The 53,143-nt window shown below is 47.6% G+C and overlaps 1 protein-coding gene across 5 annotated transcripts; it reads left to right on the top strand.

Moving 5' to 3' along the window:
• Nucleotides 1-13,467: 13,467 nt before the first annotated feature.
• Nucleotides 13,468-45,723, top strand: CSNK1A1 (casein kinase 1 alpha 1). 5 transcript variants are annotated; one of them, XM_030957104.1, is made up of 11 exons: nt 13,468-13,971; nt 14,783-14,889; nt 25,257-25,383; nt 27,201-27,299; nt 29,673-29,756; nt 32,455-32,594; nt 35,675-35,753; nt 36,742-36,816; nt 38,143-38,249; nt 39,103-39,215; nt 44,208-45,723. In XM_030957104.1, the coding sequence occupies exons 1-11, from the start codon at nt 13,849-13,851 to the stop codon at nt 44,213-44,215; spliced, it is 1,062 nt and encodes a 353-aa protein (XP_030812964.1). In that variant the 5' UTR covers nt 13,468-13,848; the 3' UTR covers nt 44,216-45,723. The 5 variants fall into 5 exon arrangements, with proteins under 5 accessions (XP_030812964.1, XP_030812962.1, XP_030812966.1 ...); XM_030957102.1 differs by having other exon boundaries at nt 39,103-39,251; XM_030957106.1 differs by lacking the exon at nt 29,673-29,756.
• The last annotated feature ends 7,420 nt before the right edge of the window (nt 45,724-53,143 follow it).

Raw genomic sequence — 53,143 nt, 5'->3', positions numbered from 1 at the left:
CTCACACCACGGGTGTTCCCTCAGGCACATTTCCCATTCCAGTCTGCTTTTTCGGAGGCAGGATAGCCTGGCTCCAGCGAGTTCCTTGCAGGATGGGCTTGTCCTCCTTCCTGACAGCTCCTTCCCTCAGCACAAGCCGTTTCCTTCCTGCCCTGCTGCTGGCACCGCACACCTCCCGTGCAGCCCCGGGCTGGGGCTGCGGCTCCGCTGGCCTCACCTGGGCGGCTCAGGGAGCGCCGGGAGCGCTGTGACAGCGCTGTCACCGCTCCAGGGCTCCCCAGGAGGTGTGGCAGCGGGCTGGCTGCCCTGGCCCGGCTCTCCTTACACCAGGAAAACAAGCAGGCGCCGGCTGGTCGAGCACAAGTGTTTGTGTCCCAGGGTTGTGGGCAGGTGAAGCCAAGCTGAAGTGTCCCAGCAGGGTGGGCTGTCCCCTGGCACCCAGCAGGGTGGGCTCCCACGCTGCCAACACAAATCAAGCTGTGGCAGGGAGTGAGGTGTCCTGTGGGACCCTGCAGGGAGGCAGGACCGGCTTCTCCTGCAGCAGAGCCAGCTTTGTGCAGCCCCATTGCAAAACTGCTTCTCACAGAGCGGGGTGAGCCACCTCCACAGCATTGCCCAGCCCTCTCCAGACCCACTGCCACTGCAGGAGAGTATTGCCCAGCCCTCTCCAGACCCACTGCCACTGCAGGAGTGTGTGCCAGCCCTTCTCTGGCAGTATTTAAGGAGAAACCCAACCCCATGAGGCTGGTGGGACTCAATCCATGGGACACTCCTTGTGTGATGAGCACAGCCTCAGCAGGGGCTGGAGAAGCACCTGATGATGGTTCAGTGCTCTGGCTCCAAACAGGATGTGGTGAAAGCCTCGGGAAGAGGGAGCTGGATGTGAGGCAGGAATATCCAGGCAGAAGGCATCACTCACCTTGGAATGGGGTTATTTCCACCCTACATCTCACCCTGAACTTGCTGGCTTCTGCAAAGCCTTTTGCTGTTTTGCCTTTTCCCAGCTACTCCAAACTTTAACACTCAGGATATTGGGATGAAAGCTGAAGCCATCAGGGGGCTCTCTGGGAACGCTCCAGACAAGCTTGGAGTTAAACAGGGCTTGCTCAGAAAATAAACACAGCTTCCAGCCATGCAAAGCACCACAGCTCAGGCTCAGCCTAATAACAGCAGGTGGGGGGTTCCTCCCCCAGCAGCAGGTTTGTACAGGAAAGTTACATTTCCTCCATTTAATCTCTTCCATTCTTACTGTTCTTGGGATTTCTTTCCTGTCTAGAAAGGACCTGGTGACCACGGGATGGAAAGGAAAACACAGGGAGAAAAACAGCAGCTCAAGAATGTGCTCCCAGGTGCGTCCTAATCACAGAACTTCCTCCCACACAGGAGGCAGGGCTGGAAGTGGACTTTGCCTGCAGCCCCACTGTGTGTGCTGTGTGTGCTGTGCAGCTCCAGCCACTGGAAAGGAGGGAAAAGCCTGTGAAATTAAAGATTTTTATTCTGCTGAGCTTGCCACCAGCACGAGCAGCTCCTGAAAAACCACAGGGATGTCATTGCTTCTTCTTCCCTCCCCAGCTAATGTGCTTAGGAGGGAAGGAGGGCTGTGCCTGCCTGCTCTGGATAATCCCATCAGGTACTGCCAGGCAGGTGGAAATGGAGTCAGCTCCAGGGGTCTGCATGGAGCTGCAGGCTCCAGCCCGTGCCTGCACCACGAGGCAGAGCACAGCCTAAAAATAAGCAGATAGGATTTGATCTAGGCAGAATAAATGAAGAGTCAGCTCTTTATTTGCAAGAGGGTTATTTATGGGCCTTGCAGAGGTCTCCTTCATGGAGGAGGCTTCAGCCCCTCTTGGCCTCTCTGAGGCTACAGCATGGATCCTCCTGGATCCATGACTTTTGTGGTTGAAGCTTCACGTCCACCAGCCTCTGTGGTCCTTCCCTCTCCCCTCTGCTGCCCTGCCTTGCTTTCCTACACCAAAATCCCAATTTCTCTCCCAGGGCTGGTGGCTCTGGGCCTTTCACCCATTTGTCACAAGTCCCTCAGCCAGCTGAGCCCGAGGCTGGTGTGAGGGCACTGAGATATTCGTATTTCTGCCCTGTCAGAGACTCCTGCTCTCTCAGCATGGAGAACGCAGAGGTGTGCACAGTCTGTGGGGACCTGGGCTGGAATGCAGGCAGAGATGGAGGTGTCTGCAGCATCCTGCAGCTCTGGCAGGAGGGACAGATGTCCCCAGGCCAGTCCAGCCCCACACAGGGCCACCCACACCCTGGAGTGACAACGCTCCTTGCCCAAAGCATTCCCACAGGGCACCCCACCCTTCTGCCTGCAGCAAGGAGGTAACAAGACATGAGAAAAGTAAGAAGAGCTCAGAAAATTCTGGTGGTTTCTGCAGATTACTCATTTGCACTGATCCAATACTGATCTCCTCCCTGCCTGACTTCGTAGGATTTCTGCTCCAGCCACGTCATCACAACCACCCACCCATGGAGCTGGAACTCCACGTGAGCTCCTCCTCCTCCTCCCCCCTGTGGGCACCCCACACACCCGGGCACCCCGGGCACCCCCTGCCCACAGCCAGCCCTGGGTGCTGTTGCTCTCCTGAGCAAGGTGAGGCAGGGAGAAGCCAAGGGGCGGCACATCCCCCTGGGAGTCACCTTCTGCTTCGGGATCAGACACCTCTGGAGCCCCACCAGCTCCTCCAGGCAAATTCCTGCTTGTTCTGGAGTGGCAGCAGCAGCTGCTGCCTGCGCAGGAGGAGCTGCAGGAGCTGACTTCTCTTGCCTCAGGGAGAAGGGAGGGGTGCCAGGGAGGCGAGAGCCCCTTCAAGCTGCTGAGCCAGTCCCTGGGCAGCGTCCCCCTCCCTTTGCCCACTGGTGCACCCAGGAATGGCTGTGCTGTGACCGGGCTCGTGCCTCTGCCACAGGCAAGTGTACCAGGTGCCCCTTGAGAGAGCCACTGGGTGTTGTTTCACCACTGAGGGCACAAACCCAGCCCAGGGGGCTCAGCTGGGGCTCACAGCACCGTGAGGACACCGAAAGCAAAGGCCTGCCAGGTCACCAGCTCCAGGCTCTGCTGGGGAGGAGGGCAGGGCTGGGCAGCCCTGAGCTTTGTGCTACAGCCTGGAAAAGTTCACAACCAAGAGCTTTTTTGTGGGAGCAGCCTAATGCCTGGGTCCCCCTTCAGTTTGGGAGAAATGATCACCAGAGGCTTCAGAGAGCTGGGACTTGTGGTGCTGTGACAGTGGTCACAAGGGTTCTTGGGTGAAGGAAGAGACGAGAAGGTTAACTCCATTATCAGAAGGCTTGATTTATTATTTTATGATATATACATCTATTATAACTATACTAAAAAGAAAAAGAAAGGAAAGGTTTCTTCAGAAGCTAGCTACCTAACCTAAGAATAGAAAAGTAAAGAATGATAACAAAGCCACTCTCTCGGACTCTCTCCGAGAGACCTCAGTTCTGGATTGGCCACTAACTATAAACATCCAAGCTGGGCCAATCCAGACGGACCTGTTGTGTTCCACAGCAGCAGATAACCCATTGTTTACATTTGTTTCTGAGGCTACAGCTTCTCAGAAGGAAAAAATCCTAAAGAAGGATTTTAGTGAAAAGGATGTCTGCGACATGGTGCTGCCAGGTGCCAAGGCTGAGAAAACAGGGAGATGTGGCTGAACAAAGCCAGAAGGGATGACAAGTGGTGGAGGTGGAAGGGAAGCTCCAGAGGTCCCTGGAGCAGCAGCAGAGGGGCTGCAGGGCCAGCTCATGGTGCTGCCCACACGTCCTCCTCTCCCCACCACATCACATCACATCAGAGCAGGGAGGATGTTTTACAGGGGAGGAGTTTGTTGGGAAAAAACCCCAGCAGCTCATGCCATGGAATATAAAATGACAGCCAGGAATCCCAGTTGTGGTGGCACTGAGGCCTTCCAGCTCAGCCTGGGTGCCAGGTACAGCTCAGAATCCCCCATAGCTGTGGAGTTAGCCCAGCTCTGGCCGTGGGGAGCTTCCTGCCAAAGTGGCAGTGCCTGTCCAAGGTTACTCTGCCTGTCCACTGCTGCTGCTGAGAGCAGAGCTCCCCTGTGTGCCAGCAGCCATTGCATCACCTCCTCCCAGCAGCCACAGGGTGGCTGCAGTGTCAGAGGGACGTGTCCATTATTAATGAGTCTCCATTATTAATGAGATCCCAGCTCCTGCAGCCGCCCTGACTCACCAGCCCACGCCCCAGCTCCTCCCCAGGCCATGCTGGTGAGAGCACCAGCCCGGGCACCTCTGCCGGGCCTGGCTCCTGCTCTGGGCCAAGGGGGCTCAGGGACCATCCTGCAAGGATGGGGAAGGAAACCTGGGCTGTGAGATCTGGCCAGGCCTCCCAGCAGAGCCCTCAGGGGCAGGGGAGGGACAGAGGAAAAACCTGCAGGCAGAGCAGCTGTTACAGGCAGGAAAGGAAGGGCTGGAATAAAGGGTTTGTTTTCACAGCTTGGGGATGCTACCTGTGGGGAGCCATTGAGTGTGTCCACAAATTATCTGGAAAAGGGCAGGGCCAGCAAAGTGAGCGTGTTTGGCACCAGCACTGAGCTCTTTGGAGCTGCTGGTCCATGTCCCTGAGCAGGGGACAGCCAAGGGAACTCAGGAAAGGATGGAGAAAACACATAAAAGCCAGTCCTAGCACTGCCAGCCCAGTGATAGACTCTGAGTGGTGCATCTCTTCCCAGGAAGGGAATCTTGGGGGTCCTGCTAAATGATGCTTCCAAAACGCCTGGAGCAGAGAAAGCAGAAAATTGACTGTTGGAAATGAGCAGGGAAGAAGCAGAGGATGGGAAAGGCAGCTCTGGCACCGTGTGAGCTGGGGATGTGCCCACGCTGGGGATGCTGCCTGCAGCTCTCCTCGCCTCCTTGTCTCCAGAGGGGTGTGCAAGAGGCTCAGAGAAGGGAAGCAGGGATGCCCCAAGCTCTGCAGCAGCCTCTGCATGACGAATGGCTCCGTGGGCAGGAGAAGGGCTGTGATGCAGATCTGCCCTGCCTTGGGAGGCGTGTGAGGGCAGGGAGGGGGATTACTCACCAGCCCTGCCCCTGCAGGAGTACAGGCTGCAAACGAAACTACCTGCAGGGAAGTTTGGGATGAGGAAAAGGAAGTGGCTCTTGGTGCAATGTATAGTTAAACCATGGAGCTCCCCACCACAGGATGTGACAGATGCAAAGCATTTAAACAGGAACTGGATGAATTCATGGAAGAAAAATCCTTTGGGTTATTAAAGACAAAGAACCACCACCTCTTCCTTAAGGCTGGAGGTCTGGGGGGAGCTCAGGGGATGTTCCTGGGACAAGAAGACTGCAAACATCTGCTGTGGGCAACAGCCAGAGCCAGAGCATGGGTGAGCTGTCCCGTGGCTCTGACGTGCTGTCCTGAGATGGAAGCAGAGATCAGGAGCTGCCTGGGAACATGGCACACCACTTCCTCCCCCAGGGAATGCACCCCGAGGCTTGTCCATTCACCTTGTGTGAGCACTGAGCACTCCTTCCTTCCCTTCTGGACTGAGGCCTTTTTTGTCTCTCTGCAGAGGGCAGGCAAGTCCCACATGTCTGAATTTTCTTGAGAAGTTTCAAAGTGAAAAATCTCCTCAAGGGAAGGCAGGTGGGATTCCAGTCCCAGGAGCATGGCTCCACCAGTCCAGGGAACATGGGCTTGCTGTGGGGGGACACTGTTCAGTCACCACATATTCTGGGGACACAGGGCACTCTGTGTCCCTCTGGAGGCAGGGTCACAGACACCTTGGGACAGCACAGCGACTGCCTCACTCAGGATCCTGAGAGGTGATGAGTCCTGGGCCTGAGCCACACGAGATTTTGATCTGCTCCCCAGGTACTGGTGGGGGTTGGACTGGGCCAGCAGCACTGTAATGGGGGTGAGTGTCCTTGCTGGGTGACATTTCTGTGCCAGGCATCAGCCACCACCTCACAGACCCACAGGAGCTGCTCAGGAAGGAGTGTGGCTATGAGACTCAGTGACAAATAATTCTGTCTGTATTTCCAGCCAGTCTCAGAGCCAAGGAGAGCAGGCACAGGCAGTGACCAGCAGAGCTGTGCTCCCATCATGAAGCCACTCTGCAGCCAAATCTGGTCCCTCCAGCTCTGCAGCAGGGAGCAGTCCCTGCCAGGATGTGCTCCCCCTCAGCAGAGGATGATGCAGAGGGAGCCTGTGCCGTGTGTGCTGAGCTGCAGTCGGTGCAGAGCAGGAGGGAAGTTCATCCTTGGCCCCTGCTGCTCCCACCTTTGCATTTTGGGTGTTTGTGGAGCACCCTGCTCTTCAAGGCACCCAGCTGCTTCCCAGGGCTGTCCTCTTGAGCAGCAGGTCAGCCCACAGCTGCCTTGTGTCACAGCTGTCCCCACAGAGCCACCCAGCTCTGGGGCTGAAGCTGGATGTCCCCATCATGAGACCCCACAGAGCCACTCCTGGGGTGCCTAAATACAGGCTGGAGTGTCCAGCATGGGCAAGACTGCAAACCATGGCCCTGCTCCGTGCTGAGCTGCTGCTCATTAGTGCTGAAATTCGCTGAGGGCCCAGCAGTGAAGGAGCCCTTGACAGATCTCATTCCCAAGAGCATCCAGGCAGGACAGCCCATTCCCTCTTCATCGGCTCATTCTGCTCCCTGAAGGACCCACCTGTCCTGGCTGCTGCTCCAGGGGGTTTTGGGGCAGGGCCTTGTGCATCAAGGGGCTGATGGATCCATCAGTGACATTTCCAGTGCTGTGCTGACAATAACATGTGATGAGCCTTTCCCCTTATCTGGCACTTTCCACCCTGTGCTCTTCTCAAACGCAAATGAACCGGAGCTCGTGATGATCTTTGGAGGAGGGGAGAGAAAAAAAATCAGGCCTAATCAAACAGCATCTCTCAGCTCATTGTTGGGCTTTTTTTAATCTCAGCAAGCATCAGCTTTTGAATGACCTGAAAAGCTCACCCATTGAGTAGGGAAGATGTTCAGGCAGGAAGGAACTTGCTTTAAAAAAAAAGAGAAGGGACTGCAATGTCCTGACGGGGGAACTCAGCTTCAGCTCCTTCTCCATGTAATTTCTCCCCCAATGTGTAAAGAAATCCAAAGCACCCCAAGAAGAGGGTGATGGGGGCGCTGGGACAGAGTGTGCTCAGCTGGCTCCTGCCACTGGAGAGCAGCAATGTCCAGCAAGCACGGCCAGAGCCTGCATGGGACCAGCTCAAGCACTGCACCAGCTGCTTTTGCTCCTCTTATCCTCCCCAGCATCCTAAACCACAGCGCACGACATGTATAAAACCCATGTTCCCTAAAATGGTTCCAGAAATTGCACTTAGGAGGATGATTTACTCCCAGGTGTATCGGCTGTCATCCAGCAGCTGAATTATTTTGTGTAAGAGCAGACTCACCTCAGTGGTTTGAACCTGACTGATTTAAGCAGCCACAGAGGAAATGTGCCTTGGCTGCCAAGTACCAGAACTCCGCACACCAGCAGGGTAATTAATTCAAGAGCACCAGAGAAGCTGCTGCTGAAGACTTCTCCACAGCACTTGACATGCAGTGAATCAGCTGTGCTGCCATTTACATATTTTTGGGCCCATGACTCCTTCAGACTCTCTTTCCTCACCTCCCAGTGCATCCTCTCAAGCACTCAGAGCAATTTCAGCCCTGACATCACTGGAAAGTTTGGGCCTCAGCTCCACACACTCTGCAGAAAAGTCTTCCAGGGAACAAGTTCATTGGTGGAGCTTCAGCTGTGCATTAACAACATTCCTATGAATCATCCAAATTACTTGAAAATCCCCCTTTTCCTCCGGTGCTTAAAAAAAAAACAAACCAACAATCCTCTCTCCAAACAGCCAAGGATGTCTCAGGCTGCAGAATTCCCCTCTAACTTCTTACAGCTTGGAAGTGGCACTGTTGGCTCCTGGACACAAACACTGTGGGAACTCTGCACATCACTCCGGATGTGAGGAATCCCCCGAGACCACGTCGAGAGCCGAAACCCGTCAGGGGGCTCGGAGATCTTGGCATGATGCCCAGAACACTTGGTGGCTGGATTTCGATCCTGCAAATGAATTGCCAGTTTGGTATGAGGGCTAAAAGGTGTCACAAGTTTAAAGGGTGTTTTTATAAGGTGTACACAGGGTGAAAATATAAGTTTTAAAAATTTTTGTATAAAGGTAATGGGGACAAAATAGAAAAAACAAAGCGTGTCTCATCCTTCTTCCTTCTTCTTCTTGTTCTCCATCTTCTGCTGTGGTGTTGGCACTCAGAGATTAGTTTGGAGAAGGGGTGCACTGTCCAACATGGGTGATAAGTATTAGAAAGTAAAAGTAAATATGATATATGTAATTTGTGGTATAAGAGACGGAGCAGCCTTGGGGGCGGTGGGAGAGCATCGTGGCTGCCTTGCTGGTCAGACCTCTGTCTGCCAGGAAGAAAATTTTGTAGATAAGACTTAATAAACAACCTGAAGACCGAACAGCAAAGAGTCCAGTCTCATTCTTCAGAGCCTGGGGTCGCTCCCTGGACCACCCAACTCACCTCGGGGGCAGAGAACAAGCAGCCGACCCCGAGAAAACACCTTTAGTTCAACCCAAGCACTGCAAGAATGAGATTTGTGTCACTGTCCCTGCCTGCTCCAGGCTCTGTCCCAAAGCCACATCCCATCTCCAGGGCCTGCTGTGTCCTTTCCCTACTGAGCAAGGCACAATGGCTGCAGGTGCCGGGATCTGCCTGGAGACATGATGAGGTCAAGATAAAGGTTTGGCATTAGTGGGGGAGTCTTGTCCCAGCCTTGTCCCTGCTGTCCTCTCCTGCAGCAGTGCTGGCGATGAAATCCCATCATTTCATGGCTGCTCACATCCCTGCTGAGGCAAAAAGGCATCTCCTGTGCTGGCTGTAACTATACAGGGGCTGACAACTTTCTGAGGGTTGCATGCAAACACTTAAAGCAGGCACCCTTGCCAAAAATAATGGTGCCTCTTGCCTCGTGCCAGCACTGGCATTGAAGCTTTGCACTGAGATCCAGCCTGGCAAAGGCTGCCAGTGTCAGACTGTTCCGGAAAACGGAGTTATTTTCAACCTGGAGCAGCTCCCTGGGCTGGCTCCCCACAGCCCTGTGCCAGTGCAGGGGAGGCAGCCACAGGAGGGCAGGGACAAGTGGCTCTGGCAGGGGTGGCCAGCAGCACCCCTTTGGCATGGGTGGGTGTCAGGCAGGACACTGCCCGTGGAATGTGGAGGGACAGGATCCCTCCTGCCATGCTGCAATGTCCTGGGAAGCCCCACGTCACCCTGCTCTGCAAGAGCCACCTGAGGGACAGGAGGGTTTGGCAGCGTCACCTGTCCTTGGGCAGGAGGGTCCAAGGGGAGCTGCCTCACACAGGGGCCCAGGTGAGCCTGGTTTGGTTCCTGCTGGCACAAGCTGCTCCTCTCCAGCCACTTTCCCAAACACCATTAGCTCTGCTAAAAATAGCTGCATGGAGGATGAGCTGAGGGCAGCTCCAGGCTGGAGCCAGGGGCTCAGCAGGGAGGGCAGAGGCCCCTGTGTGGGGGACATGCTGCTGGTGTGAGGGGAGGGCAGATGCCAGAGCAAAGAGGGGGTCCCAGGCCAGGACCTGCTGGGACTGCACACCTGGGACCAGATCTGACTGACACACAGCCCTCAGTCGTGCCAGAAGCTCACGTGCTCCTCCTGGCAAAGAGCCAAGGGATTCTGAGGTGATTGGGGCAGCCCAGGACTCAGTGACACCCATTGATATCACTTGGCTTTTCCCCTGCCTGGGTTTTGCTCACTTACAGGGAAAATGAGGTAAAATTGTCTTGGGTTCTCCATCCCTCTGAGACAACAAAAACTTCAGAGAGCAGATCAGAGCTCGGGCTGAAGACGAGGGCTGCTCACACTGGAGGCTTGGTCACACAGCAGGACTTTTGGCCTGGCTTTTGGAAAGGGAAAGGAGAGGATTTATTCCTTTCACTCTCCCAAGTGATGCAGATACAAAAATGCTTTCATTGCCTCAGTGGCCCTGAAAGATATGAAAAATAATAGTAATGGGAATTCATGGATTCTTCTGCTCTTTCCTGGTGTCTGCAGAGCTCCTTTCCAGGCAGTGGGAGATGTTCCTTCACTTTTCCAGCTGACATCTCCTGCTGCTGTTCTGCCATGTCACTGCCAACCCTTGCAGTGACCATGGAGCTCCATCAGGGTCACCAGCCTGGCAGAATACTAACCCAGAGAAAGCACCAGGAGAAACCATTTGGAAAATTTTCTGTAGGTTTGGAGAGCTGAGCTGACCGTGGGGGCTCTGCTGACCTGGCAGAGCTGGGCAGTGAGAGGGTGAGTAGGAGGGAAAGAGGACGAAGAAGAGACACCACTCTGCGTACAAGCAGCAGTGAGACCTGAGGTCAGCTCAGCCTGAAACTCCCCTCCCAATTGACATTTTCAGTGCTATTTAATCGGAATTTTAAATCCAATCTCTGGACATGGAGATATCCCCTGGACAAGGAGCTGTCTCCTGGACAAGGAGCTGTCACAGGACACAGAGTTGTGCCCAGGACACAGAGCTGTCCCCTGGACAAGGAGCTATCACCAGGACACAGAGCTGTCCCCAGAGCTGTCCCCAGCAGGCAGGAGGTGGCAGCATTGCCCAGCCCAGCAGATCCTGCTCTCCTGCATACCCAGGCGCGGGGCTCTCTCCTGGCCCAGGAGCTCCAGACCTGTTTTTCCAGCTCCTCCAAGCATACGTGACTCAAGCCAAACGCCTCCCAGCTGCCCAGATCCCACTCAGAGCAGCCATTAAACACAACCCCGAAGGGCGACAGAGGCACATCAGCCCTGAGCTGTCTGCAAATCACAGGGGGCACCTGAGGACACGGGGCTCTGCTTTCAGGAATGGCTGAGATGTTCACAGATACCTCATTTGCCCTTGGCGCTCCAGCCCCCTGAAGGAGTGTGTGATGCATCCCAGAACCCCCACACGAGATCCACAATCCCTGTGAGTGACAAGAGTGTGGATATTCTTGCCTGCACAAATGCTCCCTGACAGAGCCGAGGTGGGAATGAGTTGGAGGCCAGCTCGTTCTCGGAGCATCGTTTTCCTTGTGGTGCATCTGGCTGATTTTGAGTCATTTGCATTTCAATTTTTTTTCATCAGAGATGCAGAGAGAGCTGTAGTAAAACCTTGGATTTAAGCTCCCTGAAACACAAGGGGAACTTGGAGATGATATTTGCCATGCAGGGCATTGCTGAGTGCCAATCCTCCCTCTCCAATCATCCCGGTCTCTCACTGTGGAGTCATCTGGAGCTCACTGAGTCCACCACAGGAAGAAACTCAGGAAAATCACAGATTTCCCTTCCTGCCTCACAGCCAGATGGACACAATCCAGGGCTCTTTTGCACTTGTGCAGGCAGAAAGTGTTTTTACCAAGCTAGAAAGCAACATGGTGAGTTCAAGAAGAGCTTCTTCCTCTGTGTGGATGCTGTTCTTTGAGAGAACTCCTCCACCTTCATGTCCTATTGACATGTCCTAACCCGGACCTCTCAATCTCACCTTTCTCCAAAACAGTCAGCTATTTAAAAAAGAAATCCATGCATAGACAGGTCTTAAAATCCATATTTTTATTATTTCCATGGTTTGGGTGCACCAGGCATGCTCGGAAGCAGTTTCTGCCTGCCTGCCTCCAAAGCAGACACCCTGAGTAGGTTTTCCTTCTACTTCCATGAGCTACATTACTGGATTAGCTTTCTCTCTCCTGCAGACTGAATCATTTCCCAAATGCAGCCCTGCACGGCAGAAGACGCCGCTGTGACAGGGAGTGACGATGAGTCACCAGGAATTCACAGTTTGGTGTTCCTGCAGAGGGAAAGCTCACAGAGAGACAGCGAGGGGGCAAGGCAGGAGATGTCACTTGTGACAGACAGCCAGGAACAGCCCCTGGAGCATGAGCTGCTGGGTCATGGTGACCCTGGCCAGCAGAGAGCCGGCTGTGGGAGCCGCGTGAAGGTGGAGACTGCAGGGACAGGGGATGTGTTTGTCACGGGTGGTTCTGCTGGTGGTGTCCTTGTCAGGGTGTCTCACCTGCAGTGATCACCCAGGAGCTGCACTGCTGGGCATGGCACAGGCCAGGGTGAGGGCTGAGGGGGAGGGAAGGGTGATGGAGCACCGTGTGAGGGGCTGAGGGGAGGGTGAGGAGCGGGGAAGGCTGAAGGAACACGGTGTGAGGGGCTGAGGGGAAGGTGAGGAGCAGGGAAGGGTGATAGAGCATGGTGTGAGGGGCTGTGAGGGAGTTATGGAGCAGGGAAGGGTGATGGAGCACGGTGTGAGGGGCTGTGAAGGAGTTATGGAGCAGGGAAGGGTGATGGAGCACGGTGTGAGGGGCTGTGAAGGAGTTATGGAGCAGGGAAGGGTGATGGAGCATGGTGTGAGGGGCTGTGAAGGAGTTATGGAGCAGGGAAGGGTGATGGAGCATGGTGTGAGGGGCTGTGAGGGAGTTATGGAGCAGGGAAGGGTGATGGAGCACGGTGTGAGGGGCTGTGAAGGAGTTATGGAGCAGGGAAGGGTGATGGAGCACGGTGTGAGGGGCTGTGAAGGAGTTATGGAGCAGGGAAGGGTGATGGAACACGGTGTGAGGGGCTGTGAGGGAGCTGTGGATCAGGGAAGGGTGAAGGAGCACAGTGTGTGTGCACAGGAACAGCTCAGTTCCAGGGTACCCCATGGATACTGGGAAAAGGAAGTTGTGGATTTCAGAGAATCACAGATTTGTCAGGGTTGGAAGGGTCTTCTGGAGCTGGTCCAGGAACAGGGGGCGTGGGGATGCCTTCAGGTGGGCTGGGGATGTCTCCAGAGCGAGAGGCCCTGGGCAGTTGTTCCAGGCCTTTTCCACAGTCATGGCGAGAATCTCAACATGCCAGGATGGTTGGGGTTCCAAAATATCTCCCAGATCACTGAGTCCCACCTGTGACCAATCCCCACCTTGTGACTCAGACCAAAGCACTGAGTACCCCTCCAGCCTTTCCTTAAACACCTGCACGGAACGAAGTTGTTGTGTATTTATTTATCCACGAACCAGCCTGTTATCATACACACAGGCTAGGGCCTGGCCTTTAAGAAGAGCCTGGCAACAGCACCATACGAGGGGTGGCATCTCAGTGCTGGCTGACCCTGACCCTATCCCTGTCGCGGAGCCCCGGTGCCTCAGGGGCTGTGTGGGACCGTGGAAATCCCAAAGAAACCCCCAGCCGCCCCCCGCCCGCTGCGGCGCCTGTCCCTTTAAGAGCGAGTGAGGGCACGTCCGCTTTCCCCGCCCTCTTCCGCCCGCACTGGCGGAGTGGCGCTGTACGCATGTGCGCAACCGCAGAGCACCCAATCACCGCCCCCTGCTGGAGGGCGGGGCGCAGAACGAGGGCGGTGATTGGCGCAGCGTCACGAGGGGGCGTGGCTATGGCGGCAGCGGCCCGCCCCGCTCCCAGCGCGCCCCGCGCGGTGAAGAAGCGGCGGCCGCGCGCCGGGGGCATTTTGTGTCGGCGGCGGCGGATCAGGCACAAGATGGCGGCGGCGGCCGAGTGAGCGGCCGGCGGCCGCCGCGACCCCGCGAGTCCCCCCCCTTTCCCCTCCCTGCTCTCACAAGCACCTCGGGGGCCGCTTCTCCTGTTTCTGGAGCGCGCCGAGAGCCGGGGAGCGGCGCAGAGCCGCGCAGGGGGGGGCGCCCGCCCGAGGGCCCCGGCTGGAGCTGAGCGCGGGGACCGTCCTTGGCTGCGCCGCTCTCCCCCCTCCAGCCCCTTTCCCCTCCTCGGGGGCGGCCGTAGAGCCCTCGTTGTCCCGCCGGGCCGGCCGGGAGGGCCCGAGAGCCGCCCCTCGCCATGGCGAGCAGCAGCGGCTCCAAGGCCGAGTTCATTGTCGGAGGCAAATACAAGCTGGTGCGGAAGATCGGGTCGGGCTCCTTCGGGGACATCTATTTGGCGATCAACATCACCAACGGGGAGGTAAGGGCCGCTCGCACTCCCCCATTCAGCTCCCCGGGGGGAGCCGGGCACCAGCCATCGCCGCTCCGAGCCCCACCTGGCCCCAGCGGTGCCCTCCGTGCCCCGGGGTGGGATTTTCCTTCTCCCGAGGGTCTCCTTTCCCCCCTCTTCCCCTCCTACGACGAGGGGCTTCATTCTCCCCCTTTCCCCCGAGGGGCTTCATCCCTCCCCTCCCCACCGAGCGTCTTCCTCGGTGCCCCTTCCACAGCGGAGCCCTGCGGTCGCGGGCTCCTCCACCCAGCACTTGGGAGAGGAGAAAAGAGGCGAAAACCATTGTGGGAAAAGATATTTAGAGGTATTTGTGTTTTGTGAGCGGCCAAATTCGTCGTCCCTCGCCCGCCATTCATCTCCTCCTCTGCCTCAGTTGGGGAACACTTTGTATCTCGTTTCATCAACACTAATAGAAACAAAGAAGATCCCCCTGTTTTTCCAGCTTTTCCTTTGGGTTTTTTTTTTCTTTTCTTCCTCCCCCTCACGGCTCTGAGCTGTAAAGAAGAAACACCCACGTATGTTCTCCCTGACTTAAGTGCTTCTGAAGACTCCACATCTCTAGCTCAAATGCATGACCCGGGATGGATATTCATGTACAAATCACCGCGACGTGGATTTTCTCGGAAGACGCCACAAAATGCAGCAGCACGTCGAGCTGGGAAATAAATAAATATATACCCGAAAGGGTTGGCATCGGGGGTGTGTGGGGGATGTGGAAGTGCTGTGCCCCTCAAAGCTCGGTGGACGCTGTGCCCTGACTCCTTGTTCCCTCTCACTGCAGGAAGTTGCTGTGAAGTTGGAGTCTCAGAAGGCTCGGCACCCCCAGCTGCTCTATGAAAGCAAACTGTACAAGATCCTGCAGGGAGGAGTTGGCATCCCACATATACGGTAGGAACCAGCCGTGTGTGCCAGTGGCGTTTCTGTGTGCTTGGCATGACTTTTTTTGTCATGCTTATTACTGTATATTGGCAGGTTTTTATACTTTGTAGTGTGAGGCAGGGTAGAAAGAAATTTACCCGTGCAGGATTGGGGGTGATAAAGGGGGAAATACTCCATTCCAAGCTCTCCAACTCGCAGGGTTCCTCTGGCAGGCCTGCTGGCTGTATGGAGAGCGAGACACCCTGCGAGAAATTCTCGTGGCCATCAGAACAAAGTGTGAGGAGGCTGTTTCTCCGAGAGGCAGAGAGTTGGGAGCCGTCCGTGGAAATGGCTGCTTTCTTTTGTTGCCTCTCTCTCTCTCTTTTTTTTTTTTTTTCAACATGTCTTCCTGCTCCGCTCAGAAAATGGCGGCTGGACGTGATTAACCCTCCCCCTTCTCCTGGTGGGACAAGGGACGTGCTCGGGCTTGTGCCTTTTTCCTTTCATAGTTATGAGCCGCCAGCCTTGAGACTGCGGAGAACCTGGAGCAGGAATGAAATGGCAGCGGCTCCTTTCTGCTGCCCGCAACAGATGCGTCACCAGCCTTTCCTTTCGGGATTAATCCCTCCCAGTTCCTCATTATGCGGCTCTTCGCTTCGTATTCCAACTGAAACTTTCGGCAGGCTTTCAGAATTTCCTGATCTGGCAGAAAATTGCTGGTGCAGGACCCCTGGAGGGGTTTTTCCTCCTGGGATTATCGAGGTGTTACCCTGGGGTACTGCCTAACTCTGGAATCTGGGTGTCCAAGAGTTACATGAAACTTCACTTTTCTCCGGGAGACTTTTTACAAGTTGTTCCTTTTTGAAACTTTGTTAATAATTGTTTTTAAAGTTAGTAATTTTTTTTTCCTTGACACAATGGCCTAAAAGGATTTTTGTTCCTTGAGCTGCACAAACTATTTCAATTTAGGTTCTGTGTCAAACTGTAGATTCCATTTAATTTAACCCTTCCTGACTTAGTACAGGATGAATAGTGACATTTAGGGTCTGTTTTAGAGTTCTCACGATGATATAGCCCAGATTCTGTTTTAATTTGGACAAAGCCTAGTACAAATCTGCATTTGTGAGGTTAATAGCTCCGTCCTCCTTCCCCCCAAACACAACTGGCTCTGATCGTGAATGTGAGCTGGAGGAGACAGTGTTGTCCTGGCCATCTGTCCCCATTTACTCCAGCCTTTTGCAAGGACACAATCAACATACCTGAATTAAATACTTGCAGCTTCAACAGAGTTGCTGGTGTGAAAACAGATGCAGCCTTTCTTTGAGAATACAGTTTCCTTCTTTTCTCACATGTGGCTGCCTTTATTTCACAACTGAAAGAATAGGAATTGCATTTTGGAAAGCTTTCATGGTATAGTTGCATGCTAAAACAGGGATGACTGGGAAAACAGCCAGAGCAAGCAGATATCAGGTGTTTCATCACAGAACTGGAAAAGCAGGCATTCTTGAACTACTTTTTTGAAAAGTAAATGAGTGAGTGGTGCTATAATGAGGCCAAGTTGCAAATTTTTGGCTTTTCCACTGAGATACTGTTTCATTTCTTGTATTTGGTTAAAATGTCCTGGGTAATACTGGTACCTTGCATGCTGAGAAACTTGCCTCTGGCTTCAACTACAGCTTTCCTCTGTATTTGGTATTCTTGTACCCCCTAAAAATAATACAAAGTCCAAAAAAACGGAGAATGGATAAATGAGGAAACACTCACCAAACTGATTCATAGACTGATTGTGCTAAAGGCTGTCAGTCAGTCCTTTCAGGTTCTCACAACATTAAACTTCGTAGTATTTTTCTAGAAAAGTGTCTTTTTGGAAATGCTCTTTTTCTTTTCAGAAACAACATTAATTGTAAATCTATTTTTATGTGCCAGCTGCTCCTTGAGAGGTTTCTCTGGGCTGCTGGTATTGGTTTGGTGATGCTTGAAAAAATCTAAACCAGCATTCTTAAGTTTATTTCCTTTTAAGAGGAAGCTGAGTAGGGGACCAGCGCAGTTCCTGTGGCAAATATGAAAATGTTCTGTGTTTAGTAGAAGTAGAATCCGTGGTGCTTTGAATCCAAGTCAATACTTAGGTCACTTTGCATGTGTGGCTGATAATCCACTGCCACCATTGTGTTATAATAATATGCTGTCACATGGGAATAAGCTGTTCCTGGCTCAGTGTATTCACAAGGGTGAATCAAGTTGAAGGAAAGTCAATACATTTGGTAAAATTTCTGTAATGTGACACCTTTAAACAGCAGCAGCACAAGAATTTGACAGGAAATGAAGGAATCATGCCAAAATTTCCCCATTGCCATGCTTTATAAAACTCAGTCCACATCTTGGACGCATCAACACGAGAATTTGTGTTCCTCATTTGGGAGTGATGGACTTTTGCTCTGTTTTTCACCTGCTTAAGTGATGCACTGGCCAAGATCAACTTCCTGGCAATTGCATGATGTGACTTTGCCTCACTCAAGTGGTCACTGCTGTGGTTCTGTGACTCAGAACTGAGATAATAAATGAGGTCTGGATTGCTCATTCATTAGGGCTCCTGTTTCTAAAGCTGATTCTGCCTTTAGAATTACAAGAAAATGTGTCTAGAGTGTCACTGAAGTTATCTAGAACCAAGCAATTCTTTTTATAGCCTTTAAGGTTGGTTTGAGGGACTTTCTGGCTCATTGCAAGAAACTAATGAGGAAAATTCTCAGTTTTGGGGTTAAAAGCTTAATATTTCTGTGGGATCAACAGTGAGCCTTCACCTTTTGTGGAAGTTGAACAAGAGGCCTTGGTGCTTAATTCCACTTTAATAGAACATGTTTGTACAAAAAATGAGATTGGCATGAATGAATTGGCAATTTTATTCTCTGAATATTCTAAACCACTTTAGATCATTAAATTTGCTGCTTATTGTTCCCTAAAAGAGCAGTAAAGTTTCTGAAATTAACCCTAAAGTTTCACAAAACTTTCATTAATACAAAAAAAAAAAAAATTAAGCTATGTTTCATTCTTGATGTTCAAATTTTGCTTAATTGTTACTTTAATTTTTCCCAAAAGGCTCTTGAGCCAAGCTCAACATTGTGACAGTCTGCTGTGCCTTTAGGACACTGTGGCCAGGCCCCAGCATTCTGCTGGGCTTATTCTCATTGTTCTCCCTCATCAGCTGCCCTTTGCTTTTTTTCCTCTCTTTTTCAGTGACAAAGCATTTTGAGCTGTAATCTTGTTAACTGGGCACTGATCCTATTAGCTGGGACTATCCACCTTTATTCCCCAATTCCTGGTGCTGCCTTGGAGGAATGCAGCACAGCGTGTTTGGTTTTGGGGTGTTTGTCCACAGGGTGACTCTGGTAAAGCTTTATTCACAAAAGCGATCATTCAAATTACCTGGGACAGCAGCTCTTGATTTTTTTACCATTTATGGTGTTCATCAGCTATTGGTTGTATCCTTGATGAAGATCAGCTATTTGTAAATTAAAAACAAAAAGTTACTGACTTAGTGTTTTGTGAGTGATTTTTTTTTTTGCAAAGTTCCCTTGCAAACTGAGTAAGTCAGTCGCCACATTTCAGAGTTTTTCAATGCAGCACTTGCCAATATTTTGATATTGAGAAATTCAGAGAGAAATTCTCAATTGAGCTGAGTTTTCTGGAAAAAATTATCTACAATATTTGTGCTTCTGGTTGCTTACTGCCATGTTGCTGAATAATTATTAATAACAGAATGTTCCCTTATATATTTTCATTAAATACTACCTGTGATGGAAAAATGTGGTCAAGGTTGGTAATCCAAGAGTTACCATAACCAAGTTTGCCTTAAGCACCTGAAATGTTGATTTTTAGCAGTGCTTAAAAAGCTGTAAACACACCTCTCAAACACCTGCATTTTCAACTGTTTTCTCAGTAACTTCCTGCAGCATAAAACCCCCAACCAATCACCAAAAAAACCCAAACCTCCATGAGAAAAACAGAAAAGCACTCACTAAACCCACAAGAAACCCCACTCATCCTCCAGAAAAAAAGGTTCTATCAATAAATCCTACTATAATTAACTTTGTTATTAGTTAGTCTGCATATTGAAGGGTCGAACCACCTGATAGGTAACCAAAAGCCTCTAAATAAAATGGAAAATAATCTTTTAAATGAATACCTATGGTTCCTTTATTAAAAAATAAATATATGTAAATAAAATTTATTTCCTGTTTTCCACCAATCTAAACTCTTGGTGGATTTTGTCAAAGCATCCAAGAGAGACCAAAGTTAGAATTTTTTTCTCCCTGCCTTAACTTAGTTTTTGGAGTTTGAGGTCAGTGTTACTCTTGTTTGAAACAAATGATCAGCAGAGATAATACTGGAATATTCTTTTCCTCAGTGATGTTTGCTGTCCGCACTGTGGATTAATGGTTCACCTTCACACTGAACTGTAACTCCTGACTTCCTCCCAGGTGTTAGTGGAGTTTATGGACCAGCTCAGCAGAACAGGGAGCTGCATGTTTGCAGCATCACACTGGGCAGATGAAGCCACCTCCTTGCTGGGGGATGAGTTGTGCTGGCATCCTTCGTGGTTTGCTCTCAGAACTGTACAAAAAGTGATCCAGAATTTTATTTATAGAGTGCAGCCAGTTCCATAGCGTAGGGTGTTCATGGCTGTTTCTTTATTTAGTGCTTGGGTGGCCTAATTCATGCTCTCCATGGCAACTAACGTTAGGTGACATCTGCTAAATATTGCACTTCAGGATTTCAGTCATGCCATATTATGTGAAGTTCATTTATATTACTCTTAGCTGGTTAGCAGTTAAGTGCTTTTCCAGTTTCAGGGGAGATAAAGCAGAAATATAAAATATGTGTCAATTTAGAAATGAATCTCTTGATGGATTACCTTTCTCTTGTGTGTTGCTTCAGTGTCTGTAAGACTCAGTGCGTTTTTACAGGCATAATTCCCTTTGCAGTTTGTCTGCACTGTCATTGTTTGTCAGGAGATGTCTGTGCTGAGAACATGGGAGCAGAGGGGTCTGAATCAGTCAGGTGCAACATCACAACTTTCTAGGCCAGCAGGGCAGTGCTCATGATTGTGTTGTTGGACACAGAGAGCCAGAGAGTTTCTGTGCCTGAAGATAATGCTTGGACCCACAGGCAGTCAGCTGCCAGTTCTTTTTTCCCTGAATTTTGTTAAAAACCGTTTCCCTTTTCCCATCCTCCTGTAATAAGGAATAATTGCATAGCTCCATAACTGCCCTGCTGAGCTGTTGGAGTAAATGATTGCAGAGGTCACAATCCTCCCATTTTTCCTGAGGTCTCTTTTGTGCCCTTGTTGGGATTTGGGTTTCCTCTCCTGAGTTGGTGACAGGGCTTGCAGCAGTGATCCCAATTCACAGGTTCTGTGTGGGACAGCTGCCCCTTTCCTGCTAGGATAACCTGGTGTTTTTCAGGGATATCAGAGCTCTGTAATTACAGGGAGGTCAGTGTTTTCTCTTTAGTCCCATCATCTGACTAATGCCCAGTTCAGAGACTTTTGTGTGAGTGACTTAGGGCTGGCAGGGTTGGAATACAGTTCCAGAGTGTTCACCACATCAGGGCCATTTGGATTTCTGTGGGATCTCTGAATCCTTTGTATCCATGAGGCTTTCCAGACTTGCATATTCCCCCTCATGTGCCTGCTGACTTGTCAAACTTACTAATTAGGTGATCTCAGGTAATTCTGTTAGCAAGTTCTTTCCAGCTTGCTTTTTCACCGTACATTTTTGTTCTAACAGCTTTTTAATCCGCCTTTGTTCTTCTGACAATCTCCATTTCTGTCACGAGAGCTCTTTCACTTGTTGCTTGCAAACACAAGTGCTGAGAAACATAATTACATAGGATTACACAGGGTAATCATAGAGTCACACACCATAATTTATGAAAGTGGCAAAAGTTTATGTAATGTCAAAGAAGTCAGAATCTCCCTTTTTGTAATGGGGTATAAACGTTTCTGGAAGTGTAAAGATTTGAGTTCAAATATTCAGTGTTGGAAGAATTGTCCTTCCCTGCGGTGAGGCACCAGGAGATGTTTTTGTCTGACAAAAGCACAGCCTCCTGTAGCTCTGTGTGTAATTCCAGGCTGCCAGAGCCCCTGGGGGAATAGTCAGTGATGGAGCTGACAGAAGCCTTTAGTGGAGGATGGGTTACCTGGCAAAGCAGGTGTTGATTGAGGAGAGCTTTTATTAAGTTGGAACAAAATGGTCTTGTCATGGTTTGTCTGGTGGTGGGAACAGTTTTTTTGTGATATTGAGCTCATGTTCTGTTTTTTTTGTATAAGCTGTAGGCAAAGGGAGGTGCCTTTATTGCCTCCATATCTTCAGAATTCTGGGATTTGGGGTTTCTTTGCCATTTACTAATTCAGTAATTTGCTTTGTCTTGATCTGAATTTGATTTTTTTTTTTTTTTAATGTGAATCTCCTGAATCTTTTTATTTATTTCTGACACATTTTGGGTACTTGTGCTGGGTTTGTTACCTCGTTGTAATTATTATAATTGCCAGTGTAGTGAAACTGCTGGTTATTGACAGGAATTGTGTGAGTGACACAGTACTGTGAAACTGAGCTGGAATTTCTGTGTGATTCTTTTAGCCCTTCACCCCCTTCCTCTGCTAGTTTGCCTAGTTCTGTTTGACCCTTTCAAAGGAAGATGTGAAAAAATACTATTAATAACCAAATGAAATGTTTTCTTAGGTAAAACAAATAAAAAATGCAAACAAAACAAACCCAGCTATTAAAAAACATTTCCTCAAACATTTCTTTTGTCCTTGACGTTATTTACAAAATACACAGTTGCTGAAATAGAAATCACTGATTTTTTGAAAGATGCAGCTCTGAAAAGGCAGAAGGATTTTAAGTTTGGGTAGAGCTGACTACAGTGTTTGCCACCAAGGGCTAGATATGCATCAAGCCTTCATTTCCTTGTCTCAAGGTTAGTCAAGAGAATTTAAAACCCACCCCATGTCAGTTCAAGTAAACATCCACTTGGCATGTGACCTGACATCATACCTGCTTTATTGTGTGTTATTTAGAACTAAACACTTTCAGACTGCTGTGTGGTGTGACTTGGATGTTCCCACAGAGCTCAGATCGTGAAATCCAAGATGTTATAAAATTTCGGCTTTGTGTTTATGCTGGGGTTATAGACGAGGCTCTCACACCACATGATTTGGAAACTTGGTGACGTGTCCACTCTGGTCTTTCACACAGACAAGTCACTGAAGTCAAATTCAGGTCACTGTGCTCAGCCTTTAACCATGCTCTGATAGAAAGCTTCATAAAAGAGCTTTACTGTATTCTGACTAATTGGAGTAGTTTGATTATGTAGCTCTGAACAGATGAGGGAAGGGAGAGTGATGAAGCATTTTCCTGCCTGGGAGCTTGGGCACACCTTGAAGCACAAGTAGGTTTGTGACATCTGTATCAGATGTTTGTGTGACACTGCCTGGTTAAGGGTACACTCAGCTATTCCTCATGATTCTGTCCTGTTAATATTTTGTGTAAGGATGTAAAGCACACTAGGAATCAATTAGAGAAAGATCAGGAGAAGTTTTTCTGGTAAATCAGCTTCTCTTCTTGAAATAGTACATTGTTTGTAACTAAATCAGAGTAATTACCCACCCAAAATGGCTCTCAAGTAGTTCAGTCTCTTGCTTCCACTTTTTACTCCTCTCCAAACCTCTCCCTTACTTAAGATGTGTTGCTTCATGAGGCAAAGGACTTCAGGTGTGCTGACAGAAGTCCATGGGTCTCTCAGACACGTGGGCACGCTTGTATTCTGAGATGCCAGTGCCACCTAATAGTTGCCCAGGGCTTTGTATGAATCATTCCCTCATATTAGGAGATAACTCCAAGTTTCTCTGCTGATGCATATAAGAACTTGGGAAGATCTCTTTTTGGGACACCAGCTTTTATATATCCTAATATCCAAGTTTTCCTAAGAAAAGCCAAGACTCCTGAAGTTCTTTCATTCAGAGCTGCCAGTAGTAGCAGCTCCTACACCTTGAGTGGACATGATGTTGCTTTACTTCTTAATCCCATTTTCCCTGGAGATCTTCCAAGGGAAATGAAAACTTACTTGGAGTGTTAGCAAAGTAAATAAAACACTGTGATACCTTGGAAGAAGTTCCAGTTGCCAGCTGGAATGAATAGGTGTCACAGTCTTCAGTGAGGAATTACAAGCAGGTAAACATGAAAATGAAATATTAAGAGGTTCTGCCTTATTTCTTTGTCTTGGAGAATTGAATGTGCTTTCCACCAGAGCAGAGTGGTCAGGAGATGAGAATTCTTGTTCATACATAGAAATAGGGCAAACAGAGGTTGTGCAATCATCCTGAATTACTGCACTTACTCTGCAAACAGATCCCTGTGGAGGAACAAAAAGGTTTTTAAAATGTACCTTCCAGGGTGGGCTTCCTTTGCATCAGCTTCACCTTGTCTATGAGGCTGGGACTCAATTTTCTTGCCTCCACTGAAGGCTGATCTTTGATCTTTTTCCCTTCACTGCATCTCCTGGGCACTGAACCATTGCTGTGCTGAACACTCAGCATCTCAATTAGAATTCCATCCCTTGAAGAAAATGGTACTTTATCTAGATCTTGATTTACTCCTTAGAATTCTTCATTTCAACCCATTACTCACTATTTTTTTTTCTCAACAAACCTACATTTCATAGGACAGAATACCTAGGCAGGTCGTTTGCTCCAATTTCATTTCTTTAGGTGACCATAATGTTTCATTTTCACCTGTGACCCCTGGAGTTGTTTACAAAGCTGTTCTGCTGACATTTCATTTGAATGATTGCTTTCAAAATACATATTTTCTACATCCCATTTTCATGCAGAGAATGAATAAAGTCTTAGACTGATGTGTAAAACAGGGAGTGTGAGCCACAGCTCATATGTAACTTTAATCAGATTTATAACAATGCAGAAATGGAGGGCATGGTTTCTCCTAGGATCCAGACAGTGGGAAGGTACAGGCCAATAGTTCCTGAAACAAATCCAAATATAGAATCTTTTCTCTCTGGCTTTGTAAACATTTTATTTTACTATCCCAGCTAAGCTAAGCCTGGAATCCTGTGAGTACCTAGGAATTTGTTGACTTTGTCAGTGGTAACTGTTTTCCAGACTACCATGCATTGATGTACTGGAGTCATTGCCTAAAGTGGAAATACAGTGTCTGTACAGATATTTAAGTCCCAGCTGCTACTTTAGCTGAATCTTGAGGGTTTTTTTTTAATCTGCATACTCTTCTTATGAGGCACATCCTTGGGGCATCTTGTCTCTACCACTGTTGTTGGAAAATTGAGGAAAATTCTCCCTGGACTGCTGGCAGTAGGTCCTTGATGTAAGGACCGGGAGCTTAGAAAAGGCAGAATTACAGCCTTCTGATCAAACAGGTGCCCTGTCAGCTTCAAAACAGTTTTTCACTCACAGCTGTCACTTCACTGTAGTTATCTGGGATGTGCAGAAGGACTGGAGAGGAGAATATTCCACCCCTGTCTTTCAAGGGTGGAGATGCACACTGAGATGTGCAGGAGTCCAGGGGGTGACTCCAGGCCTGCTCAGGAGCTTGGCTGGGGAGATACCACCCCAATAAAGCAGGGCTAGGGTGGAAATGTTAAACATGGATTGGAAAGGAAAACATCCAAAGAAGGACTTCTGCTCGTCCTCACAGCATTGTTAGCCTTTATTTTTGTCCAAAATGGATGTATTTAGGCACTTAAAAGTTATTATCATAGTATAGCTGCAGTTAATATTTTGTTATGTTTCTGCTTTTTCTTTTCTGACACCTAAGTGCTGCTTTCTCTCTGATACTAAAAGCCTGATAAAGAGCCTTTATTTTCACTTAATTGGAAATAGAACTTGATTGGCATTTTTAAAATTGAGAAATAAATGAAAAACTATGTGAGTGAACTGCTTTGGTCTGGTGCAGAGAAGTCAGACCTGAAAACAAAGCCTAAGGCACGTCAAGATGGTTTTGTGGAGTGAAATGATGCAGGAACAATGAGAGTAAAGTGTCCTGCAGAGGGATTTCAGTCCAGGGGTTGTACACACCCCTCAGTATAAGGACACTGCTGCTTTGGCTGCATTTTCATTCTGGTGTTTGGTATTTTGGTTGTTGATGTGGAGTAGTGTTTTCTCTTCGGGGAAGATTGCCAACTTGTGTGTTCTGGTTTGTGCTCAGACTTTTGTTTCCAGGAAAAATAAGATATTACCAGCATTAATTTCTCATTAGCTTTCAAGATGGTACATTAGTCAGCAACGTGCCCTTGCAGCTGAGAGCACTGAGGGTAGCCTGGACTGCATCAGGATTCCTGCTAATAATGCTGGATCATTTCCTCTCTTGCAGGTGGTATGGTCAAGAAAAGGACTACAATGTTCTAGTCATGGATCTTCTGGGCCCCAGCCTGGAAGACCTCTTCAACTTCTGTTCTCGCAGGTTTACCATGAAAACAGTACTTATGCTAGCAGACCAGGTACGTGCACACCTGGGTGGGAGCAGCTTCAGAGCCCTGGGGGGTTCCTGCAGAGTGGGTTAAATAATTGATGCAGTGTTTTATGCACTAAGTGAACACTTGACATAAATGAGGACAAAGTGGTGGTGCTTTCTGTGTGCTCTGCCTTACAAAGTGCACCGAGTGGGAGGGCACTGCAGCTGCCAGCTCCTTTGTGCTGCTGCTTTAAGGGCAACTTCATGAAAATATTCACACTCATTTGGGTGGATTCACTGCCACTATCACCACGGGGTCTGTGGTAGGGGGGCTGAAACAGTCTCCAGTTGTGGGTGATCTGATTCACTGGGACCTGTGGTGACAGCATGTAAGTCTGTCCCTGTGCTCTCACACTCTCCTGTAGCCTCTACTGATGCCTCAGGTTTTAGCTTTTCTATTTTTCACATTCTGTGCTGCTTTAGTTTGCAGTTCTGAGCTTCATATGATGGGATAGTGAGCTCTGTGCACAGAGCAGGGAGACAAAACAATTCCGGCTCTAGCTGGGGACCAAGGACAAATGATCCAAGGCATCACTAGGACCAGACAGTGAGCTAATAATAAATAACTGCCTTGCTTGTTTGGTCCTCACAGACAGTTCTTAAAGCTGTTAGTGGAGATGCCACTCTACCTCCAACATAATCAAGGCCTCTAAAACTCTCTTAAGTCTTTTTTTATAGCAGTTGGTATTTTTCCAACTTGGTCATGAGAATACAGCATTTGAAATGAGCAGCCATATTTATTTCTTGCTGCTTAATAAATGGCTTGATTGTGCTTCCTTCAGCTCCTTGAGAAGCACTGAGGGTTTTTCAAGTTGAATTTTTCAATGGTAGTTGAAATTTCATCTAATATTACGTAATAGATATCAGTACCAAGTTGTCACTCAGCCAGATGCTCGTAGAATCCCAGGCTCTTGGCCAAGGAAGCTCAAGGCATTTGTCTGGAGACAAGGTCAGCTGTCCCTGTTCTCACTGCCCTAGGAGGGTGATGTGCTTGCTTTAGAGAGCCATTGCCTGCTCACTTAGCCAGAGTCTGGGTGTGACAGCATCTCCAGGAGTCCACGAGGGGTTTGTGCACTGTTCCTTAGGGTGATGAGCATTAATTGGCTGTCAGCTGGGAAACAGGCAGAAATGGGGGATGGCAGCGCTCGGAAGTGGCTTTTAGGGCACAGTCCAGCAAACAGCTGTCAGGGTGTGATGTAACAACTCAAGGCTGCAAGAGGAGTGTTTGAGGAGCTGCAGAGCTGTGCCACATAACCATGGCTGTGATCTCACCCACAGGAAATGGGCTGGCCCTGTGTGATGACACAGATGTGCCAGAGTTTCTCCATGTCTCCAGATATTCTGGGATCAGGGTAGCCTAGCTATGGCAGGATGGGCCACCATCACGTTGGGACTTGCTCCATGAAAACTCGTACCTGAAAAAGTGATGTTTGATGAATGAATAACCAGATGAATGAGTAACTGGGGCAGGGGGAGGGAATGAGCTTTAAAATTCGCTTGTGGTAGCTATAAAAGCTTTGAAACAATGAAAAAAATTACTTTTTAATAGGATGCTATAGTTAGAAACATGAACTTCAGTGTCTGGGAATTATTCAGGTATTTAATCTGCCAGTTTCTGACCAATATGTGGAACTTTAACATGAAAACAAGATACTCAGCATTTAAAAAATTGGTTTTCATTAAGCAAATGCATAAACTGAAGTTGCAGAGGAAGGTAACACTAAAAATTCATGCTTTCATTGAAGGTTTAATGAAATGTCTTGCTCTCTTTGAAATCTTACATGTTGCTGGTTTTTTTTACAGATGATCAGTAGAATTGAATATGTGCACACAAAGAATTTTATACACAGAGACATTAAACCAGATAACTTCCTAATGGGTATTGGGCGTCACTGTAATAAGGTTAGTCCAAAGCTCTTTGTTTCCAAGCTGCAGAGGGAATGCCTGTGTGATTTGATTCCAGCTGCACAACTTTTGTAAAATCCATTGCTAAAACTGCTATTTTGGATGCTAAACCACAGTTCTTGGGTGTGAGAACTTGGTTTTCTTGGTGTCCACCTGTAAATGCTCTGGGTCTCTGACCCACCCTGGGAGATGCACTTGGTTGCAAGATGATTTCTGGACTTGCAACAAGGTTATAAGCTAACCCTAGAGAATACTTGGCTACTTCTCTCAAGATGTCTGTAGTCATAGCATTTTATTCCTCTATGATAAAGTCAAATCTTATCTTTGGCTTTGGGGCTGACCTCCTAGGATGAAAACAATTTGTGCAACGTGGGAGCTCCTGACCTACCAGTCACCAAGGCATTAAACCTTGCAGTGACAGACTGGTAAAGTCTCTTCAACCATCAGAATTGTGGATAAGAACAAGAGCCAACATGCAGATGCCTTTATAAATAAAAGAAATGATGCAATTATGTTGATGGAAAACTGTTAAGCTGTAGAATACCTGCTGTACAACAAAAAATTTGTCTCAGTTTACTTTGTGGGGGAAAAAAAAGCTGAGGGTGGGGGGGGGCTGAGGTTGTTGCACTTTTTGGGATGGGTAAACATAGTCAGAAGTGCATGTTTCCTGCCTGGAAGGCAACTTTTTCATTTTATTTTTAGTTTTCTTGAGTGAAATATGCTTAATCCTGCAATTTGTATGTTGAGCTCGGGCAGACAGGCAGCATTGGCAATGCATTAAGCATGCTACTGATTAGAAATTAACTTCAGGACAAATGTACGTGATCAAGCTGTTTATTGGAAGCAAGATTCCCACTTATCTTCTCTAGATGCCATCCCAGGATGTCTCATCTGGTTAGGCACTACCAGTAATCAAAATGTTTACCTTTGTTTGCCTGTATGAATGCCAACTTCAGGGCCATGAGCATTAGAAGGGGAAAGCTTGGATAATGTGAGATAACAGCTCTTGTCTGAAGAGGTGCCATGCACTGAGTGTTTAGAGACAACCATTGGTGGAAAAGCTTGTAATTCTAACTCAAAGACAGTCTTTATGTAATCCTGTTGCTGTTAAACTTTGTTTGTTCCCAAGTTTCATACTTTCACTCTGTACAGCTCTATTTTTCTCTGCTGTGTTGAGCAGTTTAGGCTCCTTAATTCTCTGGCATGACTCAAAGTAGAACTTGAAAACTTTTATTTTGGTTTTTTCCTAGTTTTAGTTTCTGATTTCCAATTGTTCTTTTTGGGCCATTTTTCTATACTTTTGCACAGTCATGCTAGGTTGGCATTGCTGCACTCCAGTTCATCTTGGTGTGGATTAATGGCCTAGAAATTGCTGCTCTGCTTACTTTACAGGAGGAACACATTAGATTTGCATCAGCTGAAATCAAAGACAAAATTGCCTACAAACCATTTGATTTTTTCCCTTTAGGGAGCCATGCAATGATATGGTGGTAAAGCACTGTGGGCATGGGCTTCACTTATGTTTCAGGGGATTAGGGAGTTAGTTCCTGACCCAAGTGCAAATTAATAGTTTTACATGAGCAAAATATGGAATGGATTCCTTCAGTTTGGAATCAAGTGCTTTGTCTAGGAAACATTTGCCACCATACAATAGTTAATGTTTCTTTTTGTAACCAAGTGTAGTTTTGGGGTTTTTAGAGATGAGTCTACACAGTTCAAAGAAAATCAGCCACAAAGACTAGAACAGCATGGTAATCTTGTTCCAGTAGCTTCCTGTCAGTTATATTTAAAAAAAAATTAAATTGATTTTTTCCCCCAAATTATAATTTGGTGATTGGGAGAAATTTTGCTCCCACCTTAAAAGATAAATTTCCAGCTCTGCTAGAAGTAAGCCCTGCATGCTTATGAAAGTAAACTTTAAGGTGACTAAATGCCTTCTACCTCTTCCTTACTGAAGATTTTACTTTTTCTAAATATCTTATGGGGGAAGGGCAGTTTGTGGAACCAAAGGCTGCTTTTGTAAGCAAAAACTTGAATTTCCTTTTTTAATAGAGCCAAATGTCACCATTGCTATCCCTGGTTAAGGCAGTGCCATTTTGGAGCGGCTCACAGTTGAAATTTACCTTGTCCCATCTGTCAAATTTTCTCCTTGGAAAAAAAAATAATACCACTATAAATAATCAAAATATGACTCAAAAAAAAGATGGAAAGATACAGTTTTTTTGAAAAGTACAGTGCTTGGTGGAAGAAGGATGGCATTTGGCTACCCTGTTCTTTCTCGAACGCCTCGGTGTTGCCTGTCTGCGCCGGCCAATGTTGCAATGTAAGCAAGACTGTTTGATGCACTGCCACCCTCTATTGTTTGTTCAGTGTTTAGAATCTCCAGTGGGGAAGAGGAAAAGAAGCATGACTGTTAGTACTTCTCAGGACCCATCTTTCTCAGGATTAAACCAGGTCTGAACTGTCTCCTATTCCAACCTCAACCCCAAATTCATGTGCTTTATTTTTGTTTCGGTTATTTTTTTTTTGTTTGGTTTATTTTTTGTTTTTATTTTGTTTTTCTGGAGAATGTAGACCTTGCAAAAGCACCTCTTATGTTGGCATTATTCAGACATACTTGGCAAACATGTAACATTACTAAGATGTTTCCCTGTGGCGCTTGTTTAAATTGTGGAATTATTTCTAAACTTTGATAGGGCTAAATGTACGTGCTCGATTTCAGGTGCAGGTTTTATTTGTGGTCTTTCCAACTCAAAAGGCAATCTCCTAAAAGTGTGGTGAAGGATAGATATGAAATAGCAGGGCTCCTGCTTGCCTTGCTGAAGGTTTCCTGCAGTTCCTATGGATGCATGTGGAGAAGTTCTGTTACCACTTCAGCCAGACTCCTCCCCGTGCAGTTTCCTTTCAAAACCACCCCAAATGTGTAAAGAAGACTTAATATTTTCATCCATTTTCCTTAAAAACTGAAATTACTCCAACAAGCTGCGTCTTGGAGAAGCAGGAGCTTATCTTGTTGTGTCTAATGTCATATTCCTGACTCTTGAAGAGAAGATGAATTGCAGAGAGAGGAAGACATTTGCCAGTTGGTAGCAGGACAGCTGGAAATTGCTGAATATGAATCACTGCTCAGGAGCTTGGCCATTGGTCCACAGCTTTCCACAGTAGTCTCCATGGATTAAATCCCAGGCAGATTCCTGCTGTACACAAGCTGACAGGCTTCTGTTGTCTGCTTCTGAAACTTTGTTATCAGAGGCACAGACTTTGATCTACTCCTCTAGTTGCTCTTGGCAAAAATCGTGCCCTACTTCTCCAGTTTCCTGCTGATAGTGCAACAAACAGAATGAAGGTGGTGTGAGGTTATCTGGGAACTGGCACTGGGACATTCTGTGCTCATCCGAACTGGCCTGTGTCTCCCAGCTTAGTTCTTTCCAGGAGGGGCTCACTCCTCTGCCTTCAGCCCATCCACAGGGGAACACAGACTGATCCTGAGCTAGGGAACAGAGCAAACTTCCCCAGGGAAGCTGCTGCTCTGAAATAATAGCCAGTTACAGGTCTGTGTTGTGGACCAAATCAGAAAATGAGGGATTGCATTCGAGCTCAGGCTTTGCTTCTAGGAAAGTCACAGCAGAGCAATCACATAGATCCTTATGCTGTCTGCTTTGGGATTCAATATCAAATATTTCCTGGCATATCAGGTGATTTCCTGGTAGCTAGGGAACATATCCATGCTCACTGAGTAGCTGCCTGTAGTGGGTGCAGCACAGCCAAGACCCACACCTTGCTGAGCTGTCTGAGCAGTGGAGTTGATTTAAAATTTTGGGTTTATATCCCTTGCTCCAAGCATTCTGGGCTTTCAGGATGACTTTGACCTGAACAGCAAGTGTAGCACTGCTATGGCTTGTGTTTGCATGTAAATCATGGCAAGACTTCAACCCCAGCTCTGACACTGCTCTGACACTAGAAGTTTAAGAGGATTTTAGCTTTGCTTTTTCCTGTCTAGGCTACTGTAGTTGGTAAATCTTCTTGAATCAGAATTCTGAGCCATAGCTACTCTGAAATTCAGAAACTTGCAGTATCTTGGATACTTCAAACAGAGTTGAACTTCCTAGTTCACAGCACTTCCAGTGTGCCAGTGACCCCCCCATTTCAGCCTTGGATGTATTTTAGTCTCTAGTTTGCTTTTAAAGATGTATCTTCAGTTCTGGAATCAGCTTTAAGGTGATACAGATTGGTTTTTACTGACACTTTATCAAACTCTAAATGTCTTCTTTCCATCATGTTCTGCTCCCACCCAACTTAATTTTGCAGCACTGATCAGTCTGTAGGGATTGTAGTCCTTGATCCTGTAGCATTAATCCAGTGTTGGAATCAGGATTTGTAGCTCAAAGTCTGAAAGGTTCTTTATGTGCTTCTTTCTGCCTCAGCTTTTTTTGCCGAGTCCTGAAATCTTGCCCAAGAAAGTACAGCCTGGATGACCCTTTGTAGGTGGGCTGGCTGGCAGCACACTGATTACCACACACTAATTACCACACACTCAGGTTGCTAAATACCAAATCATTGGGCAAGCTTGGTTATTAGAAACCCAAATTGGATCCATTCCTTGGCTCCAGCTTCCTGGCTGTGTTAAATAAAACCAGCGAGTTTGTCCTGCTGCTGTGGCAGTGTTCTGGGAGCCTTAAAATGAGCCAAGAACAAGCTGTCTTGTTTGCTGGGGAAGGTTTTGGCCTTGTGCTCTGCAGAATGGCCACTGTTCTTTGGGACAGGAGCTTGCAGGATGTGCAACCCTTTAAGCTGCCCTTAACTCCATGTGTGAGCCCTGTGTGCCAGTGGGGTCTGGGATGTGCTTTCACACATCTTCCTCCCTCAGCAGACTACAGTAGTGATAGAAGATAGTGGTAGAACTAAGCTCCAGAGGCTGAGTAGCACCATCTAATCCATTGCAGGGGATTGAGAAAAGGCTTGAACTAATTCACCATTGAGTTTTTAACTGACTAGTTAAAGCTGGTTGCGCCTCCGCACTGTTACTTTGCTTCTTTTAACTGTAGGCTGTTACATTGTCTGGGTGTCTTAAAACATAGCTAATGCCTACTGAAAGAAGTTGAGAATCTGGGGTTTTGGATAGGAATCTAACCTATTTTCATTTCTCTTGAAGTTATTCCTTATTGACTTTGGTTTGGCCAAAAAGTACCGGGACAACAGGACAAGGCAACACATACCATACAGAGAAGACAAAAATCTCACTGGCACAGCTCGATATGCCAGCATCAATGCACACCTTGGCATTGAGCAGAGGTGAGTGCAACCTTCTGGAGGTGCAGGGTGCTCTTTGGAAGCTTCTGAAGAGTCTGAGCTCATTTGGTATGAAAAGTGTATCCATCTCTTTGCAAGTGTTATTCCTTTTGGCTGCCTGTGCGAGGATGGGGAGAAAATCCAAGCACCTAATTTGCTTCTTGAAGAGACTGTGTGTCTTGCAGACATCAGGTGGATGTTCTGCATATTATTTTGGCTTTTTAAAGGCTAAGCCATACTTTGATGTGGGTGTGTCAGAGGCCCTTCACACATAAAATGGTGCACTTTGCTGATGTGTTGGTACCTGTTGGCAGCACTGCTGACTGGCTTGAGAGTCCTTTCTCAGAAAGGGTGTTCTAAAGCTGGTGTCTGGCCTGTTTTCCCACTCTCTTCAACTTAGTAAACCATTATTTCTCCTTTTGCCTGCAAGCAAGACTTAAATACCTTCAGTCACACTGTATTTTAGTTTTATGTCTGTAGGTATGTACACATGTGTGTGGATATATTTATTAGAGCTTTGCTTAATCAACAAACACATTTTTATCTTTTGGATCAAAGGCATTTTGTTCCTACAGAATCCAGCATTTTCTAGTGGAGAGAGCACTTCAGGTTGTTTGGAAGTGTTAGGTATTTATGGGATATCAAGGGATGCCTCTCTTCCTTACCTCTGTGCCTAAAAATTGTATTGGATAACTGAAGAGTGTGGCTTTACCTCTCTAGGATAGTTAAAGCTTCCAGGAATGTCTGTGCCTCTGACCTTTGTGTTAACCAAGATGAGAATGACAGAATTTCTCGTGGTCAGCTTCAACAGAACATGTAACCCACAAATGGTGCTTTAAAATGCTCCATGTTTCCTTTTTTGCTTTAATTTCCTTAAGGTTCCTTCAGGGTATTTTATTGTTTGTCAGTGCCATTATTTAAGCCAGCTTGGCATGTTGCTCAGGGAGATAATGACAGGTGTCACTTCTGAAATAAATGCATTTCACAGATCCCAAGCAGTTCTGGTAAGGAAATACCTTTGCTTGCACCTGAGAGTGAAGGAGGGATCTGCAAAGGATTTTGAATCTAGTTGGGCACCAAAAATTGAGTTTAGTTGAATTTTTCACCATAACTGCTGGTAATGGGAATTGTGTTATAATTAGAAATGTAGGTTGGTGCTTGCTAAAAGCTGCTAAACTGTCTAGGTCAAGCCAGCAGTGAGGCAAAGTAATGCATTCCTGTAATCAAGAGAAACCAGTTCTGGAGCTTATGGCAGAATATTTCAACCTCTAGTCCTGTACTTTTAGCTGTTACAGAACATGTTTTCCTACAGGTAATGACAGCTGTGCACAAGGAGCTGTTTGCAGTGGTATTTATTTTAATAATGGAGAGGATTGTCCTGTTTTCTAAATACTGAAAACTGTTTTTATCAATATATTGTAATAATGTACCCACTGCAGATTTACAGAACTAAATGTTTCCTACTACGAGATCATTGCATTAAACATTAAAACAATGAGCTGGGTGGGGGATGGATACTCTTAATCCCTTTATTGCTTCTGAATTTACCACTGCCTTCTCAGAAAACATAATTTTATGTCATGGCCCTGTACAGGTTCACTGAATGCTGCTGGTGATTAAAATCTGCAGTTCTAATGGAATTAGCAAGTTTTGCAGGCTGGAATTTGTGGGCTCAGTATCATTTTTCAGCCCTTTGTCTGTGGTTTCATGTTGCAGCTGAGATGATCTGAGGGGAGGGAACCAATCCCCTCTTCCCTGGGCACAGCAGAGCTTTTATGGCCTTGTGCTCAAAGCTTTCTGGAGCCAAGCTGATTTTCCCCTGGGATAGCTTTGCCTTTGTTCCCCAAAGGGTCACAGAGCTGGCCCACAAGTGAGGGGGTGCCAGGCTGTTCTGGTTCTATTGGCTGGGCTAGAGCACAAAACATCACCAACTTCTTTCTTCTCCTACCAAGAGAGATCAGGTTAGAGCCTGTTCCCACTTCAGGGGAGCTGTTTTCCCCTCACCTTTGTGTGTAATCCTGTTTGCAATACCACTGTCAGCCTTTTGATCCTTGTTGGGGTGGGAGGTGTAGTCTGTCCTGCCACCCTTTAAATTCTTCTCTGGGTGAGAGAGCAGCAGCAAAACCCACCAGGTTTTCCCCATAGGGAGCAGGGAGGAGAAAAAGAAGTCATTTTTCTGCCTCATATTAAATAGATGTCAGCTGCAGAGGGGCAGTCAGAGGAAAAATCTGATTTTACCACAGCTGGGAAGAGGCAACTTTGCCAAGAGGAAAAAAAAATCCTGGAGTGTGTTTTCCACTCCAGTGAGCTGTGCTGCTCTTGGTGCTCAGGAAAGCTGTGAGCAAAGTAAAGTGGAGTTCATGTGGCCAGAGTGGGGATGTGAAACATGTGCAGGGCAGAAAGCATTTGAAGTATATTGAGCTCTCTTTTGCATGAGAGTTTGTGCAAGTTCTCAGCTGGATCACTCTGGAGTTCTCCAGCTGCCTTGGAGCAGACTTTGGGGGGAAGAAGGCAGAGGCACCTCTCAGATTGATTCATGCCCCTCCATAAATATTGCTGCCTTTTAAAATCAGAGGCAGCTCAGGGGGTTTTGACAGAAGGCAATGAAGAAAGGAGCAATGCTCCTTAGGGACCAGGTGGTCAGGATTGATCCCAGGCTGAGCCAAGGTTCAGGGAAAAATGTGACTGACAAGATGTTACAGCCTTATTGACCTCATTAACCTCATTCTCTCTTACAATGCATTCCATGGTTCCTACAGAAAAATCTTCAGTTTCTACCCAAGCTACTTAAGAAGGCAGGAAAGACATTTCATGGTTGGTTTGTTGTTGTTGTTGTTGTTGTTGTTTTTCATTTTCCAAAGTTTTTGTTTCCAAAATCAGTATAACTGCAGGTGAAAGCTTAGAACACACAACACCTACAGAATATTTCTTGCTTAAAAAATGAATAGGATCGTTTCCTATCATAGGGTTTTCTTAGGGTTTATTCCTGAATTATTTTTTAATTTGAATTTTCGAATGCTAGCGCTGTGGAATAAAGTAAGAAATGGCAGAATTTGTAATTCCTTGTGTTTTTCCTCCTGCAGTCGTCGGGATGACATGGAGTCTCTAGGCTATGTATTGATGTACTTTAACAGAACCAGTCTGCCTTGGCAAGGATTAAAGGTAGGTTAGGATGCTTTTCTTTCCCTCCCCCAGCCTTTTAATATTTTTTTTTCATGTTTGGGTAGCATGCTTCTGCCTGCCAGGTGGGTTTATATAATGTTTAGCCTCAGTTGTACAAAGCAGCTTTTCCCAAAGCTTGATATTTATAGACTGTGGATTCTGCCTCTTACGCAGCAGGCAAAATGTGCATTGTTGGACTGTCTTAAAATTTATGCTAAACAATAGCTGACATCATCTTTGCCAGTTATTGTCCTGTTGCAGGCTGAGGCCCCTTTGGGAAATAAAAAATAACATTGTTAGTGGCTTTTTGAATTGCTGGAGAGAGCATGGAAATAATCTCTTGCCTGGCAAGTTCAGCCTCAGTGGTGTTTTCAGTCCAGGTTATGGCACAGCTGAGTAATTATTAACTGCAGCAGGCTTGTTCAGGATTTCCATGTATGGGAGCCAGCTACAAACGTGGCAGACATTTCTTATTTCACTTATTTAGACTCCAGTGATTGGTTTTCATGTTTTAATTGTTTTTCTTTCTTCGTGTGAGAGTTGTGTAATTCCAATGGTGTTGCAGCTGCACAGTTTCTAAAAAGGCAGCAGCTTGTGGGCCACTGGAACTCCTCAGCTGCAAATGAATGTGAAGGGTGCTGAAGCACCAGGCAGCCCTGAATGGGGCACTGAGTGGGAATTAATACAACTTTGGCAAATGTAGCTGCAAGTCTGCTGTGGTTAATGGACAAAAGCAGCAGCTAGAACTACACGAGCTGTGCCATGTGATGGAAGCATTAGACTGCGACAAATGGTATTAAACTCTGGCCAAATCTTAATACCAGATTGACCTTCATTCTCTTTGCAATAAGTGTGTGGGACTTGGAGATTTCACATAAAATACTTATGGTTGACCAAAGGATTTTTGTCATTTCTTTTTTTTTGCTGCTGTCCTTGTTAATCCAGTGTTGCACAATATCTCTTATATTGTGACCTACATGTTCCACAGGCTGCAACAAAGAAGCAAAAGTATGAAAAGATTAGTGAAAAGAAAATGTCCACTCCTGTTGAGGTTTTGTGTAAGGTAAGAGTTTCCAAATGATGTCATACTGTGAAATGGAAATTCTTTTCTTGTTTGGTGTGTTGTTTGTTGGTTTTTTCCCCCTAAACTTGAGCCAATAAATTAAATAGCCTCACATGGCATTTGCTGCTGAATAATTCTGCTTTGGCAGGCACTGGGTGCCTTGTGTTTGGCCACCCAGCAGGACTGGGAATGTGTGTACAGAGCAGCATTTGCTGCTGCTCCTTGGCAAAGTTCATGCCACCATCATTCAGGTCTGGCTGACTGTTGGCTGTGCAAGCTCCCAGCTCTCTTAGGTGAGGCTTGTTTAGTTCTTCAACGTTTACAGTGCAGGTTTGACATCAGAAGTAAATAAGTAACCAAGGTGGAGTTGTCTGGCTCGCCCACAGCCACTTTGTGCCTCTCCAGGAGGGTTCATATTGTCTGCCCTTATTCAAGGAGTGGCTGTAGTGGAATTGGATGCAAGTGATCTTTGTTTTTCCGAGGCTTTCCTTTGAGTCCTGATTCCTCTTGCACTGTGGCATCTGAGTGCTTCTTAACAAAGATCCTTGAGAGCACAGCAGGGCCTGTGCCCCTCAGACAGCAGGACCAAGGATTGCACTTTCTAGTCATGCACATCTCTATCCCCAGAGTCTGACAGCATCTCCCAAGCCATTGAACTGGTCATGGAATGGTTTGGGTTGGAAGGGACCTTAAAAATCATCCAGTTCCAACTCCCTACTGGGGACAGGGACACCCTCCACTAGTCTGGGTTGCTCAGAGCTCCATCCAGTGTGGCCTTGAACTTCCAGGGATGTTACACCCTGTGTGTTTTTACAACACTGTTCTGTGTGCTATTGCCTATTACAGGCAGGCTTTAATACAGCATTCAATGTTTAAAAATGTAAAGCAGAAAAATTTTTGAAAGAGGTTTTCATAATTTAAGTTTTCACACTTAATATTTACTAACTGACCTTGTCTCTACAGTGGAAACAAGAGTGAATCTCTTAGCAGATAATTATCATTATTTTAGAGACTTAGTTAATAAGAACAAGGTTTAATTAGGATGAACAGTGTGCTTTATAAATAAGTTAAATGTTGAAGGTTCTGGTAGCAGAGAGTTATGATTGCAAACCACCCATGAGGTAACAGTTCTGGGGAAGGAATGTGTACCTGAGCAAACCCACATGCTGAACTACAGAACACATCAACAACAAGGGGCAAAGTGGAATTAATTCATGCATCTTCAACCAGTTTTCCTCTGCTGTTAGAGACAGATGTACATCATTTTGCCTTTGGTAGGAGGTTTTTGCTGCGAGCCATGGCTTGATTAACACTGTTGATTTCCAGGGGTTCCCTGCAGAATTTGCCATGTACCTGAACTACTGTCGTGGCCTGCGCTTTGAAGAGGCACCAGATTACATGTACCTGAGGCAATTATTCCGTATTCTTTTCAGGTCAGTCTCCAAGTGGAAAAGTACAGAAACTTCTCAGGGATCCAGTTGGGAACTGCTCTGTGGGACTGGCACTGCAGAGAGCAGCTCCTGTGTGTGTGGTGTAGGGAGTTCTTCTGGGACTCCCTTTCATTTCAGAGCTTCAAAAGCTGTTTAAAGGACCTGAAAATTATTGTTCAATATTAAACATAAAGGGAAAAGATTCTCTTGTTTTTGCATTGTGTGATGTGACCAGAGGGTTGAGCCCATGCTTCAAGTTCTGTTGCAAGTACCATAAGAAATTGACCCCTTGGTAGAAGTCTTTGAAGCTTTTAATGTTTGGAAATCGGTGCTGAGCCCAGCAGTGGTTCCCAGGAGAGAAATTTCAGTGGAGAAGAATAGTGCTGCTTCATTGAGCTCATTAGAGCAACTGGAACATAAACTCCACCTTGTGCAGTGAACAGCACCTGTCAAAAGAAGGGCTGGTACTGATCTCTTGAGTCTCCCCCCAGGTTTCTAGAATCCAAAGAATTCCTATTCAATGATGTACAATACTGCAGTCTTTCCTTGAAATTATATCTATATTAAAAAAAAAAAAAAAAGCTCAGAAGCTCAGTGCAGACGGTGAGTGAGCTGGGCTGGGAGGAAGTGCTGCTTCCACAAGTGCAGACCTTTGTGTAAGCAATGAGTAAACGCTGCTGGCTGGCATTTGGGCTTGCTGCAAGAATCCCTTTAAGTTAGTAATACTTAGCATTTCTATACCATTCATAATCTCTAAAGCAGCTTAGAGAAGGAGCTATCCCCTAGTTGTGGGATTTCAGGCAGGGCTTGGTGTTGGCTCGGATGTGTTACAGCAGAACATTTCCCTCTCTTGCAGGACCTTGAACCACCAGTATGACTACACATTCGACTGGACAATGTTAAAGCAGAAAGCAGCACAGCAGGCAGCCTCTTCCAGTGGGCAGGGGCAGCAGGCCCAAACCCCCACAGGCAAGCAAACTGACAAATCCAAGAGTAACATGAAAGGTTAGTAGCCAAGAACCAAGTGACGTTACAGGAAAAACAAAAATTCCACGAATTTGGACAACGGTGGCAATTCCAAGTGTTAGATCAAGGAGGTGGTTTAAAAACTACATTTGGCTCTTAAATTCAAAAGCAAAACCAAAAGACGTCCTTGGAGAATTTGACTACTAACTTTATACCAAAATGTCCTTGTTATTCATATCATTTCTTCTGGGGATGTTGGGTCATTTTTAACCACTGCATCTTTTGCTCCCGCATTAACCACTTTCCAAAAACAAGAAACTGACTTGGTGTTGGGAATGTGACATTTTTATTTATTTTGATTTATATGTATACATATATATGTCCTTATATATGTATAAATATATAATGCAATCCAAAATCCTAGACCTAACACTTTTTAAGGGATATTTCTCATTGACTAGGCAAGGATCTAGAGACTTTGGGTTCTGCTCTGTGGCAGCTGGTACAGTGCTGTGGGTTTGCTTCTGTTCTGTATGCCTCAAACACTGGGAACAGAAAATTGTGACTGCTCTGGCTTTCTCCAGTGGGTTTACATTGAGACATTTGGTCCAGAATTCAAGGAAGGGACCAGTGAGCTCAAAATGCCTTGTCTAAATCAAGCAGTAACCCCAAACTGCTGTGGATTGCCAACTCACAATTTTCTGAAGTATCTGGGTGCTCTGGGGTGGGGCTTCAGTTTTCCTGATGATTTTTTGATGTTTCTAGGTTATGGTTTCAAAGGGAAATGTTGTGACATGTTCAAATGTAATTGTGTAATAACTGAAAACTGAGTTCTGAAAAGATACATCAATTTTTTTCCCCACATGGTCTAGAAGCTTTTAAAATACTTTTTTTTTTTTTAATGATACAAATGTGCTGGTGTGAGTCTGGTAAGTCCCTAGGATGAAACTGCCACATCTGTGAGCCAGGAATTGCCATGAAACCAATTCCTGCAGCTGAGCTGTGGATAAAATTGAAACTAATGAGGCTATGCGACTGAGAATAGAGAAGCAAGGTTTAAATTCTGTACTGAGGCATTGCTGCTCTTCAGTACCTCTTGTCTGTCATTTTTATGTGTATAAAATTACATACTTGCTAGCATGACAATCCTGGAAATCAAAGAAATGCAGAAGTGTTTACAATAAACTTAAACATTGTTCTTCACATAGTGTGGGAGCATTCAAACCTTACCAGGTGTCTTTAGTCAAAATAGCTATCAAAAACCCACATTTTGCTCAGAATAAATGAAGTATTAAAACACCTGCTGCTTTTCCCAAGATTGAAGTGGTTCTTGAAAAAAAAAATTTAAAATTCAGAGATGCCATTAAGTGTCAGATTTTTGGCATAGAGCGGCTGGATCTGACAGGCTGGAAACCAGTTCCTGCAGCTGCAACACCAGTAGCAGACTGGGTGATTAAGCACCTGGGCTTGGATTGCTTCCTGAAATAAAGAAACTCTGACTGAAGTTCAGAACCCAGCCCAATTTGGGGTGTGGATGAGTTGACTGTTCCAGCTGGAGAAGATAATTTGAGCAAAAATGCGCATTCCTCACAACAGCTCATGCTCAAAGTGAGGCCTTGGCAGGAGGTGATGATCTGTAAGTGGAACCTGCCCTGAAAATCAGGTTGTGAGCTGGTGAAACACAGTTTGGCTGAAGTGTTCTGGGGTTTAACGTGCTGCTCTCCTGCCTCAGACAGTCTCTGCCCAAGTGCTGTGTGTGAAGAAAGAAAAGGTCATTAAAGTGATTATCGGCCTGCACCTTGACGTGATGCTTCAGTGCCAGAGAGCAGAGCTGGGCTCGATGAGCAGGGAAGCTTTGCCATGGAGCCTCAGACCATTTCTGTTCACTGATTTACCTTCCTTATCACACTGTCCTTTGGGAGAGACCCCTTGCTACAGCTGAGATGAATTGCTTGGGGTTTCAGCCCAATTTCATTGGGTTTTTGGGGGAATGACTCTCCCCTCCCCACCACCAAGAAAGGCTTGTGACCTTTGGGTCGATCAAGCTGTAATGTCAGCAGAGCATTAAAGCAGTGCTTGGCAAACATTCTGAAGACTTCAGAGGCTTCATCTCTTCAGCAAAGTAGAGATTTCCAGAGTCCTAAAATCCTACATGTCTTTTTGTGGGGAATTCTGCCTGTTAATGAAGATTTTTTTTGAACCCAGCTAAGCTGAAGGAGGAGGCAGTGTGGCTTGGATGCTCTGTCACATTGGAGAGGATGAAATACCTGGTTATTTTTTCTGGAGTTCAGTTAAATTCTTTTGTAGTTGCTGTAGCAAAGCCTGTGTGGAAGTGGCTTAAAAGGCTTCCTGATATCAAATGTTACCCCTCTGGTAACCCTATCCATTGAACAGGAGTCCTGCAAATAGCAATGTACAGGTGCAGTTATTTGTAAAGTGCTGTTGGAGATTTGCATCTGGGCAGGGTGGGCCAGGGAAGAACAGACTCAGATTGTTTGGCCAGTGTGCTCATTTACAGATATTCCTGATTTCCTTAACTCAGATCCATGTTAAATCATCAATGAATCCTAGAGTTTATCCAGGCTAAATATTCTGCTTGGTTCCAGAATAACCTGCTCTGTCCATGGCCTTTTTTCTCTTCAGTTTTTTTCCCCTGCCCCTCTCTGGAACTGTGTGCAATGTCTTTTGTAACAGCCAGATCAGCTGGTTTGGAACTTGGAGAGGTGAACTGTTCCAGCAGACAGAGCTCTGCTGACTCGGGGAACTTGGGCTGCCTCTCTTTTGCCAGAGCAGCAGTTGTTCAGGTGTGATTTGTAACTGTGCTTACACTCAGCTTCCCTCAGTCATAAAAGTGACTCAAGCAGTCAATCTGCAGGATAAAGTCTACCAGGTCCATTTGGAAGAGGTGTTTTTAACTCCTGGCAGTGGAGATTCTGCGAGGCTGGCAGCAGGTCCATTAATATTTGCTGGATGCCTGTGCTGGTGGCAGGATTGCTCAGAACAGACTGAGACTTCCCTGCTTGAGAATTAGAATTACTGACACCTGAATCCTTCTCACTTGCTTGTCTGGAGAAATGGAGAATACACAAAGTCTGAGCATTTCACACTGAGGAGGGTTTTAGGGAATTACACTGCAGTTGCTGCTCCCTTGTCAATCACATCTTCAGCCATGGTAATAATAAAGCAGTTTGAGGATCCCTCATGTAGCACAGAGATTTTCAGAGCTTTGGGTAACACCTCAGAGGGACAGGAGCGATGATTTGGCCCTGTATGGAGTGAAGATCTTTGGAAGAGATACCACCATGGACTCTCCAGCACGTTCCTCATGCCAGCAGTGCTCTGTGTGCTCTATCTCCATCTCACCTGACTGCTGTGGTTGGGCTGTGTCTTTACAGGACTTTGAAGGGACATTTTGAGTTGAATCCAGTTCCCTGTTGCTCTCTGTAGCTGGACATTCTCCTGCCCACATTACCTTGGGTTTGAGGAGCTCTAATAGCAGCAGAGCGTTTGGTAGGATGTCTTTTGTCCTCAGGTCCAGGCTCCCATTTCTTGTGAAATACTCAGACTTCTGAAGCAATGAGTTGATCTATTTCTTTCCACACTCTTCTTTGTTGACTTTGTTTTGGCTGCTTTGATGGAGAAAGTGGTTCAAAAGATGAATCAGTGTTCTCTGCTGAACACACTGAATGGAAAAACAGCATAATTTTTGGTTGTGTACATCGAGTAAGGATTAGGGAACTCAGGAGTCCCTGGGCTTTCTGTGGGAACTTGCACTCAAGTGGGAATGGCTGTCTTGATTCTGGTGCAGCATTTTTTTTTAATATGACCAGTGCTGGATAAAGAGAATTGTCCCTCAGTGCATCAACACTACATTTGAAACAAGTTATTGACCCTCTTTGAAATGACCTGTAGCCAGTTCTGGAAGAGTTAAAGCCATTTCTGGGTGCTCTCCAGATACATTTTGGACAGAATGTCAGACTAGTAAGACTTGTTTGCACTTGCTTCTCTCTGGATGACAGCACAAGCTATAGCTGAGGTCAGCTCTGTCTGTATTTCACTGAGAAGAGATTTCTGTTGCGAAAGCTCCGAGCTGTTGCTGTGATGAACTCACCCATGGGCAGAACCATCCTGTCTGGAGAGCATCCAGAGCGGAAACTCGCTTGGCAAGGCCATCTTTGGTTGAGGCTGTGAAGCACAGCCCTGCCACCTGAGTCACCAGAGAGGAGCACAGAGGGAGGACTGGCTTAGCCTGCAGTAACTGGTTCTTGGAGATCTGTGTGTGTTCCTGTACTCTCCCTATCCCCCAGTGTCATTTGGAATTCTGAACATGAAAAGAATTGCTGTGTGTGCAGCACCTCCCCTGCCATGTGAGTCAGCCCTTGTCCTTCCCAAGGCTGAGGTGTGCTGCTTGCCCCGTGGCTGTCCCAGGTGCTGCCTTGTTGTGGGTGCTGCTGTGGCTTTGTGGTGCCAGCAGTTGCTGTAAGGTGGGTGAGTGATGCCCTGGCTGGCCGTGTGCCACTGCCTGTGCCACTGCCTGTGCCACTGCCTGTGCCACTGCCTGTGCCACTGCCGTACTGCGGCTCTGGAGAGCACCCTGCAGTCAGATGACAGCTTGACATTCAGGGATATAAACATGAGCCACTGCAGACGAGTAGAAAACAATCCTATGAAATTACATCCTGTTTCCTAGTGGCAATAACACAGCTTGTTTTCAAACTGCTGGGCTGAATTCCTGCTGGAGGAATGTGGCATCCAGCTGGTGCTTTCAGCCTGTTTCCAGTGCAGCAGGAGGTGAGAGTGAAAGGTGTGTGAGCTCCAGAGCTGTGGCAAGTGCTGGTTACCTTTGGAAATGGACACCAGGAACTCTGCAATTCCCAGATGGAGCAGCATTTTCCCCTTTGAATGACCATAACTGCTGTTCAGTTTTCCTCCTGTGAATGCTGTTGCTCATTTCCATCCCGTATCAGTAAGTTTGCCCTTGTGTTTATCTTGCAGGTTTCTGAGCATGACGAGGATGGGACAAAGCAGAGCAGATCGGAGCAGGACTTGTCACTCCCCAAATCCTAGAAATTTTAGTTGATACACTTGCCAGTGGCTGTGGGCAACCATTTCCTTGGTGTAAAGAACTTAATATCAGTATAAACTGGCTCTGGGCAGTGTCAGTGATGCTGCACTTTGAGTTGTAGCAGCTGTAATTGTGAATATTACTGAGATAGTGAAACATGGTGTCCAGTTTTCTATTGCATTTTTTTCAAGTGGAAAAGTTAACTAATGGTTGACACACAAGTGGAGAAAATTGTGCATATGCCAATTTTTGTTACCTTTTTACTTTGAACTACACTGCTTATGAGATCTCATTGTTTTGGAAGAATGGCATGAACAGTCTTCGGCAACAGTTGTGATAATTGTAAATGCTCACAATTGTGCACTCTTTTCTGGTTATTCCTCCCTGGGTTTTGAAAGTTGTACACTTAAAACATTCTTAAAGTTGTTGGCTTCTATGTGCAACATACCAAGCCAGCTGACATGGTAGTAACCAAAGATTCCAGTTTTTAAGCATATGAAAGACTCTGCCTGCTTACCTGTGCTAGAAATAACAGCATCTAAAGTGAAGACTTAAGAGAAACTTAGCGACTACTAGATAATCTTTAGGACTCTGCATTAACTCTATAATGTTCTTGGTATAAAAGGAAAAACAGCATATTTGTCACGAAATTTAGTTAACATCTTACAACTGAACCTGTATGTAAGTTGCTTAGATAAATGTAATCACTGTAAACATCTATATGATCTGGGATTTTGTTTTTATTTTGAAGCGGGAGCTTTTTTGTTTACAAGTTCATTAAAAACTAAAAACTGTTTCTGTAAGGAAATGAGATTTTTTTAATTTGCCTTGTTAATTCAGTTTAAGAAATTTACATTACCCTGTTTTTAAACCAAGTTTAAGGCCATTTGTTAAGCAAAAGAAGTCATATTTCTTTCTAAATCATTTTAGATTTAGTGTTGTAACTCTTCCTCATTTTGTTTTTAAATAAATTTTGTATTTTTTCCTTGAGGGGGAAGGGGCAGTCTTGCATTTTTATAACCTGTTGTTTGAGACCAGCCCTCCATAATAAGATTGGAATTTTTTAAAATGAAATGGCATCTTTTGCAGACCCAGGATTGGCAGCCTCCGAGCATTGCCATGTCCTGCCTCGGCTGGACTGACTTGTGATTGCTGCTTTGGAGAAGAAAATTGGAATGGTTTGAAAAAATTTGGATGGTTTGAAACCAAGGCATTTTCTTTCAAGTTCTTGTGAAGTGGATATGACCAGATTTCCTCTTGTTCTTGGGGGCAGCCTTGCACCATGCAGAGTTCACATTGGTTACTGCCCCAGGCTGTCTTCCTTCTCACTCCTATTCTAGCCCAGCTGAAAGAAAGAAATACTTTTATTGCTGGTAATTCTTTAACAGTGTAATTTATTCCTTTATAGCATGTCAGAATAAATTAAAAAAAAATGTCTGAAAATGCTGCCAGATGCCTATTGTGTAAATGTTGTCTGTATGTTTGCTTTTTAGACAGTTTTCATGCATGGAGCAGAGTTCCTGCTCACAGTTCTTCTTTTTTACTGTTGGAAAAGATCTTTCTTTCCTTTTGAAAACCATTTCTTCAGGATCATAAGACACTGTGCACTCCTGGAATGGTGATGATGTGGATCAAGGCTCCCCTGTACTCTGTCCAAGAAGGATCTGCCCTGAGTTGTTAAGCTTTGGGTGGAGAACACTGTGTGCTAATAATAACAAATAATAAACGCTGGGATAGATAATCAGGGAGGCTGCTGGGCTGCAGAGATAGCAGAGCACACAGCAGGCTCTGCTGCCTGCCAGGTGCAAGAAGAAATGGAGCTCGTTCTCCTGGCCAGGATGGTTTTCCAAACTCCTGAGTCTTGCCCCATCCAAATAAGGATGGTTTTCAAGCAATGCCTCCTATGAAAACCAGTCTGTTTGTAAGAACTGGTATCTAGAGCACTGTGAGATGTCCTTATCCCTGATTTCTGCTGTCTAGGCAACGTGTCTGACAACACACGTTGGCAGGAGGGGAAGAAGCATCAATGAAATGCCTTCTTGGCAGCTGTCCTTGGAGAGGCTGCTCGGAATTGTTGTGGCATCGCTTTTCATGCTTTGACATGAGATACTTGCTGAAAAGTTGGAGAAAACAATTTGGTTTCAGGAGAATAAATTATTTTCTTTGCCCGTTAAATTTGCTCGTGACTTTGAGGGGGGAGTTGGAAACAGAGCTGCTGCTGCTGAGCTCTGCAAGGGAGAGTAAATACATTTAGGGTGTCAAAATGCATTGGTTTGTAGTTTGGGGAGGGCTGTGGAGGAGCCTGGAGCTCTGTCAGCCTTGCAGACGTGTGGGAACAGAATTTGTTTCTGGGCCAAGTGTTTCGCATCAACAGCCTGTGCCAGATGTGCTGGGCAGGGCATGAGATGCCCACCTTCCTTAAACAGGCACCCAACACCCGTTTGCTGTGTGTTCTCCTTGGTTTGTAACAAAGATTTCGGCCTGAAGGATTAAAACTCTGGATCCTGACTTCTGCTTGCACCTCTGCAGAGGTTTTGTGTGGAGAGAGATTCACCTGCCAAGGCCAAACTTCTGCAAGCAGCCCCAGGCCCTTGACAAGGAATCATCGTTTGGACAAGAGGCTGTAAAGCTCAAGATCTGCAGCCTCGTGCTCGCTGGAAAGTGCCAGAATTCGGGTAATGACATTAGGCTGTGACAACAGCTCCTTAGTCACCTCCCTAAGCTGCGTCCAGGGTTCCAAAGCAATTTATTAACCTCCTTAGAAGGACTCTGAGAGGCTTCCTAAGGCCACCTTCTAAAGGATTGCTTAATTGGGAGCACGGAGTGCTCATGTGCAGTGTACTGCTTCATTATTTTTAACCTATTTAAGCCATTCCTTGTTAGAAGCAGTTGAGAGCCTTTTTCTCTTCTCCTGTAAAGGCTCTGAAGAGAGACAGCTCTGGCTCCCAGTTACTGCCAGTGTCACTCTTGGCTGCTGCTCTGCGTGGTGTTGGTAACAAGTGACAAACACAACCCCTGGCTGTGTTAAAAACACTTGATGTGTCTGCTGGGCCTGGAGCCTGTCCAGCATGTGCCACACTTTTTATTTTATTTTTATTTTTTTTCTCCCTGATTTCTGTGTCTCTGGGGGTTATTTTTCAAGCTCAAGCGTTGCCTTGCTGTTGCAGTGTTGTGCCTGTTCTCTCTTGGCTTTTTCAGGTGTTTTTTGTTGGGAACCTGTCCCTGCTTTGTGCTGGGGTTTTCCTGAGCTGAGGTGCTTCAGTCCAGCCCCACTGCCCTCCCAGGAGCTTGGCCTGGCTGCCTCCCTGCAGTCCCTCCTCCCATGTGGAATTTTTCTGCCATCCCAAGTTGACTTTTTGCACGAGGCTTTAATTTCTCTTGACAGCGTTCTCCAATTTAGAAGATTTGTTGCTTAGCCAGCTCCATCAGCCCCATCTGCTCCTGCCTTAATTGCAGTGAAATCATCATGATTTCATATCAGCTTGATGTCATGGACACGTCCAGGCTGCGGGCAGGAGGGAAGTGGGCAGGAGGAGGAGCTGTCCCTGCACCGATGCTCTGCAAGGATGACACGGAGGAAATGCCTTCCCTCCTAATCGGGCCCGAGTGGAAGGACCGAGTCCCTGGCTGTTCTCGTGTGGAAATGGCTCTTTAATGTGATCCTGGTTAGCTAGGGCTCAGCAGGAACGGGAAGGGTGGGAGGAATCGAGACTGCCTCGTGCTGGGGCACAGCTGCTCTAATGAACCTTCCAAACACACCCAGCCCTGTCCCTCTCTGTCAACTCACTGAGCAGTACTAAAGGTGTAAAATCCATTCCTCTGAGATGCTAATGTGACTTTTTACAGGATGTGAGATGTTCTTGGATGTCACTGTGGGTAGTGCTGGATTTTGGGAGCTGGAAATCAGCAGGAGCCAGGGAATATTCTCACAGCAGACTCGAGTTGTTTGGGTTTGCAGGTATTTGTGACCATAAATTACTGGAGGTTGATGTAGCTCCTTTCTCAGGGGTTTTGGTATGAGGGACTGAATGGAAGTACCTGAGCACACTCAGCCCTTCCCATTCTGCCTTTTGTTTTTTGTAAACACAGCGGATAAACTGCATTTCTTTCCCCCTCTGAGTTTGTCTTTTGGCTGGAGGAGAAGCTCTTCCAGAGCTGTGTGTGCACCACTCATGTCCCAGGAGCTCCAAGGCTCTGCTGCTCCCCGTCCCCACCCCTGGAATGCCACCGAGCCTTGGGCTGTTTTGCAGGTGGCAGACTTTGAACTTCTTTTGAATGGAAGCAATTGGAGCTGCTGGGGAGCCCTGGAAGGAGTGAGCATGTTGTCCTACAGGGTGGACTGGCTTGTGAGCTTCCCTGCTGCTCTCAGAGTGTGCATGATAAATTCATGCTTCACTTTACAGGCCTGTAAATGCCCAGGGCAGGAGCCTGACTTGGCAAAATCCTGTGCCCGGCAAGGTGGGGCAGGGAATTGGTGTGACTCAGCTTGGTGGGACTGCATGAGGCACCAGGGCAGGGGCACGAGGAGCAGATCCTCCTGTCCCTTCCTCATGGCTCAGGTGAGTCCCTCGTATTCTGTGGCCAGAGCAGTGCACTGGGACTTGTCCCAATGAGACCATGAGTTTAACTGGGAATCTCCAGGGCTGGGCCCTGGGCAGAGCTTGCCCTGATGTGTCTGGATCTCCTGAGCTGCTGCACTTCCTCCTCCTGGGGCTTTAACTGCTGCTCAGCCCTGTGGATGGATTAAAGACTCTTGACTCACCCATCTCTGGTGACTGCAAGGATTTCACAAATCCAAGTGGGCACAGTGGGGTCCAGGACCAGCCTGGGGCTGGCAGCTGCCTCTGCTTGAGCAGCCAGACCAGGCTGGGTGGCCTCTGCTGATGGCATCTGCCCCATCCTCATCTGCTGGGAGCCCAGATGGGGCACAGAGGAGCAGGGATTGTTCTCCTGCCTGGGCAGCTGCAGGCAGGCAGTGGGGGAGGAGAGCAGAGAGGTAAAGCCAGAAACTGGTGCAAGTCCTTTGAGCTGAGAAAAACCACTTAGGCAGCAAATAGAATCACTCTCATGTGCCGACAGCTTCCCCCAGGCACAGCCCTGCCTCGTGCTGAGCTCTGCCTTCCTCCTCCTCCTCCTCCTCCTCCTCTCAGGCTGGAGTTGGGCCAGGGCTGTTTGTGCCACTGGGTCGGGGCAGAGCCTGTGAGCAGCTCCAGGGGGGTGGGCACGGTGGGTGGGGGTGGTAATGCCCCTTCAGGGGTGGCATTCCTGGTGCCACCAAAGCCTTGGGGAGCTCCTGCTCCATGGAGGAGCAGGCAGAGCCAGAAATCCCTGCTGGCACACCCTGGGAGCGCCTGCCTTCCTTCCCAGGCCCTTTTCTTTGGGGGTAGGAAAGGTGAGGAGCAGCTGTGGCCATTTGCTTTCCAAGGAAGGTGAGGAACAGGTTGTGGCCATTCTTTCCCTCCCAAACCCCCTTTCTTTGGGCAGGAAAGGTGAGGAACAGGCTGTGGCCATTCCCGCCCTGGGCTGCCCAGGAGGTGTTTGTTTGCTGCTGTTTTTTATGGGCTGTTTGTCCTGGGGAGCTGGGGACGAGCTGCCAACCCTGCCAGAGCTGCATCCCTGGGAAGGTGGAGCTGTGCTGACGCCGTTCCCAGCTGGCCTGAAGCTGCTCACAAATCCCATAAACTGATTATGGGTGTTAAGTCCCTGCTCAGTGACCTTTCTCCCTCTCACTGACAGCTTTTAACATGGTGCCCCTCCCCGAGGTGCTGGCAGGGGCTTGGGGACAGCAAGGTGGGTACGAGGCTGCCTCGCGTGCCAGCCCTGCCAGCACCTCCCAGGAGATGCAGCCCGGCCTTGGCAGCCTGATGCTGATGGGAAGTGATTTGTTTTTGCTTCCCAGCATGCAAACAGCTCCTGGGGTCCGAGCTGGCTCTGCTCAGCCTTGCCCAGTGAAAAGCTGCTGGCGGGGGGTGCCAGCCAGCTGTGCCCACTGCTGTGGTGCCTCCCAAAATCCCAGCTGCTGGCAGGGCAGGGCAGGGCAGGGCAGGGCAGGCAGGATGCCGGGGTGGCTCTGAGGGGTGGGATGATGCCCCTGGGCACACTGGCTCAGCTGTGGCTGGCTGCTCCCAGCAGGAGCTGATCCTGTGGGCCAGGGAGAACCTGGGCATCCCTGAGGCACGGGGTGTGTGCCCACGTGTGTGCATGTGGGTGCATGTGTGTTTCCATGTGTTTTTCCCTGTGTTTCCATGTGTTTCCATGTGTTTCCATGTGTATTTCCATGTGTTTCCATGTATTTCCATGAGTCCCTATGTTTCCCTGCATATGCCTGTATTTCCCTGTATTTCCCTGTGTTTCCATGTGTTTCCATGTGTTTCCATGTGTTTCCCTGTGTTTCCATGTGTTTCCATGCGTGTCCATGTGTTTATGGCCATCCCTGTATGTCCATGTATTTCCATGTATTTCCATATGTGTCCATGTGTGTCCATGTGTATTTCCATGTATTTCCATGTATTTCCATGTGTTTCCATGTATTTCTATGTGTGTCCATGTGTGTCCATGTGTGTCCCTGTGTGTCCCTGTGTATGCCTGTGTTTCCATGTTTTCCCTGTATATGCCTGCATTTCCATGTGTTTCCCTGTGTTTCCATGTGTTTCCATGCGTGTGCATGTGTTTATGGCCATCCCTGTATGTCCATGTATATTTCCATGTATTTCCATATGTGTCCATGTATGTCCATGTGTATTTCCATGTATTTCCATGTGTTTCCATGTATTTCCATGTATTTCCATGTGTTTCCATGCATTTCCCTGTGTTTATGGCCTTCCCAGGGTGGGGAGAAGGGGGAGGAAGCCCCATCCCAGTGCCAGGATCCTGCAGCATCCCCGCGCCTCTCAAACACCCCGTGCCTGCAGCTCCCTTCTACCCCCTAGGAAGAAGTGTACATGCAGGATATTTCAAGTGTAAATGCAGGATATTTGATATTTGAGCAAGCAGGGCACAAAACCCCTGTTTGGCTGCTCCTCAGCCTCTTCCCAGGCCTGCCTGTGAGTATTTGGCGTGTGTGGGGAGCACTGGGACTGCCACCCCAGCCCTGGCAGGTTCTGGGACAGGAGAGCAGCTCTGGGAGCAATCCTGCTCTGGAAATAACCTCCCAGCTGCTGGTGTTTGTTAAGTGGCCGAGCTGAGCCCCTGCAGGAATGTGAGATGTGAGGCACTCCTGGGTCAGTGTCCAAGGGCAGCTCTGTGGGACAATCCCAAATGCCAGGATACACTTTCCAGGAAAGAAGTGTTTGTGCCCAAATCCCAAATATCTGGAAGGGCAGGGCAGCCTCCTCTGCGGCTCTGTGGCTGCTTTTATTTTGGATGTGGTAACAGAGCTGGGGTTGGAGTCCTGCTGGGAGCCTTTCTGGGAGCTGAGGGCTGGCCCAGCCCCACAGCAGCTGTGCCACAGCTCTCAGCTGCCTGGAGCCACTGCTGGGCACTGGGGCTGTGCCCTGCCCTGGGCACGGGGGCTGTGCCCTGCCCTGGGCACTGCATCTGCCCTGGAGAGGGTTCAGAGGTGCTGGCAAAGCCCTGAGCTCAGTCCCAGCCGCTCCCTGCTCCTCCTGCCCTGCCCAGCTCCTCTCCTTGGTGTGGGGGAGCAGCAGGGAGCCCCCAGTGTGGGGACACTGCTGTGGAGGTGGCACTGGGGCTGGTGGCAGCTCTGCCTGCTGCCAGCCTGCAGGGCATGGGGAAGCTGGGGACAGCTCACCTTAACCCTGCAGCTGTGTGCCAGCAGCTCTGGGAAAAGCCCTGGTTGTGCTAAACCTCAGCTGGATGAGCTCAGGTGATCACAAAGCACCTCGAGGTCACCCTGGGCCCGTGACAGCCCCTGGAGCCCAGGACAGCTGCTCCGGGACTGTCAGAGCTTTTTACCCCCTGAAAAAGCTTCTCTGCAGGGCTTTGAGTGCAGAGGGGTTTGGAGGGGCAGCTGTGCCAGGCTGGGGAGGTGCTGGAGCTGCTGAAGGAGCCAGGAGGGCTCTGGCAGCACTGGCAGAGCGTGGCAGGGGCAGGCAGGGCTGGCATCTCCTGGGGTGTGCCAGCTGAGCTGGGAGCCTGCCTGCTCCACCTGGGAGTGCAGTTTGGGGTGCAGGCAAGTGCCTGTGGTGCTCAGCTTTAGGTGAAGTGCTGGAAGTGTTTCTCATGTGTATTTCCCTGTGTTTATGGCCTTCCCTGTGTGTCCATGTGTGTCCCTGTGTGTCCATGTGTATTTCCATGTGTTTCCCTGTATTTCCCTGTGTTTATGGCCTTCCCTGTGTGTCCATGTGTGTCCCTGTGTATTTCCCTGTGTGTCCATGTGTATTTCCATGTGTGTTCATGTGTCGCCATGTATTTCCATGTGTTTCCCTGTGTTTATGGCCTTCCCTGTGTGTCTGTGTATATTTCCATGTGTGTCCCTGTGTGTCCCTGTGTATTTCCATGTGTGTCCATGTATTTCCCTGTATTCCCTGTGTTTATGGGAAATACAGGGAAATACATAGAAACACACGTCTGGGTAGCCCAGCTCAGCCCGGCTGCCCTGCCCAGCCCAGCCAGCCCCACAAACAGCAACAGGGAGGGCCCGAGCTGCTCCTTGCTGCAGCTGCCATCACCAGGGGTGTGATAAACGCCCAGCGGCTCGTCTGCCTCTGCCCGATAGCCCGAGGGGCCGCTGGTGGAGAGCTGAGCTGTGAGGAACGTTTGAGGGAGCTGGGGCTGTTCAGCCTGGAGAAGAGGAGGCTCAGAGTGACCTTATCACTCCCTACAAGTCCCTGCAGGGAGGCTGCAGACAGGTGGGGTTGGTCTGACAGAACCAGAGGACACAGTCTGCAGCTACGGCAGGGAAGGG

Source organism: Camarhynchus parvulus, chromosome 13 (assembly GCF_901933205.1).
Source record: "Camarhynchus parvulus chromosome 13, STF_HiC, whole genome shotgun sequence".
NCBI lineage: Eukaryota > Metazoa > Chordata > Aves > Passeriformes > Thraupidae > Camarhynchus > Camarhynchus parvulus.
The sequence above is the reverse complement of the archived record's forward strand: the minus strand, read 5'-3'. Positions and strand labels throughout refer to the sequence as shown.

Excerpts from the sequence above, each read along its gene's own strand:
- CSNK1A1 (XM_030957102.1), top strand. The coding sequence starts at position 13,849 with ATGGCGAGCAGCAGCGGCTCCAAGGCCGAGTTCATTGTCGGAGGCAAA. Across the intron at positions 29,757-32,454 it reads CTTTCTCAGGATTAAACCAG|TTATTCCTTATTGACTTTGG; the intron begins GTCTGAACTGTC and ends TTTCTCTTGAAG. Across the intron at positions 32,595-35,674 it reads CACCTTGGCATTGAGCAGAG|TCGTCGGGATGACATGGAGT; the intron begins GTGAGTGCAACC and ends TTCCTCCTGCAG.